The sequence below is a fragment of the Quercus lobata genome, chromosome 12, assembly GCF_001633185.2.
Source record: "Quercus lobata isolate SW786 chromosome 12, ValleyOak3.0 Primary Assembly, whole genome shotgun sequence".
NCBI lineage: Eukaryota > Viridiplantae > Streptophyta > Magnoliopsida > Fagales > Fagaceae > Quercus > Quercus lobata.
In genome coordinates this window covers 4855440-4927528 of record NC_044915.1, presented here as the reverse complement: position 1 = coordinate 4927528, position 72089 = coordinate 4855440, and the positions used below count along the sequence as shown (strand labels likewise).

General features: G+C 34.4%; 6 protein-coding genes across 10 annotated transcripts in view; 3 read left to right on the top strand and 3 right to left on the bottom strand.

The window, feature by feature from the left end:
* Positions 1-9801, top strand: part of LOC115971142 (30S ribosomal protein 2, chloroplastic) — a 10504-nt gene extending 703 nt beyond the window's left edge. The window contains exons 3-4 of the mRNA XM_031090850.1: positions 781-1071; positions 9351-9801. Of these exons, the coding sequence (XP_030946710.1) occupies positions 781-1071; positions 9351-9482 (423 nt within the window). The 3' untranslated portion in view covers positions 9483-9801. The remainder of the gene's footprint in view (positions 1-780; positions 1072-9350) is intronic.
* Positions 9802-17285: 7484 nt separating this feature from the next.
* LOC115972445 (RING-H2 finger protein ATL52-like) lies at positions 17286-19312 on the top strand. Of its 2 annotated transcripts, none has more exons than XM_031092735.1 (2): positions 17286-17572; positions 17762-19312. In XM_031092735.1, the coding sequence occupies exon 2, from the start codon at positions 17817-17819 to the stop codon at positions 18906-18908; it is 1092 nt and encodes a 363-aa protein (XP_030948595.1). In that variant the 5' UTR covers positions 17286-17572; positions 17762-17816; the 3' UTR covers positions 18909-19312. The 2 variants fall into 2 exon arrangements, with proteins under 2 accessions (XP_030948595.1, XP_030948594.1); XM_031092734.1 differs by having other exon boundaries at positions 17759-19312.
* Positions 19313-20633: 1321 nt separating this feature from the next.
* LOC115970063 lies at positions 20634-21685 on the top strand. The gene is made up of 2 exons (XM_031089730.1): positions 20634-20820; positions 21051-21685. Exon 2 carries the CDS (start codon positions 21150-21152, stop codon positions 21564-21566), a length of 417 nt encoding a protein of 138 aa, XP_030945590.1. The 5' UTR covers positions 20634-20820; positions 21051-21149; the 3' UTR covers positions 21567-21685.
* Positions 21686-36611: 14926 nt separating this feature from the next.
* Positions 36612-40459, bottom strand: LOC115970749 (transcription factor bHLH71-like). Its single transcript, XM_031090357.1, has 3 exons — positions 39733-40459; positions 38389-38814; positions 36612-36973 (listed from the first exon to the last, which is right to left on the bottom strand). The coding sequence occupies exons 1-3, from the start codon at positions 40126-40128 to the stop codon at positions 36875-36877; spliced, it is 921 nt and encodes a 306-aa protein (XP_030946217.1). The 5' UTR covers positions 40129-40459; the 3' UTR covers positions 36612-36874.
* Positions 40460-42335: 1876 nt separating this feature from the next.
* Positions 42336-60285, bottom strand: LOC115972144 (uncharacterized protein At4g17910). 4 transcript variants are annotated; one of them, XM_031092319.1, is made up of 17 exons: positions 59918-60285; positions 59757-59820; positions 59631-59676; positions 59245-59363; positions 58980-59053; positions 58730-58808; positions 58494-58583; positions 57680-57753; positions 54816-54903; positions 52093-52219; positions 51903-52007; positions 48353-48482; positions 48147-48198; positions 48003-48047; positions 42789-42887; positions 42549-42697; positions 42336-42460 (listed from the first exon to the last, which is right to left on the bottom strand). In XM_031092319.1, coding segments are annotated over exons 1-17 (1392 nt in total). In that variant the 5' UTR covers positions 59968-60285; the 3' UTR covers positions 42336-42459. The 4 variants fall into 4 exon arrangements, 3 of the variants coding, with proteins under 3 accessions (XP_030948179.1, XP_030948178.1, XP_030948181.1); XM_031092318.1 differs by having other exon boundaries at positions 42336-42697; XR_004087407.1 differs by lacking the exons at positions 42336-42460; positions 42549-42697 and adding an exon at positions 43169-43297 and having other exon boundaries at positions 42810-42887.
* An 8037-nt stretch (positions 60286-68322) lies between these two features.
* On the bottom strand, positions 68323-69287 carry LOC115969946 (RING-H2 finger protein ATL29-like). Its single transcript, XM_031089587.1, has one exon. The coding sequence runs from the start codon at positions 69196-69198 to the stop codon at positions 68362-68364; it is 837 nt and encodes a 278-aa protein (XP_030945447.1). The 5' UTR covers positions 69199-69287; the 3' UTR covers positions 68323-68361.
* Between the last annotated feature and the right edge of the window lie 2802 nt (positions 69288-72089).

Below are 72089 nucleotides of genomic sequence, written 5' to 3'. Positions count from 1 at the left end.
TGATACGTGTAATCAATTTTAGATTTTTTATAATCGATTTGGTTCCTGGATAAGTGGTTTTAGAAATTGACTTTCTAAATCTTTGGTATACGTTCTCAAATGTGTGGTGATTGTTTTGATTTAATGTGGGTTATGTTCACTGCCCAATTGACTCTGTTAAATGGAAACTTTGTAAGCTTGGTTAGTATGAAATAAAATTCATTTTTCGAAGTTTTCTGTTCAAATACATTTGCTAGGTGAAGTTTTGGCCAACGGAGGGAATATTAATTTCTAAAGAAAATACTCACATTCTCTTTGTTAGACTGTATTCTTAGTTCATTTATCTTTAATTTTTCTTCATCTTGTCCCTGTAGTTATCCTTTCAAACTGAATCAAAAATTCAAAATGCTCCCCTCTCTGCAGTCTATCTTCCTTGTTGCTAATGGCTAATAAAATGTAGGTGTAGGAAGCTTTGTAATCTGAAATTTAATGTGGAATGAGTGAGATAGTTAGGAGACACTGTTCCATTAAAGTGGCATGTACAGGTCGGTTTGAAGTCCTCCGAGCAGGCCAAATAGAGTCAAGCTTTGCTTTAAATAGTCTTTGTCCTTCATTTAAATTCTTGTAGAACTTAAATAAGGTTCACCATAGCTGTTGAGGACTTTACATCATATATACCAATATTCAATTTCTTGAATGTAAATGATCATAAAGACTGAAAATGACTTATTTACCATGTTTCTGATCTAACATTATAGGCATCTGGGAACATATCTATGAACTAAGGCTTTTCTGGTGCAGGAAATATCAGGCCGGATAATAAGGATAGAGTTTGCGAAGAGATTCAAGAAACCTTCTCCTCCACGTCCCGAAGGTCGTACCGCTGGAGAGACACGCCATAAGCTTTATGTTTCAAATCTTGCATGGAAAGTAAGATCTACCCACCTCAGAGATTTTTTCTCTGAAAATTTCAAACCAGTTTCAGCCAGGGTTGTCTTTGATACCCCTTTAGGGAGATCTGCTGGTTATGGCTTTGTCTCTTTTGCTACGAATGAGGAAGCAGAGGCTGCAATTTCTGCTTTGGATGGGAAGGTGATTAAAAAAAGAATATAAATCTTGTTGGGTTTTTTTTTACTTATTCCTCTTATGCTTTCTCTATACTTGAGCATGGATGATACATTCCTTTAGATTACAATAAATAATAGGTTAAATGACTTATCAAAATAAGAAAAATAAATAATAGGTTGAATGGTCTGTGGTTGTGGTTCATAGTTTATACCTATGAATGATAATTTCTGGCTTAACTTTTTTCTATTACAATGTGTTGTGATTTAGGAGTAGTGGAAGCACATTCACACAAATAAGAAAATTAAACAAAACAAGACAACAATATTTAAAGTGGTTTGGCTAACTCCAAGCCTATGTCCACGGACAACACCAACCAAAATCAACTATCAACAGTATGGATTACAACGACATTCAATCAAAACTCGCAAACCACACTCACATACTCACACAACAACACTCACAAACCTCACAATCCCAATGCCCAACAACTCTCTCCCACAAAAATAGACAAACACTCAAATTACTCTCTGAAGAAACCCATTACATGTTCTTTTAAGGGTTGAGTCCTCTCCCCATGTGGGAGAACCCTTGGGCAATGCCACCTAACCCTTTACAACAATGACTATTTATGAGATTCCAATTCTATTCCTTGATAAACAAAGAATGCTCAATTACTTCTTCATTAAGGAACTTTCCTTCCCTACCAAGGAAAAGTCTTTTATTGCACACCTAGGAAAACCTTTCCTTCCCACACCACAGAAACCTAAAAACAAGTCAAATTAGGAATTTGAGTCAATTTCTAACACTTTGACTCACAATGAAAAATCTAGTACTTTGTGTTTATGTAAAACTTTTTATGAATTTTATTAGAAATGTCTTGAGTTCTCCTATATTTTTTGGGTTTGGGACTCGGTATTGGTGTTTGTATTAGTGGTATTAGGGTCTCTATACCTATGCTCCTTTAGGTTGGATGTTGGCTGGCTTTTTTGTTTTGTACTAGCTGGGTCTTTTTACCTATTATGAGTCAGAGTCCAATTTTCTTTGGTCTAGTATTTTCTAAGTTGGAGGCTTATGGTGAGTGAGTATTATTAAGTTGGTTCACTAGCTCTAATAGAAATAATGAAAGCTTGAAAGTATGATGAGATTGGGAAATAAAAAGCTTAGAGAGAGATGATGATGATAGACCTTGTACTTCTAAGTGATGTAGTGTATATATATATATTTGAATAGTGATGTAACCATGGAGTTTTTAAGTTATATCTGAAGTAATTTAGAAGTTTGATATTCATGTTGGGGTCTATGGATTAATGGCTGGGTTGTAGACAATTCCAATTATTAATGTATGCTTAGTTTTAGCCATCATGGTGCTTTATTCTTTTGCTTGAGGGAGCTTGGGGACAAAGGATGGAGAAAAGAATATTTATAAACTTGCTAAGATAGGGACATGAAAAGAAGACACTTGAATTGTGTTAAGTGCATTAAAGATGGATGTTAAAAGGTATGAATAAAAGAAGAGGAGATTAAAGAGTGATGAAAAAGTAAGTGACAAAAGAAATTCTTGGTTTTGTTTGAACAATTAGGATAGAAACCATAGATTAAGAACAAATTGAGTAACCTAATTGAGGATAGAAACCATAGGTTTTGTTTGAACAATTAGGATGACCGGGCTAAAAGACACATCGAGGAGAATGAAAATGGAAAAATTCTTGGGACCTAATGAAAATCCTTTTGAAGCTTGGAAGTGCCTGGGTGACGTGGGTGTATGTTGGTTGAAAAATCTTTTCAATAAAATTTTAAGTGTTAATAAAATGCTTCGTGGAGAAGCACCCTAATACTTATTTACTAGAACAAGTTGTTCAAAACTATATATATTACTGTGGAATTAAGTTTATAAATATGAAATTTTGGGAGAGAGTTATTGAACTTAGGTTAAGACATGAAACAACAATATTGGAGAATCAATTTGGTTTTAGGCAATCTACCATGGAAGATATTTTCTTATTTAGATGTCTAATAAAAAAATATAGAGAAGCCCATAAAGATCTCCATGTGATTTTTATTGACCTAGAGAAAGTGTATGATAGGTACCTAGTAAGTTTATGTGTTGGATTTCTAGAAAAGTAAGGAGTTCTGCTGTAGTATATTAAGTTGATTAAGGATATGTGTGATGGATTTATAACAAGTGAGAACAAGTGGAGGCATCAATTTCCTATCACTATAGGCTTGTATCAAGAATTAGCATTAAGTACATATTTCTTTGTATTAGTAATGGATGAGCTAACTAGATCAATTCAAGATGAATTCTTATAGTAACACGATAATGGATTAGTGTTCTTAAGGTGATTCAAGTAGAATCTTGAGAGGGAAAGATGATGAATTTCTTTGTCCTTGAGATTTCAAGTATGAGTGAATAGGAAAGGATGAATGTGAGTAATTGATGATGTGAGGGCTTGGGTAAGGTGTTTGGGGCTTGATAGTTTTGGCCATGGCTTAGGACAGTAGGTGGAGGAAGTGTTGAAGTTGGTTCTTGAAGGGAAATACCTTAGGGTTTGATGGTAATACAACTAGAGTTTGGAGTTAGGAATATGAAATTGATGGAAAACGAGATAGAATGAAGTTGGTGGATGGATGAATGAAAGTGTGAATTCTTAGAGAGTGTCACCTTCTCTAAGTGAGACTACTTTAAGGAGCCTCTACCTTCAAGCAAGACTATTCTCTAGTCTAAACAAAAAATGTGCAATCTTTATTCAATGAGAGAAATGGAAGTTACAAGGCTTTATATATACTACAATAGCCCTAATCTAATTGGTCCGCAAGGCTCCATATTATTGGTTTCCTAAACCCCCATGTGCTCGTACTAATTCAGCTTGTGGTTACAAGAATTAACACCTTTGATTAACGTGCTTACAAACTCACTCTAGTCTATCTATTAGTAACTAATAACTAACTATACTAATCATGTTTAAACTTTGAAATCTTGTCCAATTGAGCTCCAAGTTGCCATCTCAAGTTTAAATCATGTTCATGGAAGTGAGAGGGGGCCAACATGCAAAATTCAGACCATTCTATCAAAGGACTGCTGATCAACACTTCATGGGGAGAGGAAGTGCCGATTGGCACTTCCCTCTCTATTAGGGACTTTTGGCGATCTTCTACTTCTCGTGCGTTCCTATCATAGTCCCTTGGTGTATATTTTTTGGGCAAATTATAGTAAATCCACCTGAGGTTAGGCTCGTTTTCTTTCACCTTGCATACCCTTGGTTCAAAACTTGATACTTTGCCCATTTGATCTACTCTGTTAGGCTTCTGTAACCCACCTCTTCATTTCCCATTAAACAAACACATTTTTAGACGAAAACAAACATAAAAGAAATATAAAAAACTAGGGTTTGCAATTTTTACAAAAAGGTATGAACATTAGAAATGAAATTCCAAACAATTACAAATCAAATTGTTTGAAATTAGAAACAAGTAAAAATCAAATGCAAAGATTCCAAAATTTTCATAACAAAACTAAATACTTCCTGCAACAAACACATAATTTCCCATCTTGGGTTAGGACTCCTTTGCCTCATCTGGTGCAAGCTGCATCTCTCTAATGGTCCGTTTGGATTGAGGGGGAGGGAGGAGGAGTGAAGTAGAGTAGAGTAGAGTAGATTTAGCACAAAATTAGCTTGTTTTTAGTCAACACTACTCTACTTCCCTCCACTTCCCCTTTCTTCCCCCTCCATCCAAACAAGCCGTAGGTTCTTGAATAAAGCCTCCATCACAGTAAGGGCAAGAAATTGTAGTCCGATCTGGACCTTCGACATGGATTCCTTGCAAAAACAAAGGTGGTCGATCTGAGCTTTTGCTATGGTGGCTGATCGGCTTCTCAACTCCACCACTGGAGAGAGAGAGAGAGAGAGAAGGTAATTATGATATTTATGGAGGTTGACTTGGGTTTGATTTTTTTGGGTGTATGTTTTTCATGTTTGTGAATTGAGAGAGACCAAAACAACAATTTGATCTTGTTTCTCTTGTTCTTTTATGTTTTTTTTTTTTTTTTTTTTTTTTTTTTTTTTGGGTGGAGAGAGATAAAAGGGGAGCAAAAATACATATTTACCCGGTTTTCAACAGAGATAGGTTATGAGAGACAAACGGAACTAATTTTAGGTAGGCAAAGTGTCAAGTTTTGAACCATGGGTAAGCAAGGTGAAAACGGGCCTAACCATAGGTGGGTTTACTTAATTTGCCCATATTGTTTTTTAGATAATATAGTTTTGGTGGATGAAACTAGATCTGCAGTTATTGAAAAAGATAGAAATTTGAAGAAATGCTTTAGAGTTTAAAGGCTTTCGGCCAAGTAGGACTACAATAGAGTATGATGAAAGTAAGTCTAGTAAAAGTAGAAATAAAGATGAAGGGACTGTAATGCCAATGGCACAGCTGGAGGGGTGCTATTGTTGTGGGATAGAAGAGTCTTGGATAGGATTGATTCTTTTGTGGGCAATTTTTTGGTTTTTTGCAAATGGAAAGGGATAGAAGATGGCTTTGAGTTGATGTGCACAGGGGTCTATGGCCCTAATGATGACAATGTCGGATCTAATTTGTGGGATGAATTAAAGTAGGTGCACCAGAGATGGGACACACCGTGGTGCCTATTTGAGGATTTTATTGTGGTTAGGTTCACATCTGAAAGATTGGGTGTAACAGATTCAGTCCTGCAATGTTTGAGTTCTCTAATTTTATTGAAGAGCTTAATTTGTTGGACTTACCATTGGAAGGTGGACTGTTCACGTGGTCTAGCAATACAGACCCACCCTTTATGTCTTGCATTGATAGGGTTCTAATATTGGGAGATTGGGAGGAACAGTTTCCTGATGTGACACAGAGGCTTCTGCCTCGCCTCCTTTTTGATTATAGTCTGATTTTGATGGAATTTGGGAGCATGGCACATGGGAAAAGTCCATTCAAATTTGAGAATATGTGGTTGAAAACAGAAGGCTTTGTGCAGAAAGTTCAAACATGGTGGAGTAGCTATTCTTTTAGAGGAACTCAGAGTTTTGTTCTCTCCCAGAAGTTGAAAGCCCTGAAAGAGGATCTTAAGCGATGGAATAAAATGGAGTTTGGGAAAGTAGGGGTTAATAAAAGGAGGTTGTTGGGTGAACTGTTGAAGTTAGATGAAAAGGAAGGTTTGCATGGCCTTACCCAGGAAGAGAGGCGTAAAAGAGGGCAGGTAAAATCTGAGTTGGATAGCCTTATTTCCTTAGAGAAGATATCTTGGAGACAGAAGTCAAGAGCTGCTTCGTTGAAGGAGGGGGATTATAATACTAAATTTTTTTACAAGTTGGCTAATTCTCACAGGAGAGATATAACCATCTGAGGGTGTTGGAGGTAGGTGGAGTGGTATACGAAGAAGATGAGGAAGTGAGGCATCAGATCGTGCAATTTTATGAGAACTTGCACCAAGAAACAGAGGGATGGAGGCCAAAGGTTGATGGACTTAATCTTGCTAGCATTGGGGAGGATGAATGTCGCATGCTTGAGAGGCCTTTTAAGGAGGAGGAAATTACTCAGGCGGTGAAGAATTTTTAAGGGGATAAAACCCCTGGTCCAGATGGCTTCACCGTGGCTTTTTTCCAGCATTGTTGGAGGGTGGTTGCGGCAGATGTGTTTGCTGTTTTTGAGGAATTTCATAAATATTGTAAGTTCAAAAAATCCCTTAATTCCTCATTTATAGCATTAATCCCCAAGAAACATAATGCTATTGTTAGGGAAGTGTTTATAAAATTGTGGCTAAGGTTTTGGCAAACAGATTGAAAGGAGTGCTGGATAAACTTATTTATGCATCACAAAATGCATGTGTAGGTGAGGGCAGATTCTGGATTCAATGCGCATGAGTGTTTGGATAGCAGAATCAAAAGTCACATTACTGGCATTTTCTATAAGCTAGATATAGAAAAGGCTTTTGACCATGTTAGTTGGGAGCTTCTTCATTATTTATTGGAGAGGATGGGGTTTGGTGAAAAGTGGAGAGGGTGGATTCATGCATGTATCACCACAGTACAATTTCCTGTTTTGGTTAATGTCACCTTGTGGTTTTTTTTTGGGGCTCTTCTAGGGGTTTAAGGCAGGGGATCCTTTATCTCCTTTGCTCTTCATCCTTATCATGAAAGTTCTCAGTAGAATGCTATAGAAGATGGAGGAGGAAAGACTTATTAAAGTTTTTTAGCTGGGAAATTCTATTGCTGGTGGATTGTCTGTCTTGCATCTTTTATTTGCTAATGATACCATTATTTTTTGTGATGCCAGCACTGAAATTTTTTTGTATATTTGTTTGTTACTAACTTGTTTTTATACGGTGACTGGGTTGCGAGTTAATTTGGGAAAAAGTGAGATGGTTCCGGTGGGTGAGGTGGAGAATATACATGAACTGGTAGATCTTTTGTATTGCGAGGTGGGATCTTTGCCTATGACTTATCTTGGCATTCTGTTAAGGGCTTCTTGTAAATCAATGGCAATTTGGAATCCTATTTTGGAGAAATTTGAACGTTGTTTATCTGGTTGGAAGAGGATGTACTTATCTAAAGGGGGAAGGTTGACGTTATTAAAGAGCATGCTTTGAAGTTTGCGTACCTATTATTTATCTTTATTCATCATTCCCACTAGTGTGGTGATAGAATAGAGAGGTTACAGAGGAATTTTTTGTGGGGTGGTTTATTAGAGGAGTTCAAGCACCGTTTGGTGGAATGGGATAAGGTATGCACTCCTTTGGCTTATGAGGGGGTTGGGGATTCGAAAACTTACCACTTTCAATCAATCTTTGTTGTTAAAGTGGCTATGGAGGTTTGGGTTGGAGGAAAACAAATTGTGGAGACAGGTTGTTACTGTTCAAGGCACTCATGGTTGTGGGTTCTAGAGGAGCATTAGAATGAAGGGAGATCATTTCTTAAGGTGCAGTCGGTTTGTTGTGGGTTCTGGTAGTCGAATTCGATTCTGGCATGATAATTGGTGTGGGGATCAACCTTTAAAACTGATGTTTCCTTTACTATTTGAAATTGTTGCGGATAATAATGCTTCTAGGGAATCATTATTGGAGAGACAGTTGGAATCATTATTGGAGAGACAGTTGGAGGGGAGGAGTAGGAATTGGCCTGTGGAATTCATTAGAAAATTTAATGATTGGGAGATTGATAAGGTGGCTTCATTTTTCCATTTGTTAGACTCTCATACTCCCCTTGGAGAGGGGAATGATAGGATGATATAGAAGTTAAAGAGTAATGAGGAGTTCACTATGCAATCTTTTTATGAGGAATTGCAAGGCTCAACCCCTATGCCTTTTCCTTGGAAGGCCATATGGAGGAACAATGCACCTCAGAGAGTTTCTTTCTTTGTGTGGACAGAAGCTCGTGAAAAATTCCCATTTGTGAGAATCTAATCAAGATAGGTTTTTCAATGGTGAGTAGGTGTTGTATGTGCCATTGTAGTGGGGAGACTGTAGATCACCTATTGATTCACTGTAGCATGGCTTTTGAGTTATGGAGTTTTATTTTTAGGATGTTTGGGGTTCAGTGGAGGAAGTAGGCTTAGTTTTCTTGCTTTTTTTTTTGTCTGTTTGCTTCCATGTACATGACCCTTTGCTTGGAAAATCTTTGTGAAGAAAACAGCCAAGTCTATTGACTAATGACTATGTCCAGTCGGCTATATGGCTATGTTGGGGAGAGAGTCTCAAGTTATCATCCACATAGCAGCATACTCATATCCCTGTTACACAAACATGCTACTCAGCTTCCTTGGTTCCCTTTTGATGTAGGAAAGAATATGGGAGAGAATTTTTATTGTTTGTTGATTTTTGAATTTTTATGTAATTTTAGGAGAATTTTATTTCCTTGATTTTAGCTGTTTTTAAGGGTTTGTTAGTCCAAAATAGAGTCCTATTGTGGTACTGTATTAATTAAGATATGTTTATGAATATTTTTACTTGAAAATTAATTTTTCAGGAGCTTTTAAATAGGCTTGCACAAACAAAATTCAAATTATAGAATTTGATTAATAATATTTTCGAAGAGGTTTTTCTCTTCTTTTGGGTGGATTCCAAAGTTTTTTCTTATGGATTCAAGAAACCCTTTATGGATTTAAGGGTTTTGTTAAGCTAAAATAATATGTAGCCCCTATCATGCTTTCCATTACGCGTCACCTTTTGCTTTGATAACATGTTTTGTCTTGGGTTCAATACCAGATAGTATTTTATGCATTTATTTTCAAGTGGATCATTTCTGATTGAGAAGCAATAAACGATTCCTTCATTTCTCCTCTTGCAGGAATTGATGGGCAGACCACTTCGTCTGAAATTCAGTCAAAAGAATGTTGATGAGGATGGAGTTGAAAAGGAAGAAGACTCATCAACTGGAAAAGAAGAAGATTTATCTGAGAATCAACAGGAAGAGCCGTAGATCAATAGGCCTCCTATGTTTGTCTTGATCCTTGGATTGTTGGTTTAGAGTAATCTGGCAGAAGCTGGAATTTTAACCTCAACTGGCCATGAACGTGATGAAAGGTCTTCTTTTTTGTTTGTAAATTTTTGTTTTCATTATTCTTTTCTTTTTAATATTATAAGTTCTATAGACTAATAGTTACTTTTCTCATGTATCTTAGTTTTGTATTCTTGCTGACATGTCACCTTCCTTATTTCAGATTTCTAGGTAGAAATTTAATTTGTACATTATGAATTTTCAAAGAAAGCCCTTTTTCTGGCATTACTTGTTGATATCATTCTTTCAAGTATCTTTTGTTGACTTTATTTTTGATGCATCGTCTCTCTTTAGCACATGGTACTTGTTGAGTTTCCACTGAGCCGTTTAAAATGCTCTGTCGAGGCTCATGGTTCCAAGCCATGAACTTTTACCGTAGGAAAGAAAGATCAAGACTAACTGTAGAATTGTGAAGCTACTTTCTTGATTGGGTCCACTGAAAGTTTCATGTGAGCTGTGAGAGATAAGGCCCATTGTAATTTTGTAGGGTGATCCTGGGATAAATAAAGTTGTTTGAAGTGGGGAAGAGCTTTTTATTAGGATTACACAGGAGCAATGGTTACTTGTGTTTGGGATCCAAAGATGCATATGGTGCAAGAGTTATATTGGACTTCTGTAAAAAGTTAAAGTACAAAGGTACCTTCTATACATGAAGTTATATCTTAACGCTATTGAAAGTTACGATCATATCATGTGTTGGTATTGATAACCCTCAGGTGGTTGGGGAAGGATACATCCTGGCCACAATGCATTAACATGAGTAGTTGAGATGATATGATGAGTTATAAATGTGCCTTTATAGTTTGTTTTCTTTTCTTCATAATTTCTTTGTTTAGAGTGCAAATATGATAGGAATAGCTGTTGTATTACCAGTCAAAGTGAAAAAGGGGTCAAACCACTACTCTAATGTTTGGACAAGCCTGCTGCTTGTTGACCACTAGAGCAATGGTTGGATGGGAAAAGTTATTCTGTGGACCACTGCCCCTGCTTAGACTGCTAGCCCTTTTAGATGTCTGTAAGTTGTAATTTTGGATTATCAAAAAGGTAGTATTTTGTTCAAGGTAATGCTTTAGGATTTCTAAGCATTCTCATGTTAAGTTGCGAATAACTCATATTCTCACCATCATTTTTGTGGGAATGTAGTAGATTCACTTTAAAAAGATGGGGCATTCAATACTTATTAAAATAAATACAAAAACAAAAAAAAAAAAGTTTTTATTTTTAAATGAAAATTATACATTCAATTTATTACCTTTTAAATAATTAAAATAGAACACTTTCCAATCAAATTTCTCTCATCTGTTTATTTTTCTTTACTCGTTTGGAATGCCAAAAAGAGAATCATATTTATATTTTTTCAGGGCTTGAGGAAAATAAATCATTTTGATCAACATGTCTTAATAAATTATGAAAAACAATTATTTGAAACAATTATTTTGGTCTATGTGTAATGTTAGACTATCATTTTAAGGGATTTGACTTAAAAGTCGCTTAAAAGTTATGAGTAATACTTTTGACATTTTTCTGTTTATTTTGGCGATAATGTTATAATGTTTTCTAGAAATTGAATTATTTTCTAAAAAAAAGTTTTCTATAAAACTATCTTATTTTTCTATGTTTGATAGCACCCTTAATGAGTTGAAAAACAATCATTTAACTTCCCTTATTTAGCTTACTATGAGATATAATTGTTTTCCAAAAAAATTTAGTGGAAAACAATCTCTAAAAATAAGTCATACTATTTATGTTAACAAAAAATAGTTTTCCTTTAACTCATTTTTTCAGATGCTACCAAACACTAAAAAACATAGGAAACTATCTTTATACAAAATTTTCTATTAAAACCAACAAAGCGCATATTTATAACCTAAGGATATTTTAGGAACAATACATAATTCATATTCAATTCTTAATAATAAACTTGTTAGAAATTGCATCAAAATTCTAATTTGACTTGGTTTAGAGTTATTTTATTTTATTTTATTTATTTTTGTGTGTGTGTGGAAAGAAAGGATTTTCCTTGTTATGGAAGGAAAGTTATGTATTGAAAAAGTAATTGGGCATTCCTTGTCAGGAATATAATTGAAGTCTTATAAGTAGGCATTGTTGCAAAGGGTTTTGTGGCTTTGGGCTAAGAATCCTTCCACATTGGGAGGAAAAGACTCTTAGAAGAACATGAAGTTTGTTTCTTTTAAGAATTATTTAAGTGTTTGTCTATTTATTGTGTGAGAGTTATTGGGTGTATTGGGGTCTTGGTATTGTGAGTTTGTGTGTGAGGTTTATGAGTTAGTTTGTATTCATGAGAGAATTTTTTTTTATTTTTTATTTTTTTATTTTTTTATTTTTTTATTTTTTTTGGTGTTTGTAAGGTTTGTGAGTGTTTTTTAACTGAGTGTGGCTCGAATCAATATTATTAACAGTGAATTTTGGTTGTTGTCTATAACCATAGAATTGGCGCATTAGCCAAATTACGTTGTCAGGGACGTTTTGCAACAAGGGTCAAAATGGTAGAACAAGCCCAAAATTCCCCTTGGGTTCTTTAGAAGTTTTTATTTGTGGAGAGTTAAGTCTAAAATTCCAAATGTATGATGAACAAAGGCTATTAATGCTTTAACAAGAGAAATAAAAATATCAATAACAGAAAACGTAGAAAAATGTTTATAATTTTAGGTTTGAAATTTTGACTCACAGATAGCAGGAAGAGGAAATTGAGAGAGGTCATGAGGGAGAGAGGGAAAGTTCCTTTGTACCAGTATTTCTACCCTTAAACTTCAAAATAGTGAGAATCTTTGCTGGTGGGGATTCTCTTAGTGATTGGTTTTTGGTCAATAGAGGCTTTGAACCCCAAGGTATCAGTCATAGAGTTTATGGTCATATTTGCTTTAACTGGGTAAAAGGGTTATAATTTGGGAAATAAAGTGGACTAAACTTATGGGCTGTTGTTTCCTGGTCATTGCAATTCTTGGTAGCTATATTTGTGGCTATAACAGGTTAGGCTAATCAGTTTAGAGTCAGCCATGTTTTTTGGGCAAAAAAGAAAGTAGGGCAAAAAACTTGGGCCACAGACAACAGAAGCCAAAGACATCTTTCGAGTGGAAATTTTGGATACAAGACCTCCTCCATGAGCCCTAGGTGTTGGCAGCATCCCTTTGCCACTTAGCAACACACACGGGTTAGTCTAGTGCAAAAGGTCTAAAAGAATTTGACCTATACTCTTCAAAACACACTCCCTCAATTTTCTCCAATATGTCACATGGGCTTAGACTATGCTTAAAAGAATAAAATTAAATGTAATATATGAATTGGGCCCACAACAAGAACGAGCTTAGTTGAATTGAGACTTGTAGAAAATGTGTTGCGAAAATGACCATTAGTACACATTAAATATTATTGTTTATGTAAATGTTTTTATTTCTTGTTCGTGTGAATGTGCTTTCTATTGGTTTTTGGTGGACATATTACATTCTCATAACAAAACCCTTGTATAGTTTGAATTGTTATAAGCTGGCAGTTCTAATCTAACCTTTCAAAATTGAGTTGACTATTTCTTGGTTAGAGTGAATTTCAAATAATTATTACATTGATTTGGAAAGATAGGAATAAAAAATGAGCATTAAGAAGCAGCATACTCATAAATTAGCATAGTTGAAATGAGAATATTAAGATGGATAAGTGAAAATACACCAAAAGATAGAATTTGAAATAAGGAAATTTGCCTAAAGATAGGGGTAGTATGTATTGATGAACAAATGAGGGGTAATTGCTTGAGATGATTTTGTCATGTTCAAAGAAGAGCATTTAATGTAGTTGTAAGAAAGAGTGAGTCAATCCAAGTTGAGAGAATGAAAAAAAGTAGAGGGATATATTAAATTTAGAAGTATCAGAAAAGGAGATGTCAATTAAAGAAGTAATAGAGATATAAATTAAAATAGAAAAAAATATATATAGCCGACCCTAACTAATCAGTTGAGAATTCATAGCAGACCTCAAAATTTTGGGGATAAGGCTTAGTTATTTTTGTTGTTGTAGAACATTGATTGGGAAGCCTATAAGCCTAGGGTTGGAAGATCTCTATTATGAAATATTACTAATTTAAAAAAAAAAAATGTGAATACTACTCATATTGGACAAAGTGTGAATACTACTGTTTAATGAGTGCAGATAGGCTAGCCTAAAAACTAGCTCATTCGAAGGGAGATGAGTCGGGAACATGATGCTATTATGGAAAGTGGCAAGTCCTTGTAAAATGTTGTAGGGTGACCCTGCCTGGTATTTTCACTAGTTGCTAAACTCTTTACCTAGAAAAAATGAAAAGGGGGACGGACATTGTGCTATCTTTATAGATGTAATTAATTGAGTGGATGTAAAAGTAAGTGCAATTGAATCTTCAAATGATAACATTTCTCTGCTTTTGATTGGCTATTGCATATAAGTTGATTTGGTCTCGATTCTGTTTACATTTTCATTTTCCATCAAAAGTTGGATTTTATCATGAGATGTTCTTAAAAATGACTTCGATTTTATGAAGTAACCAATTGCTCCCTAATTATAATGGTGCTTGAGTTGATTATTTTGTTCTGTTCTATTTTGTTTATGTATTATTGCCTTTTTTGGATGAATTGTTGTCATTAATATTCAGTTTTCTATTTGCCTGATGTGCCAAGTTAATTTAATATCACATTATTGATTGACTAGAAAACTGTGATTTTTGAAGGCAGATGTTATTTGAGCAACTAAAATTGTTCTTTTATTTTTTTCTGTTTGTTTTTGGCAAAATGTAAAAAGAACAACCTGCATTTTCTCTCATAGCTTCGTGATCTAATCACTCAAATATAGCAGTGTGATCTTGGAGATTCAGTTATATTATCATGAAGAGCCATGAATCACATGTTGCTGCAAATCATTGCAAAAGAGGGGGGGTAGTCCCCAAGGCAAAACAAACAAGCATGTTACATCTTAGCTACAGAAATTCTCGTAGACCTTCATAATTATTTCACAAATCACTTTGGTGATTCCTTTTGATTGCAAATCCATATTTTAAATAAAAAGTAAGTTCATATATTGATATATATATATATATATATATATTCCTTCTCAACTCAGAAATATGCCCTAAAGCATGTCAAATACGTATGTTAATGATGCTCTCTCTATATATCGATACTAATTTATATTTTTATGCGGCATTCTTTCTTTTAGTTGATTGGAATCTTATTCTCTCTCAAAAGATGTTGTCTAGAGGTCAAAGCTGATATGACCTCCAGTTAGTAGATACTTTTTGGGTTTGGGTAATGTTATAGCAACCAAAGCTCATCAAAGGAAGAGAAAGAAAATTGATTCACATTTTGTTGTTCCCTGTGTAACACCGAAATTGTCTGGGAGATTGGAGCCGCGTTTGAACATCATGTGAAGACGTTGTTGGAATTGTTTTGGAATTTTTTTTTAAAAAAAAAAAATAAAAAAAAGAGGTGAGATTCGAACTACAAATTTGATATTTCAAAAAAACTGTCATAGATGGCAAGTCGGTAATGTAAATTACAATTCATTTTTCTATCATTAGACAGCAATAAACCACTGGAAAAGTGAAAAATGTAAAGAGGTTTTGAGTGCTTGGTTGGAGAGAGAGAGAGAGAGAGAGTATTCCTAATTGACAAATTAGCCTGATATTCAGGGCCTGATTAGATATAAAAGTTTTTTTAGAGCTTCACTATGCCAATAAAGAATCTGGCTGGAAAAAATGTCAACAACATTCTGGTACTAGTGTAAGTTTGGGCATTATGCTTGCATGTCTTTTACTTTTTTAATGGGACTAAGGTTCCTTGTGATTAGTTTGAGTTTGATTGCCGGTATGATGCCTAAATTAACACTTACTAAATTTTAGTCTCACCCCCTTAAATTGCGAGAAAAAGCAGGCCTTGGGGTCTAGCCAGAATATATGCTGCTATCAAGAGGAATCTATAGGCCCCACATAGTTGGACTTGGAGTCGATGCATTAAAATGACACAATGGTGTATTTCATTTTCTTGAATAATATTGTCAGTGTTCCCAATCCCAACTTATATTCCCTCCAATTCTTTTGTAATTCTTTAATTCTGAACATCTATCAAGAAGCTAATAAACAATGTTTTAAAGAAAAAGTAAATGGCTTATCAAAAAATAGATATAAATGCTACACGACATTTAGGATCCGTTTGGTTGAAGGGGTGGAAAAGTAAGAGGATAGAAAAGTGAGAAGATAAAAAAGATTTTAATTTCGCTTATTTTTGTTTGGTTGGGAGTGGAAAAGTGAAGGAATGGAAAAAGTAAGTTTGTATAAATTTACTGATGCACCCTTATTAAAAAATGGTGGCCAATTAATTCAAAAAAGTGACAAACAACCAAAAAAAAAAACAATCACCCAATTTATTAAAAAATAAAAATCATGTCCAAAAAAGATCATGTCTAGTTAAACCCCCCCAAAAAAAAAACAACTATCAAACCCACAGCCCAAAAAGAAAAAAGAAAAAAAAAGGCAACGTCTAGAAAAGAAAAAAAAAAAAAAAGTGGCAACATGCCCACGGCCCACCCACATCTCAGGAAATCAAAAATTGAAAAAAACAAAAACAAAAACAAAAAAGCAACGTTGAGGGTAGAAAAGAAAAAAAATAAAGAAAGGAAAAAAAAAATGGAAAGAGGCAATGTGCCCAGCACACACACACACTCTTAAAAAAAAAAAAAAAAAAAATTGGACATGGGCATTTTTGTCCATTAAGTAGACACATTTTCTCCCTTTAATTTTCTCACCCACATCTCAGGAAATCAAAAATTGAAAAAAACAAAAACAAAAACAAAAAAGCAACGTTGAGGGTAGAAAAGAAAAAAAATAAAGAAAGGAAAAAAAAAAGGAAAGAGGCAATGTGCCCAGCACACACACACACTCTTAAAAAAAAAAAAAAAAAAAATTGGACATGGGCATTTTTGTCCATTAAGTAGACACATTTTCTCCCTTTAATTTTCTCTCTATTTTGAGGAGAAAACTTTTTGATGGGTTTGAAAAGAAAACACCTAAGCCCCACCATTTATTTTCCTTCTTCTCCATCCAATCAAACACACTCAAAAAAGATTTCCTTTCTATTTTTTCTCCAAAATTTTCTATCCACTCTATTTTACCTTCAAATAAACACACCTTTACAATAGTATAGATTTACAATCAATATCATTTTATTATCTATCGTTAATAACTTCTAATTAAGTTATACGTTGTGAATTGTGATTATAAAGTTGATATATTGAAAGAGAACATATAATAAAAAATCAAAATAGGGTTCTTAGCAAAATACGGTTCTGCTGATGTCAAATCCCTTACATCACATGGTTTTAGCTTTGTCGATATAAAGAGAAGGTAATCGTGCAACCTCCATTTTCCCAACAAGGTACGGTAATTATAACCATAAAAGACTTACACCTAACATGGCAGCTTGTTTTAATAACCATATTCCATGATAGAAAATTAGGCTAAATCTTGTTCACTAATCTTAGGGGATCACAATCGCAACTCTATTTAAGCTTTCACCATTTAAAGATTGATGTTCTCTCACTTCAATTCAACTGCAAACTACTTTATAAAATTTATAAATAAATAAAAATAAAAATAAAGCATTAATTACTTTAATGAATTGCCCAACCAACACCACCACCTTAGTCAACAAACCATTATCTCCGAAAAAGAATGGCCAAATAAAAGAAAAAGAGGTGAACAAGAAAAAGAAAAAGAAAAAGAAGAAAAGAACACCTATCAGCTCCCTATGTTCTTGTATTTACTTTCCATCTAAGCACCTTTCCCACCCCATCCTGTCTCTTCATAGAAATTTACATTATAGGAGCTCTTTCTCTGCCTTTTCTTGTTATTCTTGCCTTCCCATTCACTTCTAGTTAATCTACAAACCAGCAGTAGTGTTTTCTATTTTGCTTATATGTTCTAATCATTGCTAGGAAGAACTTGCCACGAACCATCCTCTTTACAATCTGTTCAAGTAAGTATACCTGTGTTATTCTATTTTTATTTTACAAGACACAAGTGTTATAGATTTCTTGTAAGTTTTGGAAATTTTTTTGTAATTTCAGTTTGTAGTATGAACCTCTTCTGCAACTCTTTTGAGTAATTTCATTCTCTACATGTTTTAAATACCATTTTATTCTTTGAATATTCTGCATCTTAGCAGGAAGAAAAGAGAAACATGATTTAGAAAATGTTAATAAGTTGAACTCCTAGTAGTCATGGGAACTCTAGAAAATCCAAAAACTTGGATACCATATACGAACAAAGACTGTTCTCAAGGCTTTTGTAGCTTTCACTGTCCCCAATGGTGCAACTTCATGCTCCCACCTCCACCTCCCTTTGAATTCCCTGATGACAATTCTAGTCCAAATTTCTCCCCTCTTGTTATTGCAATCATTGGCATTTTGGCAAGTGCTTTCCTTCTTGTAAGTTACTACACCATAATATCCAAGTATTGTGGCAACCCGGACTCAGCAAGAAGCAGAGAAGATCATGAATCCAATGAAGAATTGGAAGAGAATCACAACCCGTCTCTCCATGAACCATGGCATATTGCAACTACTGGCTTAGATGAGGCTCTCATAAAGTCTATTACAGTATACAAGTACAAGAAAGGAGAAGGGTTGGTGGAAGGCACTGATTGTTCTGTTTGTCTCAGTGAATTTGAAGAAGATGAGAGCATAAGGCTCTTGCCAAAGTGTAATCATGCTTTCCATCTCCCATGCATTGACACATGGCTCAAATCACATGCGAATTGCCCTTTATGTCGCGCTAATATAGTGTCTTTCAATGCTACGCCGATTCCATTGCCTGCACCGGTGACAGAATTGCCTTCAACCAATGAAACTTTGCCAATAAGCCAACCGGCAAATGAAAATATAACTCTTGCACAAGACATAGCAGGGGGAGTTACAGAAGAAGAAAGTGTGCGTGGTGATATTGTTCCAAAGTCCCCATTTCGTGCTTTTAGTGATTTGGGCAATTCAGAAGAGAGAGATACCATAATTGAGATTAGAGATGGAGGATATCAGCATATTAGAAGATCGTTTTCGATGGATCTTTTATGCCAAAGCCGTGTCTCTGTTGCTGATATTTTGTGCATGAATCAAGGTGAAGATGTTCAAGTGGAAGAGTGCTCCGCTGAGGCTAGCTCATCTAAACAATTAGCAGGAGAAGATGGGAAGTCTAGCCATCGAAACCGGGTGTTGCATTTTGTAATGAGTCCTATTGCAATGAAGAGACAATTTTCAAGTGGAAGATTCTTTCTCACAAGGCATGGGAGAAGACCACACGCAATCATTCCTGTCTGAAAAGAAGGGATTTCAGAAAAGATCTTTTGATAACAAAAATGAGATCATTAAAATTTTGGTGAAAGGATATTGAAATTGATTATAAATTATACTCATATAGTGTCCAACTGTATGAGAATTGTAGTATTTTCTAGAATGAGGAACATCTCAATATTTTGTGAAACTTTTCAGTTTTCAACAAGGTTTCTCCATTACGGGTTCATGGTGTGTGGTTAAATTCGTGTACCAATATACCATGGTCTAAGTATGTCATTTAGACGAAGCTTTACTAAAGTCTTTCTTGTCTCTTGTACGAGTAGGTCTATGTTCCTTTGAACATTTGTATGCCATATAGTATGCTCCTCATATAAGGCTTGCTTAGCATGGTTATAAGATGCTTTAAAATGCTTTTGTTTAGTCTACCATTTCTTCCTATTTCCCTGTTTTACTTTTGCAATATAGCAGTATGCATGTGTAATGTTAGTCTGATCTTGTCCAATTTGCGGGGTAGACTTTATTTTCTAAATCTAATAGTGTATAAATGATATGATAGTTTGTACTCTTTCAGACTAGTAAAATTTAATTTGAATGGACCAAATTGGAAATTGAGATATCTCTCTCCAATCAATTTGTGACCATATTGGTGGTAGAAACATCATAGAGGGATGGCGTTTTTCTCGACATTGGGCATTTTGGGGCCCAAATGGAAGGCCCGTCAATTAAAGAACGCGCCCTTAATTATTGGACTTACATAGTTACTGTGCTTGGGCCACACAAAGTGAACTTGTCATTCTGGATGCATCTAAATTTTCTTGTAGCCCTTTGAAGTTTGAAGGGTGGCAAATTTTAATTTTTCATGGCTAATAATGAGGAAAAATACAAGGGTTAGAGTGTACAAAATTAAAACAATATATTGTCCTATACACAATGCCAGTCATAATGATTTTGTCAGCATCTGGCTCTTGATAATATGGGAGGAGGATGATAGATGAGTCTCCTCATAGAATTATTTGTTTCACATTGTGGACTTGGTATATAGAAGGATCCATGGAGATCCAAAAAATACTTGAAGCTTTTTAAGTCGGTTGACAAAGTTTAGCTACAAATTGGTTGTAACTTAAAACTATAACCTGATGCAGCGTAGGCGTGTAGAAGTAGAATCTGTAACACACAATTACTACAACTCTTCCACAAAACCTAAGTTCTACAAGAACACTAGGCTAGTAGGCAAAATAATAGAGAAAACCTTTCTAACAAGTTTTTATTAATCAACACATAACATCAATCAACCTCTCTATAAAGAGTATTTAAGGGAGAAGAAAATATTTTAATATTTAATGTTGTTTTATCATTCCTAGTGGAATTAGGATTTATTTGCTTTTATATGTTCAATTAAAATCCTTTTCCTAGTTAAATTAGGATTTTAATTGTTTTTCTTCCTGATAAATAATGTATATTACCGACTTCCCAATCATATTAACTATGGTTTTAACTATTACTAGTCCAAATGTGTTTTTGACTATTACTTGTCCAAAATTAATTTAAGTCTCAAAAGGATTCTTTAGATAATTTGTTACTAGCAATGAGCACAATATAATAATAAATAAAAATGTGAAAATCTCATACCCAAGCCAGGCCTAAATCATAAGTGCCCAGCCCATGCCCAAGCCCTAAATTTCTCTATTCTTTCATTTCATCTCTTAGCCTTAAACCCTAAATTTCTCGACTCTTTTTTTGCTCAAAAAAAGAAAAAGGAAATTCTCTACTCTTTCATTTCGTTTTCTCTCAACCTTAAACCCTAAATTTCTCTACATCTTCAAAAAAAACTCTCACCTATGGCCTTGCTCCTGTTGTTCAAGAAATTGTCAATGGCATTAGCACGTTTCTACTGTGGTCAAGCCTTAAAACCAAAGCAACAGTCCCTCAAAGAAAGGTAAGGTTATGTATTTGTGATGTTGATTGTAGAATGGGGATTTTTTTGTGGGTTTTGAATATTAAATGCACTTGACAGTTTTGATGGTGATCATTGAATATGATTTTTTTTTTGGTTGAATGTAGAAGTTTTGTTGTTAATTGTTGAATACGACATTGGAACCATATGATTGTGTTAAATAATGTGTATTAATAAGACTGACTTCCCTTGATTGTGTTTTTATTATGTAGATTTACTTGTTATTGTAAAAAGAAAAAAGAAAAAAGGATGATGTATCTCATCGTATAATTAAAAATTTGGACAAATTTAAAGTTGGAAAGGATGCGGCGATGTGGAAGGCTGAAGATCTCCTTTTGCGTAGCAAGACTACTGTTGTTGGTGCTGTCAAGTGCGAATTATCCACTGGATTTAGGCCACTCAGTCTTGTTATTGGAGCTGTGATCGTGATTGATTCTCACCGGAGTGGTCAGCGATTGGAAGAAAAGATGTCTAATGTGGATGGGGTTGTGACTGTGTTGTTGAATGATGTGAAAGTAGCTCTAGATGGACACTCCAATCTTGGAGATGAAGTAGCAAAGCTTGTAATGGAAGTTTCAAATCTTTCTACACTCATTTTGAAGGAGCCGCCCAATGCAGAGGTGGAGAAAAAAATGGATGCTATTGTAGTTACAATAAACAAACTGGTTTCTGAGCTTGCTAAGAAAAATGAGCAGAAGAAGACATGGCTTGGGGAAGATCATGCATGATATTGTCACCTAGTTATTTGATGACTGGGTGGCAACCATTTTGTTAAAGCTTAAATTGTGTGGCCTCTCTTGTACCTCTTTTCTTATATATTGTTGAATTTTGAATACATTTTGTGAATGATAAACCTGTTAACTAGATAATCATAAGTTAGGTTAATTGAAAAGCTAAGTGCTTAAATTTAAAGCTTGACTAACTAAATATCTGTTTGGGAAATGTTTTTTCTTTTCCAATAACTTGTTTGCATGGTGATTATCAAAAGATATATAGTTTTTTTTTTTTTTTGTTTTTTTTATTATTACAAAAAAAAATGATTATTTGCAAAAAAGTTGAGACAAAAAGCAAATAACTTTTAGCAAATAGGATGCGGATTTGGATTTAGGTGCGGGTGCAGGTGTGGGTGTGGGTGTGGGTCTGGTGCAGCGACTTGACAATTTTTGAAAAAGTAAGGTATGGGTGTGGCAGGATACGATTATTAATAAATTATTAAATATATTTATATTTTCTATATATTTCTAAGCATATTTTTTTAATATGATGGTAAATATATATATATATATATATATCAATTTAAGAGTAATAGTAGATAATAAAGTGACAAAAATTTAGGGTTTGAGATGAGTTTAGGAATTTTTCTTTAAACTAGGACATCAAAATGGTTCGGACCGTATCAGGTCGAATCGGAAAAAGAGAAAAAAAAAATTCGGTCACGAACGCGTGTCCAGCCGCATCCACAGCCGCACGGCGCATCCGTGCGTATTAGACTCGGGTGCGCTAACCTTCATCTCGAAAGAGGCCTTGGCATTTGCATTTGAGTTTAGGAATGTAGTATTTGTTGAAGTTTTTCTAGACCTACGACCCCATCTCCGCATTGTTCAAGTGTGAGGGACATGTAAATACTAATGAAATCAATTTCATCGGTTACCAATATAAGGTTTTTCCATATGGGTTTAGTTTTGATAGCATGCTGGGTGGGAAGGGGGTGGGGGAGTAGGATATAAGGGTTTATGGAGGAGGACTGGCCAACCGATTTTTTTTTTTTGGGGCAGACAATTCTAGAATCAAAGTTGATAGTTGTTTTTTGATGAGGGTTATTATTGGGTACTCTGGGAGTATACTCCCCCTTTCTCACATAGGGGTGAGTCCCACCTACCATGAGGCCCACCTCATATACTCCCGGACTACTCAATAAATTTCCTTCCATGTTAGGTGTGTTTTTCTTGCTATGTGTGAATGGTAGTCAATAGGAAGTGTATGTTTTTAGACCCCTTAAACACAACCAGAGTAACCTAGTTATTTAGCCAAGTGATTAACTTAGGTAAATTATGCAGATCTAGGTTAACACATATAAATCATATCATTGACAAGTACGGAAAATAAAGAACACAACAATATAATAACCCAGGAAAACCAAATCGGTAAAAAACCTGGGGAGGATTTAACCTAGTGTAGGGGCCTTTTTTGCGTTTTGTACGTTGGGCTGGGCTGGGCTGCCTCCTGTGGTAATGGGCCCGAATGTTTTTGAGTAAGGGAGTTGAGACCGGTCCAACTGTAACTCAACTTGAGCCAGTTTGTGCACAAACTATGCCTCGTCTGCCAGGAGTAGGCTTACGGCAAGCAGAACTGTTTCAGATGAGTTACGGTAGGCAGATATAATAATAATAACAAAACAGAGTACTCTGACTATTTAATAACAAATGGCCAAGTAATCCCTACTTATAAAACATAATTACAGTTGTGATAATGTCGTTTACAAAGAAAGTAAAGGAGAAAGAAAGTAATATGAACTAATCAAGAATAGGCATAAAGTCAAATTTTAAGTTTGGTCCATAGAAGCAAAACCAAAGAGGGGAGAACGCCTCCTCTCAATGCAAATAATCTCCTAGGAAAAGATCCTGCCGTGGGGATTAATGGCTTTGAGGGAGTCGGACCTGAATGGTTAATGCCCAAAAGGAATCCTTGTTACGTTTTGGAAGAGAGCAGGATTTGAAGGGGGAGAGAGGGAAATTGACCTACTAGTGCATGCCCATTGTGTTATCTCTCTTTTTTCCTCAATTTCCTTTCTTCTTTCCTCTGTTTTCTCTCTTATCTTTTTCTTTTCTTTCTCTTGTTTTCTTTTACTTTGCTTTCTTTTTACTTCGTGAATGCCCTCTGTTTTTCAATCCCTTTTTTAGGGTACGGCAATGGTCCTTTTATAGTGTCTGTCGTAACCAGTTTTTTACCATTTTGCCCCTTAACTGCCTTTGTCTGGTCTGGGCATACTTGCCGACCACCAAAGGGTTCGTCTGTGTGCCACTCACCCTTACTAGACAAAAGCAGGTTTGTTTCATTCGTCAGTCCACCGTAGCACTCTTACTTGCCACGGCATAAATGCTTTCTCTCTTTTTCCCTCAAGGCATGCACCTAACGGTTCCCCCCCTCAACCTTGCCTCTTTTGGGTGGTCTATCATCCCAGCAGGACGTACCTCCCAAAAGGGCTTGGGCAGGAGCCGCAAAATAGGTCTTTTTCCCCTCTCCCCACCACCAAATCATACCCCCTTTACCTCTTACCTCTGGCCCATGACCCCACCACGTCCCATATTGGCTGGGTACAGGCTAGTGGTACCTGAGTTTTGTGCGTGCTTTCCTTTCAGATATGTCCAAAAATCTGTTTGCTGCTCATGCGTTTGCCGTGATCTGGAGGCTCGCCGTCCATGTTTTTTGACTTCTTATGTGGGCTTTTTTTTTGTTTTCCCGCTCCATTCAAGAGTTGGACTTTGTCTGATGATGGACCTTACATTTCTTTGGCCCACTCTTGATTTTCTTTATTTCTTGCAATGTTGTACTGTTATTCCTGCCGTAATAACTTAATCCTACTGAGCCTCTTTTGGGCCAGCCATTTATTCCTTCTCTCAGTGGCTTGTCATGACCACTGTTTTACTTTTACTTATGGGCTCCTATATCCTTTTGGGCTTTCCTTTGGGCATCCACGACCCATTTGCTTTCTTTGGGCTTCCTCGGCCCATTTGCTAATTTCACACTCACATGAGTTTTTTACTAACTTCATTAGACTTCCCTGACCCAATAACCTTATTCTCATCCTTGGGGTTCATGGGCCTGCCATAAACCCCTTACTCTCTTAGTTTGCATTGCCTTGAGCCTGCAGCGGCCCTTTCTCGCTTTTCTACCTCATACACTGCCCATGGGATGCTACTTCTTTCTTTCCGGGCTTCTTTGAGCCTACTTGCCTCTTCAAGACCCATTTGTTTATTTCTTGGGCCTGTGATCCATTATTCCTGCCGCTTGGGCCTAATGGTTTTTTGCTGTCTATTTTGTCAATTCCTTGTTGCCCTTATTATTAGGCTTTCTCTCTTTCTGCTTGGGCTCTTACAAATGGCCCTCAACACCTAGCTATCCTTAAGGTAAAACTGAATCCACTATAAAAGAATTGAAGTTTACACCATAGCGACTTAGACCACTAACATCCTATTGCTACCTCGAGTAGGAAACTTACTATCACAACCACGTGACAGCTTCGAGTCCACAGACTACTTCTTTCTTGGATTCCCAACAAGTACAAGCACTCCCACTCCCACTTGTATCTTTAAGCTCTTGAAACAGCAACTGAATTGATCACCAAGTTTTTGACATAATCTTGAATCTTGGAAACCCTAAGTACACACAGCATAAGGAGCAACCTAAAACATGGCTAGGGTTTTCCCTTTTATACCTAGGGCAAAATATAAAACCCTACACGTCAAACGAGCTTGGGCTAAGTTGGAAATTCTGTAGAAAAACCCTGCACGACTTTCAATCGATCGAGTATAATTCTCGATTAATCGAGTCAGGCAGATTTATACAGTAAATCTTGCAGCAACTCAATTCCAACTTTACATAAAAAGCATATACTTTGAGTAAGTCTAAACAAGACTAAAACGTTTTGATCATGGTTTGCTAACATTACAAAATAAAGTTCTAATACAATAGTTCCTAATTCCTTAGAACTTAACAAACTCCTCCTTTGGCAATCCATGATAAAACACAAACTTAAACAAAATGCTCAAAGTTTACAAAAAAACAGCCTATTACAAAAATATTGCCCAACACAAAAAATCCAACCTAACTACTATCTATCAGTTGCAAGTGTAGACAACAGCACAACTGAATCAACCTATATATTTCCTAAAACACTCAACAAACGCATAAACGCATGTGTGAAAAATATAAGCAAAACAAAAATAACTTCTTGATTTCACATACTATAAAATAAAGACATATATCATGAATAACCTCATAAATATAAATCAATAAGCAATGTGAAACAAAAAACATATACAAATCAATGTATCTCCCCCTATCATGGACAACCCAATCAAAAAACAAAAAATATCATGAGCCAAAAATATAAATACATAATGAAGCACCTAGACACAATCTAATAGCTCCACAAAAACAAAAATCTCCCCCTATCAATAAAAAACCACTACAAATGCACTCCCTCTTTTTGTGACGGAATGCCAAAAGGCAATCAGAATCCATCATCAAAAGGAGGTGACGGAGGCGATCGTCTAATATGCTCCAGATCCACTCGTAAAGCACAAAGCTCATCAAGCATGTCCACCAAAAGCTGACCATGAGTTGCTTGAACGGTCATGATAGTCTCCAACATACGTCGAATATTTGAATCATCCGAGGTAAAAGGTGGAGGAACAGCAGCAACAGCAAGATCAACAGACTCCTCAGTCGTAGTATTACCTGTAGAAGAAGAAGGAGGAGGTGTGACACCAGAAGGCTCAACCCTAGGACGTTTAGAACTTGCTCTCAACTGAGCAGCCCTTTGCTTAAGAAATGTAACACCTATGGGAGCGATAATGTGTACAGGCTTAGACATGGGGAAGTCATCTAAACCAAGATGCAAAAGAATCCGATGAATGAAAACTGGAAAGAAAAGAGCATGAGAAGCAGAGCTACTCCTATAAACCTCAGTCAAAGAACGAAGAAACAGATGAGAAAACCTAATAGGAGCATCAGTAACTAGGGCATACAAAAACGCACAATGCTCCAAAGGAATGGTGTGCAAATGAGAAATAGGCCACAAAGAATGACAAGCAATCCTAAAGAAAAGGTAGTGAATCTCAGTGAGCTCAACAGTAGTGATTCGAGGATTAGAACCCCACTAAATAGAAGATCCAGTGATATAGGACATGATGTCGTCTAGGGGAGGAAACTCATCATAAGGGTAGATAGGATGTTGGACTACAGGTACCCCAAGAGCATCAGCCACTACTGAAGGAGTAACAGTGTACTTTTCACCTCGTATCCAACTCTTAACTAAAGTGTTGGAATCATAGACATGGATAGAGAGGTTCGAGTAGAACTCTCTAATCAGGGTAACCGGAGGTGGATGAAAAATATCCAACAATAGCAACCAACCCTTACGCTCAAAGTTACACCGAATCTCAGGATCTAGCTCATCTAACAGAACCTTTCTCTCAGCCCAAATATTCCTCTTAAGGTTAAGCTTCTCATCCATCTCTTGGTGTTTTTCACTTAGAAACCTCTCACTCTCAAAAGAATGAATAGAAGAAGAGGAGGCTTTCCTATTGGCTCTAGTCTTCCTAGACATAGTGCTAAGGAAAGGACAAGATACACATAAAAGAACCAAAAAGAAATAAAGGAAAAAACCAAGGGCAAACTGCAAGTTAGCAAAAAAATATAGAAATAACACTTCTATATGATGCATGAATAGTATAAGCAAATAATGCATGCTCTAATGCAGTGAGAATAAGTTCAATTTAACTTTAAATTCACAAAATTGGTTGAGCATAGAGTTTATATCAAAAACCCCAAAATTTGAAAAACCACTTGTACAATTTTCAAGAAATTTACCAATTGATCATTAAACAAGATAGAGAACTCAATATAATGATCATATGAATCAATCCAACAAGCCAATTTCATCAAATTAAACCTAATTGAACAAAATCCCCAATTCGGATAGATTCAAGCCCTAGAAATTCAAATTTTCTCAAAAACATCAAATTGATCAAATTAAACCACAAAGATCAGTTTTATAGTGTCCCACAACAAAAACTCTTTGATCAATTTCCAAAGAAAAAGCTTTAAACGACAAAAATCCCAAATTCCCTTAGGTTCGAAAATATCCCCAAATACATGACAAAAATGCATGAAAACTGAAAATAAAAGAAAGAGGAGGGGTAATATGGTCTTACCAGCCTTAGATGACAAAAAACTTGCAAAAGATTGGAGGGAAAACGACAAAAAAAACTTGATTGGAAGCCTTGACCGATTGAATGAGAGAGAAAGAGTTTTGAAAGTTTTTGAAAAAGTGTTTGAACACGTGAAAACTAAAGATTTTAAAAAACTCTCCACGCGATTTTCAATTGATCGAATCTTAGATTTGATCGATCGAAAATGCCTTCGATTGATCCAACAGCAATCGAGCACCGACCGAAATAGACAGAGGCTGACCAAAATTTTAATCGCAATTTCGATCAGTCGAGAAACAGGTTCAATCGATCAAAATTCTGGAAAAAATAGATTTTTGAAAAACAAAGAAATTTTATGTAGAAACTCCTCAAAGCATTGAGTATGAAATGAAATACTTTTCAAAAACACTTGTTTTGAACCTAATTTTCCCAAAATTAAGATTTTCAATCAATTCACCTTATATTCTCAAGCATCAAACATGTTTTGAACAAAACTTAAGGAATTTTCAAACTTGGTTGGCCAAACCAAAATCACACACAATAACATGTACAAAGTTTAACAAAGAGTAACTTGTGTAGTGTGTGCAACTAGCAAAAACTTGAGATACATGTAAGGTGATATGTAAATAGAAATCAAGCACAATGTCTACAAAATTCCTTACATAGAATTTGAAAGAGACTATCACCAAAAGAGTTACATCATATAACTCTCACATCTCCTAGTAAACAAGCTTGCAATCATGTAAGTTTCTTAATTTGCCTCATATTGTATATACCAATTTGATTTGATCAAAAACTTATTAAAATAGCCGGGATAATGTACACACCAGTTTTATTTGATTGATTTATTTAAAGTCCAATAATGTACACACCAATTTTAGCATTTAAACCGAGGCTACACCTTATGTTCTTTTTGTGCATGTACTACACTTTCTCGAGCACAAAATCTTACGATATGCACTAAGATGTTCATAATTGGCTAGTAAACAATAGTGAGATGGTTATTTATGCATTTCTCAAAAAGTTCAAGTTCGACAATCAAAGGCATGTGACTTCAAGATCAAGATCATGTGATCAAAAACTATAAACATCTTCCTACACAACATTCACTACAACGCTCAGACTAGTAAAATGTAATAAATAAGCTCATCAAAACTAAACAAGGTACATACACATGTTATGTAAAAATAAATTGGCTAACCTTGATTTCAAATCCAAGAATATAATGCAAAACACATTTTGCTTCATTTTTTGTTTTTTTGTTTTTTTTATTTTTTTTATTTTTTTATTTTTTTATTTTTTATTTTATTTTGAAAAGAGGAAACAAAAACAATCATAGAATGAAATGCATGAATGTTATGCAATGCAAGTCCTAGAAACAAAAACAAAAACAAAAACCAACAAAAAACAAAATTAAATGAATTTGATCAAATGAATTAGTTAAAACCATACTTTGGTTCTCAAAAAAAAATTTTTTTTTTTGATTTATAAACCCATATTATATATATATATGGGGGATAAAATCTTAAAGAACAATATTTATTACATACTGCCCTATTACACACAATTCAGTTTTTGAACTAATAATGTGTTTTAAAACCACAATTTCAATTCAAAAAATAATGTGTGTATGATATGTGCAACAATGTGTGTACAAACAATTAGCCAAATTATAAATTTGCCTTTTTTTTAGTAGGGAAAGTTTTCTTTTTTAGTTTTCTCTCTACTTTAGAGAGAGAAAATTTTGTAGACTAGGGAAGAAAAGACTTCCAAACTCCTTTTTAACCGTTGAGCTCTATTCTCCACCAAAGAAAAGAAAATCATAATCACTAACCATAAAATTGTTAGCTCAACTGAAGGTACTACTACAAGGACAAGAAGAAGGCAGTGTTTCTGTATTCAAAAACCCAAAAATCTTTATGGGCCACAAGTAGTTAGTACATCAAGTGTCATGTGATTTTTTTGGGAAAAGATAAAAAAAAAATAATAATAAATAAATAAAAACAACAACAACGACAACAACAACAACAACAAACGAAAAGAGAGAGAAAAAGAAGGTTGTGCAACAATCAATGTACTCTCTTAATTCCCATAGGCCTTCCAAAAGCTACCTAATACCAATGGATTACAACTTTACAAGATAGGGTTTGATCAAAGATACGGAAGCTATAGCCTAACGAAAAGAGAGAGAAAAAGAAGGTTGTGCAACAATCAATGTGCTCTCTTAATTCCCATAGGCCTTCCAAAAGCTACCTAATACTAATGGATTACAACTTTACAAGATAGGGTTTGATCAAAGATACGGAAGCTAAATCAACATATATGAAGATGTCGTGACTCATGAGTATGACTAAGCACATGCTTTATGCCCAACTGAACTGATCTTAGTCCAAATACAGAATATGACGCTTTATTCTAGTACGTTCTAGTTTCAAACATCTCTCTCTCTCTCTCTCTCTCTCTCTCCCACATCATGGTCATCCATGCACGTCTCTTTTTGGTTTTACGCATGCAAGAGGACGCGAGTCTTAATGAGGATGCCGATGTCTCCCATACATAGAAACAAAACTGAATGCTATTGCTGAGAATCAGTACAAAAGGAAAAATGCATCGATCCCACAAAAACCCCCCCTCACCGCAGCTTTCCTTTAAAACTACAAAACATGTCACTTTTTCCAATGCTCACTGCACCCCTAAACAAGGACAAGCTTCCGTCTCTCTTTACCAAGAAGTTGAAGCTGAAATACATGTGTATGTGAGAGAACGAGGTTTGATTTCATTAGGTATTTTATATTATAGCCAATAATTAGTATACGTGTTCAACCATGGGAGTGCATGTAAGGGTAAGCGGGGGTTAACTAGAGGCTTTAAACTCCTAACTTGGTGAAAATCTGTCACCTAACTCATATCACGAGATCAAAAGAACGCATCCAAAACAAGTGTATTTGTGAAATAATTTCACTAAGTATGTGTTGGATTGATTATGGTGCATGCTCATCACTTGATTTTATGACTGTCTCCAGCTAGTAGTATCTAGCTGTTTAGCTAGACAAAAGAATACAGAGGAAATAGTACAAGATTCTAGAGTGACCAATCATTGGTTCATTTTGGTACATGACGCCAAAAATTTTCTAACTTGGTTCATCTAAAAACAATTTTAACTAGGACCATCTAGTTTTCATTTTGAAAGGGACAATTTCTAACTTGGTTCATCTAAAAAAAAAAAAAAATTAACTAGGACCATCTAGTTTTCATTTTGAAAGGGACAATTTTTATTCGCAGAAAAAGTCTAAAATTATAACTAGATGATGCCTAAAAGTTAAGATTTAGTCTGATAGCCCAATGCATGCACGATAAGGACAAGGATGGAACATTAAGTAAATGCATGTGAGAGAAGGATATAAACCCAAATTCTTTACCGTTTAAAAATTAAGTATAAATACTATTGACCCGAAAGCTTTTTAACTAGTAAGATCATTTGAATGGGAATAGCTAAAATTTTAGCTAAATTTAATTCTAGAAGTTACTTATAAAAAAAATAAAAAATTCCTAGTCCAATTACTCTATTCAAATATATTAAAATGGAGGACTCTCTAAATAAAATGGTAAGCTTTATTCCTAGGGCTGGCTCGATATAGTTATAAGGGCTTAAAGATGAAAATTTTAAATGGAATCTTTATTTAAATATCAATTAAATAAATGTATGTAATACTAACAAAACTAAAGTTAATTTGATGAATTAAAAAATTAATTTTGTGAACTAATACTAACCAAACTAAAGTTAATTTCATATAAAGAATCAAATATCATCATTTAAGAATAAAAATTAAAAAAAAAATTAAAATTTATTATTTGTTTAGAAAGGAGGTTTTCTTCATTTTATATAAGGCGGATTTTGGTGTTAAGAAAGAGATAGGGATTGTTTGGTGTGCGGCCACGTGAAAGGTTAGGTGGATAATGTTGACAATTTATTCTATAAAATATTGGCTTACGAAAATTAAAGTAAAAAAAAAAATCCCTCAAAAATTTTATGGTTTATCAATTGGGTAGCTTTTTTGTTGGTATATACTTAAAAAACTTTTTTAGAGGTGAGAAAAATAGTACACAAGCTTATATATATACACACACACACATATAAATAAAACACTTATTATCGTGCAATTTTAGAAAATGTTAAAAGTATTACAAATTTTACTATATAAAACACACAAATTAATGTGGCAATAAATATAATTGGTGGGATTTAACCACCTTATAAATGAATGTATGAATTTTTTTTTTAGATTAGTGATACAAAAATTTATAATATCACTAAGACCAATACACTTCAACTTTGGGCCATTTTATAACGAGATGGGCTTTTTTTATAAAAGGTGAAAATTTAGGGGTGTTCGCGGAACAGTGCGGTGTGGTTTTGGACCATTTTTAGCACCACACTTTGCGGTGTAGTGTAACTAAAATCATAACTGCACCACACCTTATTTTTGCGATCACATGTGCGATACTAATTACTATGTATAACATGCAGTTTGAAATCGGTATATTTTTCAAATTTTGAGCTTTTCCTACTCAGCCCAAAACTAATTTTTCCCTTTTTTTGGGCCAAGTTTTAAATTATTGAGCTAGTTTTTCTTTATTTTTGGTTGGCTTTTCTAGTTAACACTTGCTAGGGTTATTAAACTTTTTTTTTTTTTTTTGAAAACTAGGGTTATTAAACTATTAATAATATATTTAATATTAAAAATAAATAAAGATATTAATATATAGAGAAACTGCGGTGCGGTGCAATTTGTGCGATTTTTTTATTATAAAACCGCAAACCGCACTGCACCATGCGGTGCGGTGTACTAACGGTGTAATGTGGTTATGTCATTTTGCGAGTGGTTTTGATGCGATTTATGCGGTTTGTGCAATTTATACGGTTTGGTGAACACCCTTAGGTGAAATCATTAAAAACATTGTGGCCTAGGTCTTGAGTTGCTAATCTTTATTACTTGCCAAAAGGAAAAAGAAAATCAGAGAGTACAAATTAAGTTACAAGCATGCTCTATTAGAGAGAGAGAGACGCGTGGAGGTGGTTATTACTGAACCGGTATGATGAGAGGCATGTGTGATCCGGGTGGTTCATTTAATCAAAACGGTACCGTTTTTCCTATAACAACTAATCTCACATAAACAAATTAAACAGTCTGTCTTGTTCAAAGCTTTAACATCATCCCAATATTTGATGCTTTATAAGTTGAATGAGAAAATGACTAAAAGTTTTCTCTAGTTTCCTTTCATCTTTCTAAATTATTTATCTACTCCATTTTTTATTCATTGAAAATTAATTGGACGGTTGGGATTTCATTAGCATGATCTGAAGGAAAGGCCAACTGTAAGCCATCCATATTCCAAAAAAAAGGCAAACAACCATAAATACAAATCCTTTGTACTACATTTTGTGTTTCATTTTATATTTCACCAATTACAACTTATTATATGTTTGTTTAATTTTCCTTATAAAATAGTCAAAGTTTAAAATGGAAAAAAAATAAATATATAACAAGTTGTAATTGGTAGAACATAAAATGAAACACAAAATATAGTACAGAAGATTTGTATTCAACACACGACTCTAACAGTAAAGATCAGCCACTTTACCTACAGCCTTTATCGGCCACTTAATACAGCCAAGATTGTCCACCTCAAACTCAAAGCCCAACTGCATTGTGCCAAATCACTAATTCACAAAAAAATTTGTTGGATTATATATTAGCTAGATGCATGACTAGTTCAATATGAATTATATAATGTCATTAAGATAATTGTGTCATTTGAAAATGTACGATTATTTCATGATTTATATATTACTATAAATTCTTTTCATTGTGCTATTGAGAGGGTCGGAAGAAATGTAGATGCTGTGTTTAAAATAAAGAATATAATCTTAGGATTTGATCAATTGAAGTTTTGCCTCAAGGACATCGCCAATTAGAAACGAAGTCTCAGATCACTTTTTGTGCAACGATTCATCTCCACTACTACTACATTAACCACGACAAGTCACAAGACATTGGTCAAAGGCAAGACTAATGATTCGAGCGAAGTTGTAACTAGCTCATTGTATAGTCTGTATTGGTAGTTGTGCATTGATCATGCCTTCTTCAGGAATAGTTGACGCTTTTTTAGGTATTTGGATTTTGACATACTTTAACCTGTGTAAAAACAAAAAAAAAACAAAAAACAAAAAACACAGAGAAAGATACAATCTGAGTTAAAGATTAGAAACATACTTGCTTGGATTTGACTGGTAAAAGTGTCAAATGGGTTGGTTTAAGTCAATCGAGTTATCGGTCAGGTTGGATTTAGATTAATCTGCACTTATTTACATGAAAAAAAAAATGAAAACATGTATTATTTGTCATTTGCTTAAGCTATGTAACAAATTACAAAGTGTAAAATGCTTTGCTTTTTATTTACTTAAGTCAAGAAAGAACTCAAATCAACAATGACTGGCGAATATACTCTGATCATCTCCCTCACTCATGCCACCAATAGACTCAACTTGTCAATGTGAGACTGACTAAAGCATCACACTGCTTGATAAAAGAATCTTGAAAGGTGGCGAGTGTACTACGTGTGACAATTGTTAAAAAAATATATTTTTAAATGATCCAAAATGAAAACCACTCTAACAATCACATATGATGGAATGTAAGAGCATTTTTATCAGCTTGTGTCAAAATTTCTATCTATTTTAGCATAACAACTTACTTTTTTCTATTTTATATACTCATTTTTCAAAACACCCCATATCAAATTATATATCCTAGCTTTTGCAATAGTTGTGTTCTTCTATGCAAGAAGAAGACTTAGAAAGAACAAAGAAGTTTGGATCCAAAAAAGTATGTTTAGGCAGTTCCTTCGCTAGGCACAATAGAATGAAGAGTATTTTACACCATATTTCATTAAAATATCAATTTTTTTTAATTATTTCTCTTTTTTCACACACAACAATCATTAGTCACTCTCTTCCTTTATTCTCAGGATAAGTAAAGAAATATTAAAAAATTAAATGCAAAATGAATAGTTTCAACATAAATTTACATGGTAACTATAATAAATTTTGTAAATTTACACAATTATACATTGACTTATGTGGGTTAGTTTTAGGCAAAAATTTGTAAATTTTACACATTTTCTATTATATACCCACTAATATGAGTGCTTTAAGGCTGGCGGTAAAGTATACCACTAACGAGTGGGATGGTATTTTTGCCTAAATAATCCAATTATGGGATATATTTATTTATTTTTAATAATGTATAAATTAAGAGTTAATTAAATACAATCGGATTTAATTAAAAATGATTGAAAATTAAATAAAAAGTGCATCAAGTGGCCCCTATTCCTTGAATTTTTTGTTAAACAATTTATAAATAATTGATTTTATTTTCAAAATAATTATTTGAAAATTGGTTGGATTGGGCATAATCATTTTAGGGTTTGGTCTGACCCAATATTTCTCATCTCTCACTTGAACATAAAGGACACAGGACAATTGAACATCTCTCATATCAATTTCTTCCATCATTTATACCTATCAAGTAGGTCATGCGTCTGTTGAGCATACTTGCAAAAGAAATTTAGGAGTAATACACTAAGTCTTGTTATACTAGCATTGCAATTAAAACACCCTTCTCCAAACCTACAAAAATAAAATGACCAAAATACTCTTGAAATGTCCAAAACGACCAAAATGTGATCCCTACTACAATGAATGCCAAAATTATTGAAATTCATTTTGGTCACAACACCTCACAATGCACACTTTATTTTGTCATTTTGGACATTTTGTCAATTTGATCATTTTGGATTTTTGGGGGTATTTAGGTATATTTGGAGGTTTTATGAATATTTTGGTCATTTTGAAAGTTTCATGAGTATTTTAGCTATTTTAGAGGTTTGTTTGGTTATTTTGGATGGCCCAGAGATATTTTGGACATTTTATGAGTACTTTTTCATTTTGGTGGTCAGAGTATTTTGGTTATTTTATAGATTTCAATAATATCTTGGTCATTTTAAAGGTTTACAGTGTTTTTTTTATAAGGATTTATGAGAATGTAATAATTGAGTAACCAAACGGATCAAGTCTCGGTCAAATAAAAGAATTGGATATTTAATAAATTTTAACTTTTTATTTAAATGGATAATTTTAAATCTTATCCATTTATAACTTGATTTAAAACCCCCACAATCTGTCCATTTATCACCTTATGAATGTCGGTCAACTCTACTTTACTTCCCCCTTCATCTAAACTGGTCAATTATATTTTAGGTTTTACTAATATATGCCCTTCGGATATATGTTTTTTTTTTTTTTTTTTTTTGATGGAATCCTCAGGGCTTTTTTTTTTTTTTTTTTTTTTTAATTTTATGGAACCCTTAAGGCATTTTTCAAAAAAAATTATGTAACCCTTAAAGCATATATTAGTAAACTATTTTAGAAATTTTTTTATTGAAAAGTGAAAATTTAATGAGGGGATATATTAACTAGACCCTTATACTTTTCAACACACCCTTTTATCTAGTCATTTGTGGTATAGATATATTCAGGTTTACAAGAGGTATTCATGTTGTATGATTTCCAAAGCAACACTGCTTTCTTTTAAGTTTGAGATGAGCTGATAATTAAGGAAAAAGATAAGACACTATACATGAAACAGGCACAGGCCTAGAGTGCCTAGGTAAAATTTTCCCCAGTCCAATGGCCTGTGCTCTGTGTAGTCCTGAAAGCTAGTTCAGTGTTTCAAACACCAAAATTAACAATATATCTACTTCTGCTTTTCTTGGGTCTGAGATCAAAGCAAATTTGCACAGTATCGCATTAGCACATTTCCGAACAGGTCATACACAAAACCAACTCCTTGGCAGCTTGGGGTGAACCCCAATAAGCGCAATAAACCCTATTTCCTGAGTGCAAACAAAAACACACCTACACACACCTATGTGTGAGTAGCTACACACAGCAAGAACAAGTTAAAACTTTACTGGGGAAAACAAAAAAAGGTGGCACTTTGGTGATTCCATCACAAATCCAAGGTGTATATTGGGTTTGTTCAATTACATAAGGTAGCTTCCTCCTCAATTATTCTGAGCATGTGGTGTACTGCTGCTGCTATGTCATCTACTGAAGTGAGTTGGCATGCTTCTTCAACCTGCATTTAAATTTTAGCCCAAAACTCACTCATTTTCCAAATATTATGAGCAGACAGCTACTAATTCCAAAGACAGAAAAACATTACAATCTTAGAAAGGACATCTATCTCTATGCCCATGCTCCCCTTGTGATAATAATTGAAGACAGCGACTTATAAAAAATAATAATAATAATGCTAAAATGTCACCACAGATATTCTTCTTAAAATGTACGTAATAATGATTTCTCATTAAACTTGAAAAAATATCCCCCTATGAGTTTTATTGGCCAAAGGACCTCTACTATGGGTTCGTTTAGAAACAGCTTATTTAGTTAAAATTGATAATTCTTTGTTCAAAGTATTGTAGATAAAGGTAAAAGTTAATTGAAATAATACAGTAGGATTCATGAATAGTACCAAAAAGTGAAGAGGAACCCATGAATAGTAGTAAAAATAAGCTAAATAGTAAAATAAGCTGACTTTAAACTCTAATCTCAAACGCAACTTGTATATATATAGAGTCCTTTGGGTTTTGTATGAAATTTATCGGGCAAAGTACCTCTACTATACGGATTGCCCAAGCCAATGACCTTTTGGTACTTAAGGGACCAGGATAGTGTGTGTGCAGACTTTGTTTCAAAACTCTTCAATATGAACTGAGGGGTAGAGGGAATATTTCAGTTGAGGGGAAGGCAGGTTATAAGACAATAAGTGTCCAAGTGACCAGTTGATCACATAATATTCCACATATATAAATAAATAATATACAAATAATGACTGATATTAATAGATGTTTAAGAAATTTAGCTTGATTTAATTCTTTTCAAAGGCATCTTCAATCCAATTTTATTCAATAGATTTCTAAGAAAATATCTTCATGTAAAGACAGATGATTGATTGATTTCCTCAAATTTTGGCTTAAGCCTTTAACGTTGCAGCAATTTGATTTAAACAAAATTATTGATAAATAATTATTTAAAGAGAGCATGCAAATCAGTAATCGAAATCCATTTTTAATTCTTGAAAAAAGTTAAATTTACTATCAATTTATCATTAAAAGTTACAAAGAGATAATAAATGTAATTAATATCACATCAAAAACATATAAGAAATTTTTTTATCAGTTTTAGGAAATTGATATTTATCAATTTGTAAAACCTATAAAACAAAATTGATATTCCTAACATTCAGGTTTATTTAATTAACTTTATTAAGGTTGAGCACTGTGTTAAAAAGGACATGGACCCTAAAGTTACTATGCATACTGATCAGGGGGTACAATTCAATTCCTCCCTCCAGTACTAAATATGGCTCTAGATTCTTGTTCCATACGAGAGATGTTAAAAATATACTGTTGATTATAAAATAAATTTTTTTTAAAAAAGAAAGAAAGAAAGGATAAAGAAACATTTTTCTACTATATAATTAATTACCTTGGCACTGATTGAGTAGAGGACCAGTGGGTCCATAGTGGTCACATTGAGGTGAAGGATGGTGAGGTGAAGAGTCTGAAATCCAGCAACCAGCTTTGAGAGCTGTCTAGGGCTTTTTCGCCACAGAATTCGAAGGTTTGCATGGGTTTCGATCAAAGTGACCTCGATATCAGCAATAGCAGCCTTAGTCTTAGATGTATACTTGTTAGGGATCTGTGACCAGGTGTACTGTGGATACGCAAAAAATTGTGCAAATGGGGGTGGCATAAACTTTGAGGCTGTGCCTGTGGTGTCTTCATTTACATTTAGTCCTCCTACTCCTGCAGGTTGTAGAATTTGGAGTTTTTGAGCTTCAAGGGTCTGCAAGAGGTGCTCAAGTTCCTTCACAAATTCTATAGCACCACCTACTATAGAGGCCTGGTCACCCTACGTACACAAATAAATTTTTAACATTAAAGGGTGTATTCGTTTTTAGTCTTACATCCAACAAATCCAAAGTATAATATGAGATGGAACATATTGAAGATTGACGGAATATATATGATTTACCAAGTTTATATAATGATGATGATGAAGAAAATTGAGAAACTAAGTAAGAACTAACCACAATATCTTTGTATATTAAACATTATACAAATAAATTTTTAACATTAAGTGGTGTAATCATTTTTATTCTTACATCCAATCCAAGTGTAATCATTTTTATTCTTACATCCAATCCAAGTATAGTAGGAGATGTATAAAGTTATATAATGATGATGACGAAAATTGAGAAACTAACAACGTCTTTGTATATTAGACCTTATTAGGAAAAATCTAACCCTCACGTTATTCTTTAGAATATATGTTATCCAAGAATATATATATTAGCAGTTCATCCATATTTCTTTTTCAGATTGAGCTAGACCGCTCACCTAATACTTCCTTTTTCACGAGAGAAACAAACTAAAGGAAAAATCTAAAGAAGGACAAATGAAGTAATAGTGGAATAAAAAATGACAAACTTCTGCTCAACTTTTACTTGACTGGTTTCTGAACCTTGTTGTATTACCCAACTTTACGCTGAACTTTTCCAGATGAACAATTTCTAACTTTAAACTCATTCAGTCCGACTTTTCAGAAACTTTACCAAAAGTTTCAAAATTTCTTCCTAGCCATGAAATTTTTTTTGCTATATAGATTTTTCTTAGACAATGATGTGTCGATTAGTGTAGCAAAGTGTAATCGCATGGAATACTTGAACCATATGTATTATAGACAGTTAGCCAAATTTTCCCATAAAGCTTAAACAGAAATTACACAACGAAAGTGACTCAGAGAGATATGAGTAGAAAGAAAACACACCCTTTGGACATAGGATTCAGGCATGAGGGAGCGTAGGACAGCGAGGTGCTCATTCATCTGTTTGCGGCGGTTTCTCTCAACAGCAATGTGTGTCATCCTTTGTGTCTCAGCTTCTTCTTTGTTCTTACATGCCCTTGGCTTTCTTCTCCTCTTCTTTCTCCCTTGCACCCCCAAATTCTGCTTCATCTCCACAGATTCTGAGCTTCCACTTCCAGGGTGTCGTTTTCGGGTCATCGATGAAGAGTTCTTCAAAGGACTACCTTGGTGATCTTGGGGTGTAGTCATTCCATTCTCTAATAAGAAACTATTCTCATGGTTGTCATATGGGGTTGCTGAGATAGTGTCATAGATTATGAAGTTGAAAAGCTCACTGGAAGAAAGAGCTTCTAAAGCCATTTTTGACCAACTATTTTGTGTTAACCGAATCTTTTTTCTTCAACTAGCTCCAACACTGTCAACTTGTTCCAATTCAAACACAACAATCATTTTATTGCAGGACCATATTCTTGAACTTCTGAGAGAGAGAGAGAGAGAGAGAGAGAGAGAGAGAGTCTAAAATGATAGGAGTACTGTATAGAGAAGGATATGATGCACGTGACTCGTGAGAGGGAAGAGAGAAGAGGAGTTGTGCTTTTCTGCTTCTCAAAAAGTGAAGAAAAAAGAAAGAGGTTCCTCTCTCATCCTTTTTTTGGTTTCCTTCCCGATTTCAATAGATGCTGTCAAGGATGGCACAGTTTCTGCTATGAAGAAGAGGTGTGGGGGGCCCAAATCTATATAGAAATATGCATACAAACAACATAACAAGCTGTGCAAAAGCTACCGCTCACATTCAAATCTGTGTTGGGGTTTGCAGGAAATGACTGGTTCACGCACCCTAGATTATTCTCATTTATACAATTTAGACAGTAACTGTAATATACGTGCTCCACTACACATTGTACACCCGGTTTATCTAGATTTTTTTAATGTTGGGAGCATAAATAATGTTTTTAATCAGAATCTAGGCCATATAACATTGGTTAAATTTTGTTACCGTATACACCATTATCTGTATTCCTTTGAAATAATATTTTGAAAACATGATTTGAAAGGAGGCGTGCACGGAATATATGCAACAGTGTGTAATAATCATTCCTCTATTATAATATGGTTTAGAAGGCATATATAATAACAAAATTTAACTAAGTGTTTAGCAATTCCGTGATCAAGATCATCAAAGCCCTTCATTGTCAACACTAGCTGAAAATGGGTTATCTAAAGCGTTGAAGCACCGAGAAATATAAAGACTGCTTAATATAGCAATTGGAATGGCTGAATGCGTTATGTACAAGCAAAGCTTGCTTATCAACTAGTCATTGTAGGCAAGGACGTAGTCCCTTTCTACCATAATCGGAAAGCACCGTAAGCGCTAGGGTAATCACTAATTGGGTAGTATTATCCCTGCCCATTATTATGATTGGAATTGCTATATCATTAGGAGAATTACAAGCAAAACAACAATTACTAGGTAACCTTAATCCAAAAGGGTACGCTACCCTTTAAGCAAGCTTAAGCTACAGTATTCATGTGTGCATTTTTTTTTTTATTATATTAAATGACAGTCGCAATTACACACTCAAAAGTCTACAACTTATTATGATGCATCTCTGATCGAGCAAGCACTAGGCCTACCATTTTGTTTTTAGGCTTGTCTTTTTGTTTTACATTATATGTAATAATCACAGGGCTCTTATATATATCATATGAGAGAGAGAGCGAGCGAGAGAGCATATACATCATGAGAGTGAGGTTACATACATGGTGAACTGTTGCCTAATCTGATGACGAGGACATAAAAGAAGGGTTGTCGACCTTGGACCACGGTCCAAACTGTCAGACTCTGAGGGTAATCCATGTGACCATCAGTTTCGCCTCTAGAAAAAGCACATTTTTGCATAAATTAAACCCATCTGCAAATCTCATACTCCATTTCCAACCTAATTTTTGTTTTGGCTTTAGTTGATTTTAAGGGTTTTTTTTTTTTTTGCTTTTTCCTTCTTAAGTTATCAAGGGACAACTTTTTTAACAACATAACCTATTGCAATTGAAAAATCATTTCACCTAGATTTACCACTGACTTCATTTATTTTATGCACTAATCACAACGAATCATGTCTATTGAAAAAAGTATATATTATATGCCTATATTGATCATTTTCTTTTCCTCAAATTGTTTCTCTATGTATATGATGCAAGGTTCATCATCACAATTAAATTATATATATATATATATATATAAAACAAGGAAAAAAAATGCATGCATACACCAAAGAGTGAGTTATAGATTGTTTCATTCTTTTGAGAATAAATAGGATATGGACAATGTTTATTACACACAAATTTTATGCGTATTCCCAAAACCCAACTGAAATCATGACTTTTAAGTCACAATTTCCAAGTGTCAAACTGTGTACAGTAAGTATAACCCATGGGGCATATGATGATGTTATGAGCATTGGTGTGCCTGATATCTGGTGTTGCAATCCAAATATTTTATGATTATGATCTTGGAAATGGTAACCCAGGTAAGAATTTCCGATAAGAATATAAACGGGGGAGTGGGGTGACGTTAAACAGTATGATCTTAGACATTGCCCTCAAGCACAGCAGCACACTAGATGCAATATGCGTGCTTGCGTGCCTCAACTCTCAAGGATCAGTTTCAATATTTGTTATCAAGCGCATGGATCTACATTAAGAATTTTGATTATTTCAATGAATAGCTTGAACCAGAAAAAGAAAAAAGAATTACACTACAGATTTTAGTTAAAACCTACCAAAATTTTAGCCTAATGCCACAAAAATCCGCAATTCCAACAACAGTTGATAAAGTAGAGGCATAGACAACCAAGACAAAAAGGGCTGTGACAGATGATGCAGACAAGGTATCCGCAGACAAGTTTACCAGCCCTGTGAGCACATTAGCCTGCAGATTAAAACGAGACAAATTGTTAGTTTGAGCTTGAGGAATAAGGTTTGTATAATGAGTGAATGGATCTACAGGGTATATTTCTTACCAGAAGAAATGCACCCAGTAAGTTACGGTTAAATGCTTCTTCAAGTACTGAAGTTTTACTTCCAGGAATGTAATCAGAAAGCATTAGTATTGCCAGCACCTGTCAAGCAAGAGACATTTTTATTGGGAACAATATCATATTTAAAATTGAAAACTACATTACATAGCAGTTGTCTTAGCAGAACTAAAATAAATGAGTGCACAATAGGCAGCTACTGATATACTTGCCATACTAAGAGTATGACACTTAAAAAAAAGTCAGCTAAGGGCATGGATCATCTCCAGTATTTTATTCACCAGCAGCTTCCAGTTTACATTCAACTATGGACACATACACATAAATTAATCAAAGGTCATATAAGAAGCCTTCTGAAACAACACCTTTGTACATCTTCTACTATCTGAAAAAACGTTCCATGATAGGGTGAATTTTAACTGATTTTCGATGTCGGTCTCTATCTCCAACCACTCTTGCAGACCATTTATTCAAGCCCCAACAACAGCGATTGTCTGGATTCATGAGTGCAATTTGCTATATATTGATACTAAATAATTATCGATTATACACAAGGAAGAATGAAGCAATTCAATCTTTTGAAAGAGGAAGACAATAGAAACTTCAAAAATAATAGATTAATTGCAAAATAAAACAGAAAAATGAGTGTTCGTGTTTTACTTCAACTTTCCTTTCTTTTCTTTTCTCACTTAATCTCTCAAGAAAAATTAAATTAAATTGAGAGAGAATCCAGTACCCCCAAAAAGTGTTACATGGGAAGGAAAGAACACTAACCCTATTATTTTTCCCTAATGTCTAACACTATTTGTGGTGCAAAAGTCATTCAATTTTAATCCAGGCCTCCCTTCACTACTACAGGAAAATTGTTATTTTATTTTATTTAGCTAAAATTTTCTGTGATACATAGGAAAAATTCTCAGCTACAAGCACAAAGAGAGAGGAAGTGGGAAAATGGTGTTTTCTTTTTTGGGTCTTCATAGGGTACAACTTTGAATGAGGTAAGAGCAGCTGTATCTACTTCATGAGCAACAAATAACATGGCATATTATCAGAACCGAATGCTCTTTACTGTTTCCACAAGTACAAGACCACTCAAACAACACTCTCAAACAAATTCTTCAACTCCATAATCGAAAGCTCCACACCATTAAAACTGCAATTATTCCTCTCCTCCATATAGCCCACATTAGACACAGTGAACTATATTCCAAGCAAAAAGGTTACCATGAATACCAACACAAATCTACCACCCAGACAGTACATACACAACTTGCTCAGGCAGCACTACAATACAATGAATTGGTATCTAGCCCACCATTTCACCACCTCATTTCCACATACAACATCTAATCATCAAAGATACCCATTCTCATAAGGCTATTGTTAGTATTATGATTAAATGATTAAATTCATCATCTCCTAACAACTTAAACATTTGGAACAATCGGTAATTTATCATAGTATCAGAGCAGGAGATCCTAAGTTCGATCCCTATCTGCACTCTACCTCCCAATTGATATGTTAAAAATTCCTCATATCAAACCCTGCTTATTAAGGGTGAGTTTAGACCCACACATGGGGGGAGTGTTATAATTATGGTTAAATGATTAAATTCACAATTTCCTAACTATTAAACTTTTGGGACAATCGGTAATTTTTCAGTTATCAAACTTATCATATGTAAGAAATTTGCCCCATGCTGCATCTGGGCAAAGAATACTACCACCTTTTTAGTGGCCTTTGTACACCATGCATTTCTCTATGGAAAAACCACTCCATTAGTGCCTCTTAAAAACCTCATGTTAGGAACAAACATCAAACTTACCATTACTTTTTAATCTTCATCTCAACCGATCAGGGCCCATATCTCTTGTGATGTTAAAATACAAGGTTTCCAAGAACAAATAAACTCATTCCAATTCCGAATCATTAAAATCACATACAAAATGAATGCTCCATGAACATGTCACCCCCTCATTGAATATCTCCAAGTAAGAATAAACAAAAGCATCCTTCTTCATTGCTAAAGAGTACAGATTCAGATATAGCACTGTTAAAGGCAGAGCTGAGTCCCACACCAAGCATCAAGCCAAAACCGTACTCTATGACCATCTCCAATCACATATTGAACATGGCTTGAACTCTCCCAAGCAGCCTTAAACTCCTCAATAGACTACATCCATTGAACCCCTTTAACCCTGCAACAAACTCTTATTTTAGTTAGTGTCCTAAAAAAATCAGCCACTAGAATTCTGAAAACTTATCCCCTATTTTGCTTTTAGACCTCAACCTCTGTCAAATCTAATCAAGCTTATAACCTCAATCCTTTCCTTCACCATCCTAACATCATAATTGTCGTGCAAACTTTAACCACAACAGCCCTACTAAGCTCTAGTCACATCTAAAAGTCCTTGAAACCATAGGCATAGTTTTACATAAAATTAGCAATCCTCCTGCCTATAGTATTCACATGCAAACAATTCTTTTTTTTTTTTATATAAGTAATAAGTTGTATTGATATCAAAAAAGTGACACCCTAGTACACTTCGAGTCAAGTAAATCAAGAAGAGAAGAGAGTGATTGGTTACGCAAAGTGGACAACCAATCCAATAAGGTTCTAAAGAAAAATAACTTGAGGTCTAGCATGGATCTCTCATTATTTTCAACACACCTGCTATTTCTTTCCCTCCAAAGACACCACATCAAACAATGGGGAACAATAATTCATATATGTCCATTTTGATGCCGACCAAACCGACCTTGCCAGAAAGGTAGAAGCCCAACAACTAACTTTGGCATAACCCAACTTACTCCAAATAAACCAAAAACCATAGACCACAAATCCATAGCAGCTGGAAAATGAAGGAAAAGATGGTCAACTGGTTCACCATTACACTTAAAAATATAACACCAATGCAAAACCCAAACCTTCCTTTTTCTTAAATTGTCTATCGTCAGACATTTCCCCAAATCAACAGTCCAAACAAAGAAAGCCACTCGAGAAGGGATCTTCTACTTCCATATGCTTTTCCAAGGGAAAAAAGAATCATTAGGGCCAACTAAAAGACAGTAATAAACACTAACCATAAACCCCTTATTTCTATCTAGTTTCCAACACATTTTATCATCCCCAAACCCCCTTACATAAGGGCCATAAATGGTATCCATGAAGCTTGACCAAGCCTCCAATTCCCAATCATGGACAGCCCTAAAAATACTTACATCCAATGAAGTACCCCATTAGTCAACTTCATAAGCTTAGCCACACTTGCCTCCCTATCTCGGCAAATTCTAAATAATTCAAGATAGTTAACAAGAAGAGAAACTGATCTATTCTAGATGCTGAGGAAGAATTAGACCATGTGTAACGGCCCCCTTGCAAAGGGGTATCCATCAGCCCATGAATTGAGATGAAATCAGAAAATTCATACATAGACTGAGTATAGCTTACAGCTCCTAAACGCTCTGATGAAAAACAGATTACATTAAAGTCGCTTCCCAAACACCATGGCAAATTCCACCAACTGATAAGTCCTGTCAGTTCCTCCCACATTTTCTGACACTTCCTGTTCAAATAAGGGCCGTAGGCACCTATGAAAGCCCACTCAAACTGATCACCAACATTTTTAAATCTGCAAGAGACCGAAAAATGTCCCACCACTTCCTCCACCTCTTCTACAACCCTTCGATCCCACATAAGCAAAATACTACCAAAAGCACCTTCAAAACCCAGATACAACCTATCTATATAAGGACAACTCCAGATACTTTGAACAATTCCTCTTGTAATCCACTCCAATTTAGTCTCAAGCAAACAAACAATATCAGACCTCCAAGTACGCAGCAAATTATGTATCAGAAGCCACTTTTCCAACACATTCAAACCTCTGACATTTCAGGATAACAACTTCAAATTCATTGAGAAACAAGCAAAGCCCTATATCCCAACTATTACCACTACGCCTTGTCGATGTAGAACCGTAATTAATAGAGCTTAATAGTCCCTTTAGCTCCCTTAACCCTTTCATTCCTGAACTCTTCAAATTTCGTGCATTCTTTTCCTTAGCAGCCCTCTGGTGTAACTCAGCTTCAACAGCCAACAGAAAATTGGTTGCTTGCTCTTCCTATCCTTCATAATAGTTATCCATGGCACCCAAGGGCATGGGGAAAGCCAGTGGTTCAACAGATAGAGGCAACAAACACCCCTCATTTGAGGGTTCGGCATCCTCCAAAAAAAGGTATATGACACCCAATCCTCCACAACAACTTCATCCCCACAACCTGGACCTTCATCCCTTCACATGCAAACAATTGGACTTAAATCAGTGGAGTCTCTTAACAAATTTCTAGTAACTACAGGTAGCTCTCTTCACTTGGAATTCTTCAATTTTGATGGATGCATTCCCCACAACTGTGAAGAGTAATTTTTGTAAAGAGATACCTTTCAACTTCTCTATCTATTGTATGATTGTATGTTAATATATTAGAAAAAATGTCCTACTCAATGCACAAGGCTCTCGCTTCTACAGGGTGTGGGAGTAGTGGTTGGTAGGCAGCCTTACCTCCAAAGATGCACCTTCCAAGAAACTTCCCACTTTACTCACACAAGTCTCCCCAAGCACACGTGAAATCATCTTTCCCTAGGAGTATTTTTTTTTTTGATAAGTAACTTAAAAGTATATTTAAAAAACACAGCTCCGTACATAGGAAATGTACTTTCCCTAGGAGTATTGATTAGCTTTACTTTTACCACCCTTCTCTCTTAATAACCGTGAGTCCTCTTCTCATTAAAAAATTACTATCATATTTTCCTTATACTCAGAAAACATATTTTGTTTTAGGTTTAAGGAGAAGAATACCCAAAACTCCATCCTGGCCGAATCTTCCATTTCGGCCGGTATTGGCCAAAACTCACTGGAACAGCCCGAAATTAGTCGACAAAGGCGCTCGCATCCCGACCGTATTGGATTTTTTTATATAAAAAAAAAAAAAATTTAAAAAAAAATTAAAAAAAAAAACGTATGGGACAGGCATGCAGCTGCGTCGCATACAAGTCCGACATGGGTACGGCTACCATTTAGCCGCACCTATGCTTTCCTGGTATTAATAGACAACCACAATATTTGGTGACTTCAACACTAGATGGAAAGTGAAAATGTCATCAAACTATTAGTACAAGTAAAAGGCAAGTTGGATTACCTGCAAGTTCAAAGCCAAGACCATGGTAACATATGTCAGGTTGCACTGCATAATGTGGTTATATTAGTTTTCTTCACACACTAATTAATATTGTTACTTTAACACACATAAAAAAGAACTTTTAAAAGAGTTAGGATATCGCACCATTCTACGGGAAACTCTTTCAACATGTCTGTCAAGAAGAACAGTCATTATCCTAAAACAGGTATTTAGAGAAATTGTTAGGAAGTCACCTTCAAAGTGTTTTTAATAAGAATACTAGCAATTTTTTTTTTTTATAAGTAAAACAATATTATTGAAAAGAGACTACATCATGAAAATTAACATGAAGTAGTACTAGCAATACTTACCAGAACAGAATAGAAAGAATCAAGGCTCTTATCCCTGCCCATCTGTTGCTTCTCAACAAAGCAGATGAATTATTTCCGAAAAATAGATAGTTACCCAACTGGACACCAAGAAGGTACATACCCCAATATCCTGGGAAGAAAAACAATAAATACTCAACTAAAATTTTGTATTAAACGCAGCAAGAATAAGTAAGAGCTACTAAAAAAGACTAAGTTTCAAATAGGTTCTACGTAGTACAAATAACTGGTTTTGTTTACAGCAAAGGGATATGTTGTTGAAGTGATTGTTTTAAGGAATCAGTTACAATTTTCAAAGGATTTTGGGTCCCGGCTTTTCAATCCTATTTGTAATCTTTCTTCAGTGGAATCCAAGTGAGTTTTGTACGGCATCATACTAACATCTCCCAGGGTTTTACTCCCAATTTTTATCACTTGTACAATTATGGTTACCATGGCTTTACTCTTTAACATTTTTGTATTTTCTTGGCAAAACTTAGGTACTATTACTTAAGTGCAGTACATTGGATTCTCCAATTAAATTCAAAAACATATCTGTATTGACCAATACAGCCCACACAATAGTATCTTTTCCAAGGAGAATTACATTCAATCCAGTTATGCGTTTGAATTTAATTGAGGAATCACATATACTGCACCTAAGGAACTACACCTAAGTTTTTTTCCCATTTTCAATATTAATGGTAATTACAAATGCATCGAGTGGGTACCCTCAACCTTGCTCTTACAAGGGGAGGTGCCAATTTGAGCTAAAGATTATTGGCAACACTTTTGCAACTATAAATGATGACAAAGTACTATCCTTCTTTGGTTGGAAGAGCAGTCTTGAATACAGAACATGTGTTTAGGATCATCAGATTCAAACTTGATTTAGAATCCAGAACAAGACAGACGTTCATATAATAAGTGATCTTTATTGAAAAGCAGAATTGTAAGGTACAATAGAACCTAGCTGATGCAGCAAGCACTGCAATTATTGCTAGGATTGAAAAAATAAAACAGTCATTGGCAGCTCAAGAGTCCATCAAAATGAATAAATAAATCAAGCCAATCTCTGCTGTCAAAATAAAAAGTGAGTCATTGAGTTAAAAGTCCTAACGACATCTTATTCTTATTTGTAAAAAAGAGTATAATGTATGTGCTATCTTCTGTGCACTTAGAAATAGGAGTTAGACCTCCAGAACTGCTCACAGAGGTATTGTTCTTATTTTTGTAAAAGGCACAAGTTATTAATTTTCTAGAAATTTATGTTTGTGTATTCATCCATAGGTCTAATCTCATATGTAATTATTAGGGTAGAAAAAAATTTCTTCTGTCATTAATATGCTCTTGGTTATTGTAGCAAATCAGTTGAAGATTGGAGCAACAAATTTTTAGGTTGCATTATTTAATGAGAATAAATTTGTGAAACTATAGTAGATTATGAAATTTTCTAATATATTGTCCTTTGGATGGAAGGTTTCAATTTGAAGCTAATAACTGAAGGATGATATTAATTTAAGGGATCTTACAAAGAACATCATACGCATCATTTGGAGATTTTTACTATCAATTTCTTGTAATTTTCGAAAATTTTCTAGAATAAACTTTATTTCTCTTGTTTTTAAGAGTTTAGAAATATTTTAGTCAAATATTGAGTCTTCTAATTTGGGCTGAATACTAACATCACTTTTTTACCCATCTATAATAGCTTGTCACATAAGACTTGTTGTGAAAATGCTGTGAATGTAGCAATATTCCAAAAATTATTATGCCCCCTAAACATAATCCTTAACCCCTTAAAGAAACAAAAAAGCAAAGAACAAAAAAAACAAGTTCAAATAACAACAATAAAAATTAGATAATAGCAAAAATAACTCAAACAAAAACAAAACTAGGCCAAACAACAATAAGTGAACAAATTATAAAACAAAAAGCCTATTCAACAACAAAAAATTAAAATCCATAATCATTCAAATATGTGACTCGTTCAACTCATTCCATAACAATAATCCCTAATTTCATTTTTCCTTGAAAACAATATCAAAAGAAATATTGTGGTCGTGAGTTCTCCTTAGCAATGTTGGCTCTTCTCAACTCACAGTTATAGCAAGTATCATCCGTTACTCTCTCCCTCTCTCTTTCTACCTTTCTCCATTTTTTTCTTCCCTATCATCATTTCAAACTCTCTCTCACTTTATTACTCTCATCTTAGCATTCTTAATTCCCATCTTATCTCTTGTCAGTCCTTTTTTTCTTTTTCTTTTTGTTAGTAAAATGACATTGTAATACTTCATGTTTTTTTTTTTTTTTTTGGTGACGTCAATCTATTCGAGTTCTCTCTTTATTAAATTTTATATAATTTAAGTTTCCTAGTGACTATCATAGAAAAAATTCCTAGAACTGCCATTGTGTAAAACCCCATGCCTGAGGCCAATCAAATAGAGTATGGATCAGTAAGGACTTCAATCGATCAATAGGTCTCACAAAATCCTCAAATGTGCGCTATTTCGTTTCTTCCACACTAACCACATCAAGCACGCCGGCACCAAATTCCATACATTAGAGGAATGTTTCCAAAACCAGTTTCACCGTCTAAATAGAAAGGATGCTATTGTTTCCTACGTCACCCACTAAATCCCAAACATCAAAAACACTTCACTTCATAACTCATATGCAATCTCAAAATGGAGCAAAAGATGATTCACAATTTCCCCACAACACCAATTTACGATGGATAAACCCCTCTTGATGAGGTTATCAACTAAAAGAATCCTACCCCATGCTGCTGACCACAAAAAGAACGACACCCTCTTCGGGGGCTTAACACTTTTAGGAATATTTTTACTTGGGAATTAAGTCTTCTAGAGCCCTTAAAAGAGTGGGGGGAGTCTATTATCAATAAAATTTTAGTCTACTCTCCTTTTTCTTGGTGGATGCCAGATCTCAATCTTGTGGATTCATGTGCACCATGTGCTCTAAGTAGTTTACACCTTAACCTAGATTGTTGGACCTCTTATACTCTTGGAAAAACTTCAGATTCATGTGAAATCAAGCATCATGTGGGGTTTACATGCAGGCAGCAGGCCTGTCCATTTTCATGTTCCATGTCCATCTCGGTATAATGTGTTTACCACAAAACTTCCCAGACCATTCTAACTGACATGATTCACTAAAATTTCTTGATTTATAATGTTAAAGTCACCTTTTTCCCTTTTTTTTCATTTTCAAATACTGATATTCTCAACAACATATTTAACATCTTTCCAAACTCCTCAAAAATCACAGAATTTCTATAAAAGCTCTACATTCTGAACCTTCAACACATCTAAAAGCAGAACAAAATATATCCAGGTCAAGAACTGTAAATTGTAAGATGGAAATTGGTGACCTTCACTCCACTCCACCACTAATAAAAAACAATGACCAAATCATTAGGAAATAAACCCATCAATAATTTAACTATAAACCCAGCAGTACTAACTAATTTGTTAATATACAATAAAGAATATAAATCATCACACCATTGTAAACATTTCTACTTGATCCTCACCAAAGATGCTAAAAATTCCCTCCTTGTTCTGGCTGATGATATCCATTCCCCTTTCATTAGAAAGTAGATATAAATTCAACCCACGCATCAAGCAAATTTGGTAACCTGAACAATCAAGAACTAAATAAGGCTAAAAACTGATCTCTCCGAAGGAATAGATACAAACAAACATATTCAATTGAAAGTATACCTACTAGAACTAATGAACCAAGCATTCCCGAATATCGTGGGGGAACATTAATTATGGATGTAAGGATCGATGTGGCAGCAAGTGTGAAAAAAAAATTCCAGTGCACACCATATTCTCCAACATGGACCTAGAAGGAAAATGAGAAGACAAGCCTCATTTACAAGCATAATAAGATTAAATAATTGAACTATTAAAATTTTACTTTCATGTAAAAACAGTATCAAGTGGCCAATTTATAAAACTATGAATGAACCATGTATTGAAGTCATACAAAAAAATTTCACGTGAAGTGGGTTGAATTTAATATCTAAATGACAATTTATATCAATAGGATCTTAGCGTAGTTGGTTTCCACAAATTCTAATTACAAATACCTAAATCTCTATGACTATGAAAATTACCACAACAAGAACACATATTTTAAGATATATTGATTGAAGTAATAATACAAAAGGGTGAACTACCAGTCATAAATAAATAAGGGTGAACTAAGGTTAGTAAATCCCACCTGGACCCAATTCCACAAAAAGTACCTCAACAACATGTTGATGCAGCCATGGAAGTTTAATTTGTTGCTACTTCAAATTTTTGTTCATTTAATATCATTTATAATATAAATATATATATATATATATATATATTGTGTCCCAATCTTTGGCCAAACTATTCCAAACCTACATGAGACATACCAGAAACCCCATGGATTGATAATGTGGTGAATTCAACCTAAGACCTCTAGCCAAGGAAGCACAGACATGGATACAAGTACGGGTTCGACACGGCAACACGGAAATTTCTGAAAAATTAGGACACAGGTACGGTGGGGATACATATATTAATTAAATATTGAATATATTTTTATATATTGTTAAAGATTTATTTTTCATATAATATTAAACATATTGCAACAATGGACATTATGTTTAATTAAAGTCTAAGAGTCTTTAAAAATACATACATACATACATACATACATATATATATATATATATATATATTTGATAGAGATCTAAAATATTACATCCTTTAATAATTTAAGCTCATGTCCTAATTATATTTAAGCCCACATCCCAACTATATTAAAGCCCATTATGTGAATGTCATGTCCAAGTAGTTTCATAATACATTGAATACACATTGATATGTGAATTGAAAAAAAAAAAAAAAAATGAGATGCGTGGGTGAGAGAGGGGAAGTGGCTAACAGGTAGCCACTCAAAAGTCAAATTGAAAGTAAAAAGAAGAGGCAGTAGGCCACACAACTCTAAAAAAAAAAAGAGATAAGTTTTGAAAACAAAAAATGAGAGAGTTAAGAAAAATGAAGAGACACAATGTGGGAGAAGCTGAAGAAGCATGAGAAAGACTGAAGATGGAGATGCAAGGTTATATATCTCTTATTTTCCCTTTTTTTTCTCTTTTCTGGGCATGGGCCATGTCCGGTCATTTAAAAAAGAAAAAAAAAAGGCTGCAACACGAGTGCAGCCATGTCACACACGTGTCTTGTGTCTGGTACGTATCAAACGCGGGTACAGCACTCAAAATGCCGTGTCTGTGCTTTCCAGCCTCCGGGCTTAGGTTACATCCCAGACTAATGAACCCCCCACCTGGTACCCCCTAAGGCCTACGGGGTGTTCATTTAAGATCTATGTAATCAAGTCAATTTGTAAAGCAAAATTGAAGCAAAAGTAGTATAAACATCTAGTTATAAGTATTCTAGGGTTAAAATAGTTTTAAATTTGGGCCTTTATTTTTAAAATTTGGCCAATTTTGTATTCAACGGCAGAACTTTATTTCTACAACTCCTGCAAATTAAAGGTATTTTAGTAATTTAGTGGAGTTTAGATTTTTGAAGAGATTCTAAGTATCTTACGCTTATTTCCTCAGAGACCAAGTTAGTCTTTTATTACCTTATTAGGATTTTAGTCTATTAGTCAAATTACCAGTCCCAACACTACTAGTGCAAGAAATAGTCCTTGTATATATTTGTGCTGGTTTCTCAAAAAAAAATATTTGTGCTGAAAGAATAGATAGAGTTGATTAACAGAAAAGTGGAGTATTTGCAGTATTCAAACACATCGGCCTTACTGTGTTATTTTTCTCCTTTTCTCCTATCTTTTTCTCCACATTGATATTCCATCATTCACATCATTGTTCACGTGTAAGATCACCTTACTGTGTTATTTTTCTCCTTTTCCCTTATCTTTTTCTCCTCATTGATATTCCATCATTCACATTATTGTTCACGTGTAAGATCACATGCTAAACATGGAGCAAATTCTATTTCAAATTCTTCCCTGCTTTTTCGCAACCTAAGTGCCAATTCAATATTTCAGATAGGCTTTAAAATGAAAATATGACAGAGCTACAGCTTTTGAAGGCCTCACATTTTTCTAGGTACAGTTGAACTTTTACACAAAAAATATTTTTAAACAAAATAAACCAAAGAAAATAAGCTATTCTTAACACACACTAAATTAGATCTTTTTTCTCACACTAAAACCTTAGTTATTCTTGTACCATAAGCCTTCTTTCTAAAAGTTCTAAACCTTAAATTCACAAATCCTCCTAACTCTCAACCTACCATAAGCACACAGACAAATTCCTCAATTTGTCCCATGTCACATGCTTTGTAGCAAACATATGTTAAAAATTAACTTTTATAATGCAGCATATATCTGTTACTACATTAGTGGCAAACCGAAAAATTTAGATAAAAAGTTCTACCTGATAGTCCACACCTGCCGTAGAAATAAGACGAACAAATCCTAGAATGATTAGTGGACTAGTAGATTGAAGTGCAGTCTTCCACCTCCTAAAAAAAAAACCAATTGTCATTATTACTTCTAAATCATTGAATTTTTATAGGTAATTTACACGCACCCAATGGGTCATAGACCCACTACCCCACCCACCCTCCACCCCATTCAATACGGAGGGAAGAAATGCCTTCTGAGCTAGAGTTCATTAACTTCACAACCACTGAATTTTTTATCTTTTCATAATTACAATATTCTCTTCTTTATTTTTATTATTATTGGTAAGGTACACACTGGTGGGTCTTGAACACACCACCTCAACCTCCACCTTACTCTTACAAAAGGAGGTATCATTTGAGTTAGAAGTCATATAGAAGTTTAGATTAAATCTTCCATTTCAGGACATTCCATTAAGCTAAAAGTATGTGTGGTGTGTAGCCAGAAATGATAAACAGTCTATTATGTTTTCCCTTATCTTTCAACAGTTGGCAAGTATATTTGTAAACTATTGTGACCAACATATTGTTAATCCATCCTTGTGATTAGTTCATCCTTTTATTCTACTTGCGATCAGTTCATCCTTTTATTCTACTCCTCTACCTTTATGAGTTTTTGGATTCTAAATCTCTAGTTCTCCCTTTAATGATAGCAATTGTTGTCTTAACAAACTTGGCTCAACCAAACAAAACGCAACCATCACAACAGTTTCCTGGCATCCAAACAAACAACCCCCTTATAAATAGAGCACCAAACAATTTCTCAACTCGCCTAATCAAACCCCAAAATCACTGCACCCAAAACACAAAAAAATTGCAAAAACCCAATTCATTTGAATGACACAAACCAAACCAAAAGATCCCTAATTAACACCACCAATGACCAAGCTCCGTCCACACCACCAACCAAACTCAAAATCCCATCCAATTCATACATGAACAACCAAAATCAAATGGGACTGTCGCCCAGTCAACCATGCCCAAACACTACCAAATCCACCACAATATCCTAAATTGTCCATATGCCCCACAACCAAACACAAAAATCCCCTGCCACCAATGACGAGGAAGATGGCACAAACAGTGGCCCAAATCTAGCCACCACACTCTCCTAAGCTAGTCCAACAATGATGGCATTGACAGTGGCCCCTCATCTTCATCATCATTGTTGGCCTTACAAGCCCACTTCAAGAAGATGCTAGGGGACACTCAGGACAATATGTGCAAAGTGATCAAGGGCAACAAACAAGATGGAAAGTAAAAATAAAAAATAAAAAGCTTTTTCTTTTATAAGTTTTCGTTAATCAAACTAGAAAAGTGCCCCCCCTGTACACAGGAGGTATACAATAGGAACACTAAATTAAGCATGAAAAGTACTACAATCAAGCAAGTCATGAAAAGTAGAAAAAGAAGAAACACCCAAAGCATTTATCCACTAGAGGTATTACATAATTACAACAAACATGACACGATGACACCGATTCTGACTAGTCTATTAAAGATTTATAACTAACCTCAAAATTTTGGAAACAATGCTTGGTTGTTGTTATTGTTATTGTAGGGAATTGCAACAAACAAAAGGGAAAGTAGCAAGAAAAGAAAACATAAAAATTAAATTAAATGTAAAAAAACAAAAACAAAAACAAAAAAAAAAATCAAAAAACAAAAAAAGAAAGAGATCTAACACCAAATTGATAGTACATGGAGATGGAGTCAATATGCAATTGGCCCAAACTCCAAGGGTCTTTTTCAATTTTACCTACTTAAACTAAGAAGTTGTTTTATGCATGATCAATCTCCCCATTCCTTTACTTCCCCATTTTTTTTAGATTATGGCAACTCAACTCAACTGGTAATCATATTCATATCCCCAACAAAATAAAATAAAATAAGACAATCACAATATCTCTCTTCCTCAGTAATTCATCATCTTTAACAAGCAACCCCCCACCCCCTCCTTTTCTCCCAGAGAATATTTCCTTACTTTTTCTTTCTAATGATGGTTTAGAAACCCTGCACAGCAGAAGCCTCAACTGTTATCAGTGGAAGTTGTTACTTGATCTCAGACCATGTAGCTACCAAACATAACATACAAGATAATTATTCACTAGTCTGGGATAATAATAAAGCATCAGTTTGTTAACAAAGAAAAACAATAATTTCCAAAAGCACATTAGTTTACTAACCTATATCACGACATAAGGTTTAACATATTCTATAACCATTAAAATTGGTTTTTCAAATCAAACGCATTTTTTCCCCTTTGGTTATCAAGTTTCACTTCTAAAGAATAGTATAAACCAACCAAAGAGTATCTTTCTGCCAAATTATGCTTATTCTCTCAATCAAAATGAGTGTCATAGCAGCATTATAAAAAGGCAAGTTGCAAAACCAAAAAAAAAACATTTTTCTTCTAGAATCTTGAATAATTAAATTAAAGATTATACTTTGCTCAAACAAACGTGCACGCACACACCTCAAATTATCTTTCTGCCAAATTTTGCTCCTTCAATCAATTCAAATGAGACAAAATCATAGCAACGTAACAAAAGGCCAATTGCAGAACCAAACAAATTCCTCTTTCTACTACGAATCTTATGTAACTAAAATGGTCATTGTATTTTTTTTCATATAAATTCCCTTGGAAAAAAAAAGGTTCTCTAACATCATAGTCATACATCAATTTTTTTTCATCCTTTTGGCTAATAAGTATCACTTCAATTCAAAAAAATATATGCTTAAAGACGTATAATGCCAAGACATTTTCTTTTAAGATGGCCAACTTCCTCCTTCATTTGCCAAAATGTTTGAGGAAGAAAAGCATAATAGAACTTACACAGATGAGACATTTCGTGCTTGTCGTGAGACTAATGAATTTACCAGTACAAAACTGCCAACTCCAATATCCATCTGACATAAAATCAAATTTGAAGTTTATTAATTCAAATGAACAAATTCAGGTTTGTAAAAGTCATCAACACAATAAATAAACTTACATATCAAGTAAAAAGAAATTCACCGCAACATTTTGAAAGAGAGAATCTACAACCTAATCTTTGTAAGCACTACTAATATAAGAATCTAAACTATATATTCCAAAACCAAAATATTTACTTATAAAAAATAAAGTATGAGGACTTCCCCTCTTATGTCTTTCCTACTTTCACAGTAATTGATTCATTCACTCAATTTAGAAAGATAAATACGAACCAATATTAATGCACAAGAGAATTTTCAGACAAGTAAATTGAAAGGTATAAAATATAAGACATAGCAACTGAAGAGTGCAAAGAACTTTAGATGCAGCAGGTGTTTAGACCCAATTCAGATTGTATCATCAGAATGTCCAATGCAAAGAATAACATTTATTCACATGCTAGACTTAATAAAACACATGGTTTCTACTTCTAACAAAATCCTGAAATCTAGGTGGCACATGTGTCAGCCCTTAGACTTGGTTGGCCTTGTGCCATGTCATCATCATCTATTTCATGCATTATACTCTTGCATCACTTGCCACCACCAGGGGAGGAATGCCATTTGGGCTACAGCCCATTGGCTATGAAAACATATAGTTCAACTCCAAAACCAAAGCAATTAAATAAATTTTAATAATAAGAAAACAAAAATAACAGTAATCAACATCTTACCAAACTAGTACCGTAAGTCTCAGTCTTAGCATACTTTCTAGGAAATATTCTGAAGTCAACAGCCAAGATACACAAGCATGTTAAAATCATCTGCAGCAAATGGTTTCAATAACATGAGTAACAAGTTTTTTTTTTTTTTGATAGGTAACATGAGTAACTAGTTAATGTGAAAACTTTAACATAGTTAACCATATTATACAGGTAATAAACTATTTACTGATTGTGAGACAGCATACCATAGAAACCCTGTATGATGAGATAAATTCCTTAGTATAATGGACCCTTCTTTCCAAAGAAGGAGAAGGAAAATCAGATCTGTACCAAAGAATAAACAAGTTTGTCTTAGCTATATCCTATAGAAGTCAATTAGATGCTTATGGCCACTCATGCAATATCCTAAAGCATATATGCCTATATGGTCACATGGTAATGACATTGCCACTGAAAAATAAACAAAACAAGAGAACCACACGTTACAAGTGTTACCTTTTCAATGCAATAATAAAAAACAGTACCATGATCAGCAAAATTGCCCATAAATATGTCCAATCAGCAAGAACCTGTCACGAGTAATGATTACAAAACAGAATACAAAACTTACATGTATTGAAGGAAATTTTTCAGAGATGATCGGATATCAACAAGCACAAATCCAAGCTAAAGAATAGTTGGTATAATAGAACGACACCCCCTCAAATGCACATTGGTTAGCTTAGAGCAATGGTACTCACAAGTAGAAGCAAACACTTACAGTGAAAAATAAGATGTTAGGGAGAACAAGGACAAGAAAATCAACAGCCATTGTAGCCATGTAAGCCCTCCAATCCTTAGAACCAAGGATTTCGTTATCATTTTTCTTCAATGACGTGTCTACGGAAACAAAACCCGAAAAAAACAAATTAACAATAAAACAAGAAACACAACATCTGCATTGCATATCACATCAATTTCCACACTCAAAACTCACAGAATCGAATAGCCCAACAGAGAAATCATTGAATAGTTTGTGAACAAAACTTTAAAATTGCTAAATTAGTATAATAAAGTTGGTATAACTCTATCTTACATCTTTTGATTTAATCTAAATGTAGAATAAATTTAGAGTTAAAGGACTAAAGAACAGAGTGTTGGCATTACCGAAAAGGCGATTGGAGGAAAATGAGTGGCGAAGAATAACGAGAATCTGTGAGAACAATAAGAGTAATATGAAAAAATTGAAAGGACATAAAAATATATGTATAAGAAATAAGATGTGGGACTTACAGAGACTATAGTTAAAAGGGCAGAGACTTCGAGCATGGAAGACCCAGTCAAATTGGTCACGAATCTGAAATACCCAGATTAGAAGAAGAAGAAGAAAAAAAAAATGAGAAGAAGGTATATATAGAATGAAAAATGAAAGAGGGTGAGAGAGAAAGACAAACTCTTCTTTAAGGCGCTTGTTGGGATTGAAGGAGTTTGGAAGTGAATCCATTGATTCCGTTTCAACAAAAGCAGAAAGAATTGAGGGTGTGAGTGTGAGTGTGAGGGGAGTGTTGCACTATAAATTCCCAAAAAGGGTAAGTGAGAGAGAGAGAGGAAACCAGACCACTCTGCCTCTTCGCCGATCACTCTCCATACCCCGTCGTCTTCCTCATTCTCAAAGCCTGCTTCGATTATGGTTATGTGGGTAAAAACCACTAGTTTCGTCGCCGGAGGCTAGTGAATTTGTGGCTTGCTGGTGATTCGGCTTGGGAAGGTGATGAAGAATGTGAGAATTGGGTTTTGAGGATTTTGCATAATATTTTTTCGAAAATGGCAAATTAACTTCTTTTTTTTTATATATATAAAATGGAAAATTATATTATTAATATGACTGAATCTTAAATTACCTACTTTTGTTTAAAATCTCATTATACAAATATTCTTTTAGATTCTTTTTTACCTTATTTGGGGAGAGAAACATTAAAAATGAAACAAAATTACATATTAAGCATTGTTTTTAACATAAATGAGTTACAGAAATCTATCTTAACTAACTTCATGGGGGTAAATATATCAAATTTTAAATAATAGATAGAAAACTTAAATTTTGGTCAAATCATAAACGGATAAATTGTAATTTGTCCTTTGGAAAATGTTTCAAGTATTTGTTTTGCATGTAAAATGTTGTTAAACTTGTAAAATATTTTTCATTAACCGTAAAATCCTTTTATAAAAAGTTGTAAAACATTTTATCTTTAAAAAATTAGTAAATATTTTACAAAAACACAGTCACCAAATCTAGTGGCTAGGTCATTGATGTCGACAATCCAGTGGCCATATCTGCCACTCCAGTGACTTATGCGGTTCAATGGCCAAAGCTGCTGTTCCAAAGACCTATTTTCAGTGGTCCAACCAAAGACTCCGCTCCAGTGGCAGTTGCTAGCAATTCAATTGCCAAAACTACCATTCTGTTGGTCTAGCCACTGGACCTCTGACACCAACAATACCAATGGCTAGGTCTCTAGTAGCCGAAATCGCCACCCTAGCGATCTGATGATCGGAGCTATTGTTCTAACAATCCAATAGCTAGAATTGCCATTCCGACCAACACTGGTGGTCGAGTCACTAAAGACACCGCTCCATCAATAGTTGTTAGCAATCTGGTCACCATGCCTCCAACACCAATGTAAGTCATGCAAAGTAACAAAAGAAGAAACATCTAAAGCATCTATTCATTACAGGTATTACAAAATTGCAACAAACATGTAGTCGATTCTGACTAATTTGTTAAAGATTCATAACCAACTTCAAATTTTTGAAAACAATGCTTGGTTGTTGTTGTCGTAATTGTAGGAAAAAATTATGCTAATTCAATTCAATTGGTAATCATATTCATATCCCCTAAAAAATTAAAGAAGATAAAAATGCAGTCACAATATTTCTCTTCCTCAATAATTCTTCATCTGTAACAAGCATGTGCCACCCCCCCCCCCCCCCCTCTCTTTCACCCCAAGCTTATTTCCTTACTTTCTTTTTTCTTTCTTCTAATGATAGTTTAAAAAGTCCGCACAGCAAAAACTTCAACTGTTATGAACCTAACTACAAATGACAGTTGTTACTTAATCTTAGATTATATAGCAGTTAAATATAACAATACAACTAATTATTCACTAGTTTGGGATAATAAGAAATCATCAGTTTGTTAACAAAAGAAAAAACAAGAGTTTCCAACGGCATATTAGTTTACTAGCTTTTATGACAATATAAGGTACAACATAATTTATAATCATTAAAATTGGTTTTACAACATAATCTATAACCATTAAAATTGGTTTTTCAAATCAAATAGCATTTTTTGTCCATTTGGTTATCAAATTTCACTTATAAAGAATAGTATAGACCTACATGAGAGTATCTTTCTGTCAAATTATGCTTATTCTCTCGGTTAAAATGAGACAAAATCACAGCAGCATTATAAAAAGGAAAATTGCAAAACCAAACAAATATCTTCTTTCTTCCATAATCTTGAATAATAAAATGAAAATTATATTTTGTTCAAACACGCACACACACACCTCCAAGTAGGTATCTTTTTTCCGAAGTTTGATCATTCTCTCAATTCAAAATGAGACACAATCATTGCAACATAACAAAAAGCCAATTGCAAAACCAAACAAATTCCTCTTTCAACTAGCCTACTAGAAATCTTATGTAACTGAAATGGTCATTGTATTTTTTTCATATATATTTCCTTGCAAAAAAAAAAAAAAAAATTCTAACATCATAGTCATGCATCAATTTTTTTTCCCCATCATTTTGGCTAATAAGTACCTTTTCAGTTCTAATAAAATATATGCTTAAAGAAATATGATGATTAACATTTTCTTTTAAGAAGACCAAATTCTTCCTTCATGTGCCAAAATGTTTTAAAACTTTTTGATAGATTCTTCCTTTCAAACTTAAATGTCTTCATATGCCAAATTTTACGTTCTTTTTTTTTTTTTTTTTTGAAAGGACCAAATTTTATGGTCTAAGTGTCTAACGATGGAAATATAAATAGGATAATTAAGGCCGTTTCTTGTTGCTTCGGTGACTAAAATTAATGGCTTAATCATTTGAAGAATTCACTGTGTTAATATATAAAAGTTTGATACATGAGAGTATATGATGGGAAATATGCGATACTAGATCTTTGTGAAGAATAATTTAAAACTTGTGGTGGATTTATGGAGAGTAGGAAGCAATTTCTCATGTTGAAGAAAAGTCCATTCAAAGGAAGAAAAGCATGGTGTTGATGTTTATTTCAAGGCATCAAATGATTTTAATTTGATTTACTCTTAACGAAGTTTTCTTTATTTTGTTTAAGATTTTATTTTATGTACTTAAAAATGTTTTTCAACTTTTATGAGGATGATTTTTTTTTTTTAAATAATAATAATTTGATGGTTGCAATAGAGGACACGGAATTCATGTAGGGAATTAACACGAAATACTCAAACCTGTGAGAAATGAAATAGAGAAAATACACACCAAAGAAAAATAATCACACACACACAAGACAATATTTAAGTGGTTCGACAATTTGCTTACGTCCACGGAGTTGCAGGGATTTCACTATTATCAGTTAAAAATACAAAGTGCGGCAGTACAGTTTTTCTCTCTCTTAATCAAGAAACCCTAATCACCAAAACAACGGTTTCTATATCTTGCGCGTAGGATTCACAATGGGCTACAAAATGGGCCCAACCCTCCATTCCATGGACTAAGTTTTAGAAAATCTCCCATTAAAAATCACACAACATTATTTTGGGTCGGTTGTCATTCAAATCAAACACAACTAGGCTCCATAAAAGCCAACAAATCTCCCACTTGGAGACTAGTTCAATCACCAACATCAACCGCAATCCTCCAAAAACAATCCCTCATCCCTGCAACTCATCCTCCTGTCCTCAAGCTAAAAGACCAACTGATATTGCACACAGCTTCAACTTCTCAATAATGACACCTTTAGTCAACATGTCTGTCGGGTTCTTAGATCTACAAATCTTCTTAAGTATTACTAACTTATCTTCGACAAGATAATGGATAAAGTGATATTTTGTCTATATATGCTTCGACTTTGAATGAAAAGCTGAATTTTTAGCAAAAAAAATTGCACTCTGACTGTCATTGTGTAGAATGGCCATCTCCTGCTTCTTACCTAATTCATCTACGAAACTATGTAGCCAAATCATCTCCTTTCTAACTTCAGTTGTTCCAACATACTTAGCTTCTATAATAAACAAAGTAACAATCTTTTGTAGATTTAAAACCCATGATATAGCTGTACCACCCAGAGTAAATACAAACCCAGTGGTACTCTTTCTACTACCAATATCACTGGCAAAATTAGCATCTACATAACCCTGCAGTTTCAAACTTGCACCTGTGAAGTAAAGACATGTATCTGATGAACCTCTCAAATATCTCAGAATCCACTTGACTGTCTCCCAATGCTGCTTTCCTAACCGACTCATGAATCTGCTCACAACTCCCACTGCATGTGCAATGTCTAATCTTGTACACACCATAGCATACATCAAGATGCCAATAGCTGAGGCATAGGGCACCTTGCTCATATGGTCCATTTCTTCTTCTGTCTTCGGTGACTGTTCTTTACTTAATTTGAAATGACTGCCCAAGGGTGTGCTCACTGGTTTAGCTTCATTCATGTTGAACTTGCTGAGAATTTTCTTCACATACTCTGACTGTGAAAGCTTCAATGTACAATTAGCCTTGTCTCTAATGATTCTCATACCAAGGATTTGCTTGGCAACTCTCAAATCCTTCATTATAAATTGTTTTGACAATTGCTTTTTTAGATTATTAATCTCCTCAATGTTAGACCCTGCAATGAGCATATCATCTACATACAATAATAAAATGATGTAAGAATTGCCAAAGAACTTAACATAGCAATAGTGATCAGCTTCACATCTCTTGAACTCAATTCTATGCATAAAACTGTCAAATTTCTTGTACCACTGTCTTGGAGCTTGTTTTAGGCCATACAAACTCTTTCTCAATTTGCAAACTAGATTCTCTTGTCCCTGAACAATGAACCCTTTTGACTGAATCATGTAAATGTCTTCCTCCAAGTCACCATGAAGGAATGCCATCTTCACATTTAACTGCTCAAAATGTAAATTTTTTGCAGCCACCATTCTCACTACCAGTTTGATTGTTGACATCTTCACAACTGAAAAAAATATTTCTAAGTAGTCAATGCCCTTCTTCTGCTAGAACCCTTTGATAACTAATTTGGCCTTGTAACGCATTCTACCATCATGCTCATTCTTTATTCTGTATACCCACTTGTTGTGCAAAGCCTTCTTTCCTACTAGTATTTCAGTCAATTCTCATGTTTGATTCCCCAACAAGGAATCTATCTCATCCTTCATGGCTAACTCCCACTTGCTTGAATTTTTATCTTGCAAGACTTCATCATAATATTCTGGCTCAACACCATCAGTCAACAGGAGATAATTTAGAGCGGGTGAATAATGTTGTGGAGGTTTAATGGTCCTAGAAGATCTACAAACTTTGGCTACAGGTGTACTCTGATCTACCTGTGAATCTACATTCTCCTTATCTTCTTCACCCTTTTTCTGGACAGTACTTTCAGTCAATTCATCTAATTTGACAAACTTAGATTTCTTTTGATCTATCTCTATAACATTTAGCACTATAGTTGACATGTCCTTGTACATAATCTGTTCATTGAATATCACATTTCTACTTTTGATGATTTTTCCGTTTTGTTCATCCCAAAACTGATAGCCAAATTTCTCATCACCATAGCCAATGAAAAAACATATTTTAGACTTTGCATCAAGTTTACTACGAGCAACAGAAATAATATGAACATAAAAAACACAACCAAAAACTTTTAAATTGGAAAATTTTACCTCTTTACTGCTCCAAACCTCTTTAGGAAGTCTGAATTCCATGGGAACTAATGGTCCTCGATTTATCAGGTAAGCTGCAGTACTAACTGCATCAGCCTAGAAAGTTTTTGGTAATCCAGCATGCAACCTCATACTTCTAGCACGCTCATTGAAAGTTCTGTTCATGTGCTCAGCCACACCGTTCTATTATGATGTCCCAAGAATAGTCTTCTCCATCCTGATTCCATGTGCAGCACAATACTCACTGAACCCTTCATCTATGTACTCTCCTCCATTATCTGACCTCAAATATTTTACTTTCAAACAAATTTCTGTCTCAACCATAGCCTTCCACTTCTTAAAAGTCTCAAATACATAGGATTTATTTTTCAGAAAATAAACCTATACCTTTTTGCTTGAGTTATCAATGAAAGTGATGTAATACCTTGAACCTCCAAGGGATGCAACCGAAGAAGGCCCCCACAAATTAGTGTGTACTAACTTCAATTTTTTAGCCTTTAGTGTCCTGTCAGTTTTTAAGAAGCTCACCTTTTTCTGCTTTCCTAAGATGCAGCTTTCACACATGTCAAAATCAATGGACTTCAATTCTGGTAGTTTCCTTTTTAACAGCAGCATCTTCATCCCTTTCTCACTCATGTAACCAAGTCTGCGATGCCATATACTTGTATTAGTACTTGCTTCAGCAACTGCAATTGTGTCTATTGGACTTGAGGTCATATATAAAGTACCACTCTTCTTTCCATGGGCCAATACTCTAACTCCCTTTATAACCTTCCAAGTACCACCGACAAACAAAATTGCATGCCCCTCACCATCAAGTTGTCCAACAGAAATCAGATTCCTCCTGAGACTAGGAAGAGCCCATTCCTGATGACTCCTAGTACTTATCTATCAAGAAGAGCCCATTTCTCATCCTTCATAGTTGCAGGTTTTTCCCCTAAAAGCGACAGATGCAACTTCTTCCCATAAAGATTGATGGAATAGAAAAAATTGTTATCTCTAGTTCGTCCATAGGGGTCGTCCGTGAGCCAAAGGCTAAACATTCAGGAAGGTCGTCTATGGACAAAGGAGTCATCCATAGGCAAAGTGCACGGACAACCACATGACACTTAGGAAATTCTCAAGAATGGATTTACTCACATGTTTTGAGGATTCGAACCACGGAATTCCAGAGTGGGAACCAAACCCATATTCATTGCCACAAATTCCTCACAAATGCTTAACTTCCCTTAACGGTTGTAACTTCTATAGTCGTTGAGGAAATTATGTCAGAATTCACTAATTTCCTCAAATCCTGGGGAAGTTACTAAATCAATAACCGTTCCAAGGTTCTCTATATAAAGACCGACCGGTATCAAATAAAGGCAAGTTTTTCCTAACATTACTCCCTAGAAGTTGGAACTTGATTTTTAAGAGAGAAACTAACTTAGCCATCGAAGAGGACTTGGTCGGTCAACCCCGGTCGCCTTTTTGAGAAGTGTGTTCATCCTTGCAGGCCTTCGCAACAACCATTAGCCCATCGAAGCCAGAACATTCAGCCTACTAATTCTATGCAGCATCAAAGATAATCCTCGATTTGCATCCTCCAAAATCCAAAGTTTGTGCCATCAAACTTTTCTATTCCAGATGTCTTTCCTACTTCCTCTGTCATTGCTCTCACTCAAACCTAACCCTAGGCTCTGATACCAGTTGTAGGGAATTAACATGAAATTCCCAAACTTGTGAGAAACAAAATAAAGAAAACACACGCCAAAGAAAAATAATCACACGCACAAGACAATATTTACGTGGTTTGGCAATTTGCCTACGTCTACGGAGTTGCAGGGATTTCACTATTATCAGGGAAAAATACAAAGAGCGGCAGTACAATTTTTCTCCGCTCCATGGACTAAGCCTCAGAAAATCTCCCATTAAAAACCACACAACATTATCGGGTCGGGGCGTCATCCGGATCAAACACAACTAGACTCCACAAAGCCCAACAACTCGAACCCTGGACATCTTTGTTGGAAATACTTAGAAATGTCAATTAAGATACAAAACTCTCTTGATTGTATTAGGATATGCTATCGCTACTATATTAGGAAATGATGCCATTGCAAAAAAAATATGATGTAGCTTTCACTTAAATTCTAATTAAGTACATTTGAGAGTGATATATTCTATATATAAACAAGATATCACCCCAATTAAGAAAAATATATATGATTTTCCAAGAGTCTTGTAAGTTGTAACTCAATTGGCACTTTCTAGTGTTTCCAATAAAAATATTCATGGTTTGAATCCTCTTATCTCTAACTCCAACTGTGGAATTATCAAAAAATAAAAAGAAAAAATGTAAAGAAAGATATATGATCAAAACTCCAAATTCTCTCCTTAACAGCCAATGAGATGCTATGCAATTAAGAAATCCGTACTACACATAACTTGAAAATATATCAAAAAATAAAAAGATAGATAGATAGATAGATAGATATATGATCAAAACTCCAAGTTCTCATATATCCACAGCCAAGGAGATGCTATCAATTAAGAAATCCGTACTACACATAGGACTTGAAAATATATTTGCAAAGCTTAATTTCATTTTGTATTGGAAAAGCTGTTGTGAGCAGGTATTTAAAGTTGAAGAAATCACTAAAGATAATCAATAATGACAATCTCATTAATTAATAGAGTTGCAACTTATCATGGTTAATCAGTGTTAGAGGATACAACGGTGTGCAAAATTAACAAATTAAAATAAAACCTTGTAAGACCTATAAATTCAACCAAAAAAAAACATGGAAGTAATATTCTTCTATATTTATATACTGAAATTTCAAGATATAATGTTAAATATGGAGTGTAGCAAAATCAAAGTTGATGTAATGTTGCAAAAACTCGAAGTTTTTGTATAGAGAAAAAGAAAACACAAATACAAAAAATTAAACTTTGTTGAAGTTTTCCCCAGACTCCTACACCTCGGCAAGGAATCCATTGTTTGTTGTTGTATGTTTTGAGAATTCCCCAAATGTTGTACAACTTTTTGTGCAGTTGTCTCCTCTTATAATTCTTATCTTTACATGCTCTGGCAATCTCAGTGTATACCTATCCACGCTATCCTGCCCTTCTCTTGTTCTAACCATAGAATGCCCCGTTGTGTGTGACCTTGCAATTATTTCCACTTTTTTATCTTCATCCATTCGTTTCCTCTGTAAAGCATGTTCATCTTGGCTTTCTCCTCCATGTTCATCTTCTTTGATATCAACGCGTACAACATCTTCTAATGACTGATTATTATTTTCATGATGACTATCATGCATGTGATTGAGGTTATAAATGAGCTCCTTAGAATATTTATCTAATGAGTCCGGTGGCAAATCAAGGTCCCTACGACAAACCGGGCACGTTTTGTGAGATTCAAGCCAAAGGTCGATGCATTCTTGATGAAAAACATGGTAACAAACCGCCAAAAGGCGAAGCAAACTATCATCCTCAAACTCCAACAAGCAAATTGCACATTCTAGACCGTACTCCTCTTTGTGGAAATCTTTGACACTTGAATATAAAAACGTTGGAAATGACTGTATTAAAGAAGGATCAAGGCCAGTTTTAGCAGCTGCGCCAATGACATTGCCAGAGGGTGTTCCTTGGAGTTGCAATGTGCCGGTAACGTTTTGAATGAAACACCTGCAGAGGTATACAGAGAGGAAACCTAGTAAAAAGAAAACAAGGAGGATTGCTGTTAGAAGTGCTGCTACAGGCGGTGCCGCCGTTGAATTTACTGTTGGTGGGGAGGGATCTGTCGCCATTGCCTAAATGACCGGTTGGCCGGCCGGAGATGGGACTATTCCGGCCTTGGTTTTTTGCATGGACGAGACGAGTTTTGTTGTAACTTCTTTCGGTTGTATAGGTTTTTTTTTTTTTTTTTTTGTTGGGTTGGGTAACTTGTTTTTGAGGGATTAAAAAGAGAGAAACAAGGACGCATGTCAATGCGTTTTGTGAGCATATAAAATGGTTTCTTAATTTGGGAGGGTGATGTGGAGTGCTAATGTTTAACTATTGAACGAGTCCTTGCGATTTGTGAGGAGGATACAAGGAGTTCCTTCTCAAGTTTAACAACTTGCGGCTCAAGTCTCAACAAATTGCTCTTCTTTATTTGTTGTTTTAAATGTATTTTCTAATTACATGGACGTCTTTCTTTCCTTTTATATTATTATTATTATGATCTCTCTTTATGATAAGAACATGTGGCTATATAACTTTTTTTCTCCTTAAATTAAGCGAGGAGGAGGGTTCAAACTCAAGTTTTCCTTTGCAGGAGAATTGAACAATACCACTATTTATTTTTTATTTTTTGATGAAGGAACAATATCACTTATTACAACCCTTCGGCCATGAAACCATATAACCGGTACCAAGGTGCATCACCTTTTCATATGTGAAAGAGTGACATTTTATTCTAGGCGTTGGATGGCAATAATAAGTTCAAATTCACTAATTAATAGACTATCCGTACTTTACTTTAAGGCTTGATGGACGTTGAATGACAATTCTCTTTGACTCGGTAATTTAATGAACACCCGGTTGGTTCTTGAACTACAAATTCAATATCTACCAATTAAGAGAGAACTCAATGACGAGGATGCTCCATACTTTATCAAATAATTGAGTAAACCAAATCTCTAATTTTTGAATAAAATGGAGGCAAATTATGCAAAATATTCATCATCTTCTTCTTATGTGTCAGTAATTTTATTCAACAAAAACAGCTACAAAACAATATAGCACAAGTAACCAAGAGATACAACTCTAGAACCTCCTAGTTAACTAGTTATTTTCCAAAAATAGGTTTTAGTTGAAAATAGTCAATATTCTTGTAGGATACCAGTGACTACAACCATTCTTATTACTTAATAGAAAGTTTAGTCATTCATAAAATGATTCATGTGCCATCTAGAATCAGGCCATCTAAATACGCGTTAGAGAGAAGCTCCTTCTTTTTACGGTTTTGTAAGCTCAAGCTAATTTAAGTACTTAACAAAGCCCTGAGATCTAGATCTTTCACCAAATGCATTTTGAAAATCTACAAACATAAAAAAATATATATATATATTTCTGGTTTCTAGAATTGACAAAGGTCATCTTCCCGTAAACAATTCAAGGTAGTTAGGCTATCAGTGGCGGCTCTAGAAATTTTTTCTAGAGAAGTCATTGAGAAATTTAAATTAAACAAAATTTAATATAAAAAAATAAAAAACTTGAATATATTGAGTTATCGAAAAAAAAAAACACACAAATATATGAAGTTTTACAATTTACTTCTACTAGTTTTCATATTTTGAAATTGTCTCGTGTTAGTTTATTATTAGTTGTCATTATCTATTATCAATGTAAGTATGACCATTTTTTTTATTTTGTTAATTTTGTATAATATTTTTGTTTTATGCAATTTGTCATTTCTTTTATAAAAATATTTTAAACTAAATAACAAAACTCAACTCTACTTATACTGTATAATTATTAATTCACACAACCATACTCATCTATACATAAATAATAAATTAAGTTGTTGTTTGATTGTGAAATAAACTGATATGTAATCAGAGTGTACAAGATTTAAAACAGGGTGTGCAAAAATATTTTTAAGAATAAATTAAATTAGTAAAGCAATATTTTATATAAATATTTTTTTTCAAGTAAAGGTGTTCAATGAACCCCCTAAAGTGCATGTGCAGCCTCCCCTATAGTAGTGGTGACTCCACATGCAAGTTAGGGTGGTCACAAGACCACCCTGACATACAAAAAATTGCATATATACACTTGCTAAAAAACAGTTATATATATGTTAAACTAATTTATTGTGACCACCCTAATAAAAATATTGAATACTCTGACTTGAGAGTTACAGAAATTTGGGTTCAACAAAAATAAAAGTAATGCTACTACATTCATAATATTTTCACAATAATTTCATAACAAATCTAATGTGGTACGCTGTTACTGATTCTAATTTGGGTTCAATACCGATATTATTTTTACCCATCAATAATAGCTTTTTACATAAGATTTATTGTAAAAATGTTATAGACATAGTATTACTCCAAAATTAATTCTCCAAACATAATCCTTAATCCTTTTCTTTAAAGCTTAAATAACAACAATCAATATTAGCCCAAATAACAAGAAGCATAAACCAACCAAAAACAAGACAAGAGCAAACAACAAGAAGCAAACAAAATATTCAACAAAAAACCTATTATAAAACCAAAAGATAAAAATTTTAGCTTGATGAACCTATTCAATAAAAAATAATCTCTAATTTCATTTTTCATTAAAAAATAGTACCTAGAAAAATATTGTGGTTATGAGTTCTCCTTTATGGTGACGACAATTATACTCTTTTTGGTTTGTAATCTCAACAATTTTGCTTTTCTTAGTAACTCGACTCGCAGTTGTAACAAATATTTAAGTTATCGTTAATTAAATTTTGTATAATTTAAATATATTAGTGACCACCCTGAAAAGAATTCAGCCGCCACTGCCCTCTAGGCTATAGAACCATGCTATGAGTGGATTTACAGAAAGTATTGATTTTCCCACATTCTTGCTTGACTTGCCTGATTTTCTATGAGGCTTTGTTTCATTTTGATGGAAACAATATAAAGCAAAAATTAAAAACAAAAAAATAACAAAACCAAGC

Bases quoted from the DNA above. Each gene is read 5' to 3' on its own strand.
- LOC115972445 (XM_031092735.1), top strand. From the start codon at position 17,817: ATGGGAACTCTAGAAAATCCAAAAACTTGGATACCATATACGAACAAA.
- LOC115970063 (XM_031089730.1), top strand. From the start codon at position 21,150: ATGTGGAAGGCTGAAGATCTCCTTTTGCGTAGCAAGACTACTGTTGTT.
- LOC115970749 (XM_031090357.1), bottom strand. From the start codon at position 40,128: ATGGCTTTAGAAGCTCTTTCTTCCAGTGAGCTTTTCAACTTCATAATC. The intron at 38,815-39,732 runs GTGTGTTTTCTT...TTGTGTACGTAG, and splicing joins CTGAATCCTATGTCCAAAGG to GGTGACCAGGCCTCTATAGT. The intron at 36,974-38,388 runs GTAATTAATTAT...ATTTAAATGCAG, and splicing joins TCTACTCAATCAGTGCCAAG to GTTGAAGAAGCATGCCAACT.
- LOC115972144 (XM_031092318.1), bottom strand. From the start codon at position 59,967: ATGGATTCACTTCCAAACTCCTTCAATCCCAACAAGCGCCTTAAAGAA. The intron at 52,220-54,815 runs GTAGAACTTTTT...TTTTCCTTCTAG, and splicing joins CGGCAGGTGTGGACTATCAG to GTCCATGTTGGAGAATATGG. The intron at 42,888-48,002 runs GTAATCCAACTT...CTTGCTTGACAG, and splicing joins TCTTGGCTTTGAACTTGCAG to GTGCTGGCAATACTAATGCT.
- LOC115969946 (XM_031089587.1), bottom strand. From the start codon at position 69,198: ATGGCGACAGATCCCTCCCCACCAACAGTAAATTCAACGGCGGCACCG.